General features: G+C 31.9%; 6 protein-coding genes across 18 annotated transcripts; 1 reads left to right on the forward strand and 5 right to left on the reverse strand.

The window, feature by feature from the left end:
• The first annotated feature begins 7,632 nt into the window (after positions 1 to 7,632).
• LOC112695327 (cyclin-dependent kinase G1) lies at positions 7,633 to 9,271 on the forward strand. Of its 7 annotated transcripts, none has more exons than XR_011862065.1 (5): positions 7,633 to 8,097; positions 8,245 to 8,333; positions 8,414 to 8,487; positions 8,577 to 8,671; positions 8,822 to 9,271. XR_011862065.1 is itself a non-coding variant. In XM_025747630.2 (5 exons), exons 1-4 carry the CDS (start codon positions 7,912 to 7,914, stop codon positions 8,603 to 8,605), a joined length of 381 nt encoding a protein of 126 aa, XP_025603415.1. In that variant the 5' UTR covers positions 7,633 to 7,911; the 3' UTR covers positions 8,606 to 8,634; positions 8,822 to 9,271. The 7 variants fall into 7 exon arrangements, 4 of the variants coding, with proteins under 4 accessions (XP_025603415.1, XP_025603417.1, XP_025603414.1 ...); XR_003150372.2 differs by having other exon boundaries at positions 8,574 to 8,671; positions 8,822 to 9,036; XM_025747630.2 differs by having other exon boundaries at positions 8,574 to 8,634.
• A 4,352-nt stretch (positions 9,272 to 13,623) lies between these two features.
• Positions 13,624 to 15,470, reverse strand: LOC112695329 (hydroquinone glucosyltransferase). Its single transcript, XM_025747633.3, has one exon. The coding sequence runs from the start codon at positions 15,390 to 15,392 to the stop codon at positions 13,791 to 13,793; it is 1,602 nt and encodes a 533-aa protein (XP_025603418.2). The 5' UTR covers positions 15,393 to 15,470; the 3' UTR covers positions 13,624 to 13,790.
• Positions 15,471 to 27,674: 12,204 nt separating this feature from the next.
• LOC112695330 (protein trichome birefringence-like 26) lies at positions 27,675 to 29,894 on the reverse strand. 2 transcript variants are annotated; one of them, XM_072196423.1, is made up of 4 exons: positions 29,857 to 29,894; positions 29,711 to 29,746; positions 28,861 to 29,368; positions 27,675 to 28,474 (listed from the first exon to the last, which is right to left on the reverse strand). In XM_072196423.1, exons 3-4 carry the CDS (start codon positions 29,347 to 29,349, stop codon positions 27,701 to 27,703), a joined length of 1,263 nt encoding a protein of 420 aa, XP_072052524.1. In that variant the 5' UTR covers positions 29,350 to 29,368; positions 29,711 to 29,746; positions 29,857 to 29,894; the 3' UTR covers positions 27,675 to 27,700. The 2 variants fall into 2 exon arrangements, with proteins under 2 accessions (XP_072052524.1, XP_025603420.1); XM_025747635.3 differs by lacking the exon at positions 29,857 to 29,894 and having other exon boundaries at positions 29,711 to 29,790.
• Positions 29,895 to 32,690: 2,796 nt separating this feature from the next.
• LOC112695331 (uncharacterized) lies at positions 32,691 to 36,874 on the reverse strand. 3 transcript variants are annotated; one of them, XM_025747636.3, is made up of 5 exons: positions 36,185 to 36,874; positions 33,998 to 36,005; positions 33,841 to 33,901; positions 33,525 to 33,748; positions 32,691 to 33,143 (listed from the first exon to the last, which is right to left on the reverse strand). In XM_025747636.3, exons 1-5 carry the CDS (start codon positions 36,297 to 36,299, stop codon positions 33,089 to 33,091), a joined length of 2,463 nt encoding a protein of 820 aa, XP_025603421.1. In that variant the 5' UTR covers positions 36,300 to 36,874; the 3' UTR covers positions 32,691 to 33,088. The 3 variants fall into 3 exon arrangements, with proteins under 3 accessions (XP_025603421.1, XP_072052633.1, XP_072052632.1); XM_072196532.1 differs by having other exon boundaries at positions 36,122 to 36,772; XM_072196531.1 differs by having other exon boundaries at positions 33,841 to 33,882; positions 34,021 to 36,005; positions 36,185 to 36,602.
• Positions 36,875 to 40,272: 3,398 nt separating this feature from the next.
• LOC140173550 (uncharacterized) lies at positions 40,273 to 44,903 on the reverse strand. The gene is made up of 4 exons (XM_072197848.1): positions 44,703 to 44,903; positions 43,468 to 44,655; positions 43,170 to 43,329; positions 40,273 to 42,305 (listed from the first exon to the last, which is right to left on the reverse strand). Exons 1-4 carry the CDS (start codon positions 44,901 to 44,903, stop codon positions 40,273 to 40,275), a joined length of 3,582 nt encoding a protein of 1,193 aa, XP_072053949.1.
• Positions 44,904 to 56,249: 11,346 nt separating this feature from the next.
• Positions 56,250 to 60,187, reverse strand: LOC112695332 (jasmonoyl--L-amino acid synthetase JAR4). Of its 4 annotated transcripts, none has more exons than XM_025747637.3 (5): positions 59,888 to 60,187; positions 58,699 to 59,006; positions 58,497 to 58,598; positions 57,589 to 58,400; positions 56,250 to 56,919 (listed from the first exon to the last, which is right to left on the reverse strand). In XM_025747637.3, exons 2-5 carry the CDS (start codon positions 58,989 to 58,991, stop codon positions 56,378 to 56,380), a joined length of 1,749 nt encoding a protein of 582 aa, XP_025603422.1. In that variant the 5' UTR covers positions 58,992 to 59,006; positions 59,888 to 60,187; the 3' UTR covers positions 56,250 to 56,377. The 4 variants fall into 4 exon arrangements, with proteins under 4 accessions (XP_025603422.1, XP_025603423.1, XP_025603424.1 ...); XM_025747638.3 differs by having other exon boundaries at positions 58,699 to 59,061; positions 59,888 to 60,119; XM_025747639.3 differs by having other exon boundaries at positions 58,699 to 59,069; positions 59,888 to 60,119.
• Between the last annotated feature and the right edge of the window lie 7,046 nt (positions 60,188 to 67,233).

Here is a 67,233-nt window from a genome sequence, read left to right on the forward strand (position 1 = left end):
AAAATTATACTAACTATCTTTTCATATTCTATTATACAACTATAATTCATTAGTGTCACACAATACCCAATAATAACTTCCCTAAAAGTATTAATACCCAATAATAGCTTCTCTAGGAGTACTAGTAGTATTCACATAGTAATAGCCTCCCTGAAAATGTACAAATTATACATTCCAATCTTACTACATTTCTTCAAAAGGACCAGGTGGAAGTGCCTTTGTAAGGACATCAGCAAGTTGTTCTTTTGATAGAATTGGCATGAGCTTTAAAAAACTGTCTTGAACATTTTCTCTAACTTTGTGACAATCAATCTCAATGTGTTTCATCCTTTCATGAAACACTGGGTTAGTCGCAATATATCTAGTAGATTGGTTATCACAAAATAATGTCATAGGACCTGATAACTTGATTTTGAAGTCATTCAAGATGTACATAAGCCAAATTTTTTCACAAGTTGCAAGACCCATTGCTCGATATTCTGCCTTCGAAGATGATCGAGCAACTATTTGCTGTTTTTTACTTTTCCAAGACACCAAAGATCTTTCAAGAAAGAAGCAATATCCGAACACTGATATTCGGGTATCCGGACAGGAACCTCAATCAGAATCTGAGAAACCACGGAGGGACAAGTCACAAATAGACTAAAAAAGTAATCCTTTTTCAGGAACTCCTTTTAAGTACTTCAACATATGTAAGGCTGCTTTGAATTACTCATCTGTGGAACAATCTAGAAATTGACTTAACTTGCTAACAGCAAAGCTTATGTCAAGGCCTAGTATTAGTGAGGTATGTCAACCTTCCAATGAGTCTTCTATATGACTTAGCATCATTCAATAATGTTTCTGATGACTTTGAGAGACGAATTGAATAATTCATAGGTGTGCTGGCTGGTTTTGAATCTAATAATTCATACTCTTTTAGAAGATCAAAAGTATACTTCTTTTGATACAAAGTTATTCCCCTTTTACTCCTTGCAACTTCTATGCCCAAGAACAATTTTAGTTCGCCTGAATCTTTGATTTTGAACAAAGTGTTGAATTTCACCTTCACACGTTAGATCTCTTCTATGTCATCTCCCGCTAGAACCAAATCATCGACATAAACAAGAATAGAAGTGAAACCTGTTGGAGAAGATTTGGTGAAAAGGGAATGATCTGCCTTTAATTGTGAGTAACCTGAAGCAATCAAGACCGAGTATAACTTAGAGTTCCACTGGCGACTTGCTTGCTTAAGGCCATATAAGGATCATTCCAACTTGCAAACCATTTCTAGCTGTGCATTTAAACCTGGGGCAACTCATTAGAGTTATACTTGGTTTTAAAAACTCATTTACATCCGATTGCATGATTCCCTTTCGGTAGAGTGGTAAGTTTTCAGGTCTTGCTTTTCTCTAATGCTTCAAACTCAGGTTTGATTGCTTTCTGCCAACAATCACTCAGAATAGCCTACTCATAGTTCTTTGGCTTCGGATTTGTGAAAATTGTAATGAAAAGTGCTTTGTGTGATTATAACAGAGAATTGTAACTCAAGTAATTAGAAAGAGGATACCTTTTTGTGATTGATGATTGGATCATGCTATCAGAGACAGTGGTTTGCATACATTCATAATCATCAAGGTATCTTGGCTTGGTTCTTTCTCTAAGAGATTTTCTTAGTGAAGGAGGTGGATTAATATCATTGGGTTGGATTAGATGAATTTTAATCATATGATGGTGTAGTACATGATGCTGGTGTTGCTGGTAATCCCAAAAAAATGGGTAAGATTGGCTATTGTTGAACATCAATTATGTTGGAAGGAGTATTTTGGCAATATATGTTGAATGAGATGTAAATATAAGGTATGAAAAAATAATGTGCTACTATTAAAGACATTTATAGGATCATAATTATGTAATATATGTTTAGTATCTTGATTAGAATTGGAAACATATTCAAATTGATGAGAAACTGATTATTTCTGTATGGAAAGAAATTTTCATAAAAAGTTACATTTTTAGATATGAAAAATTGTTTGTTATTTATGTCCATCAAAAGGATATCCTTTTGTAACATCTCAAACCACCCGCTAGTACGATATTATCCACTTTGGCACATAAGGCCTCACGGTTTTGTCTTTGACGATAGGGATGATAGCCGAATTCTCATACACTCACTCATCAAAACGCACCATACTAAGGAGAGGTATCTACACCTTTATAAGGCATACTTCATTCTCTTTCCCAACCGATGTAGAATCTTACATGATTGATTTTAAATCTTTAAAAGATAAATTTAATTAAAAATTTATTCAGAAACAAAATTGATGATCAATCCATCTTTTAGAAACTAATTTAATCATTAACCGGCCATCTATTTATACTAATTCTGTAATTTGTAAGTAATGAAATTACATTGCAAATATAATAACTTATAGTATTATCAATTTACATATCCATAAGTTATAAGTTAATCATCTCAAGTTAAAATATTTGACTAAATAATAATTATCTTTTGACTTTTGAATTAGTCAAATTTTACTATCAACTTGTATCATCATTAACTTGTAGACAAATTAAAATTAATTTTTAGTTTATCACAATAAAAATGATCCTTTTTTAAAATTTGATATTTCTTCTAATTCAAACGAAGTATTTTAATCATCAAAATTGATTTTATTTTTTCAAAGAAAGTTGTTACACTTTAGTAAAAAAAGTAATTAGAACTAAACAGGGTTAGTTTACAATTAAGTGTATATGTTAGTTGCATTGTAATTGCTCATCATTTTGAGATTCTTCATTCTTTTTTCTTCGCCTCTCTTCTCTCACTATTTCATAGGCCCCCGCGTACTTAGCCTGGTATCTATACGGTTTCATCGTTTAATTTGCTCTCTTTTTTTATACCCAATAATTTGGTACAAAGTAATGACGTGGTTTCAATTTAAAAAAAAAAAAAACAAAGTAGTAATGACATGAGAAAAAATTGAGATGACACCTTTTAGAACTGGAAATGAGATATGATCTGCATGCAACGCATGACATTCTTTTTTATTCTGTAATGAAATTTGAACCTAAATTTTATAGGGATTATTTTAATAAGAAACTAACTCAACTAAGTTAGGAGACTTTGTATTTGAAGATTAAAGAAGAAAAAAGAAAGTAAAAAATCAGAACTTTAAACTTTTTAGCCATATCCATTTCGTCATTTCGTCATTTTCATTGCGAGATGTATGTTTTTGTTTTTGGGGCGAGGGGGGTTGTGCATTTTCTTTAGCGCCTCATTCAATGTATTTCTTTTTATCAACTTCGTTTTTTTTATCAACTTCATTCAACATTGTTCAAGTCGTTAAAATTATTGGCCGCATATGGCCCATTATGTAAAGCCCATTTAGGTGTCTTCAAACAAAGTCGAGCTCAAGACCCAAAGAAAGGAAATAAAAAAAGAACAACCTCTTCAGCTAATCCATTACTAATGCAGTTTTTGGTTTTTACAGAATCACAGTCCAGTCCTTAAATATTTCTCCTTGTGACAAATGAAAAAAGTTTAATTAAAAAGTATTATAAGAATATTAAGGGTTATGTTGGATTTTAGTTTTTAAGCTACAGGTCAAAAAATTTTTTGTTTCCAACCTTTTGTTGTATATAAAATCATTCCTAAAGTTTAAAGCTAAGTTTTAAAATCGTCATTTTTGCTTAAATCTTAAAATTTTGAACCAAATTAGCCATAACAAAAAAAAATATAGAATTTAAGAAAAAAAGAGAAGAAGAGTGTTTCTGCTCCTACAAAAGGGGAATAGAAGAAGAAGAAGGGAAAAGAAAAGAAGAAGAAGAAGCTGTCCACGATCTATTTCTGTCTCCGCTTTCGTCACAGAAAATTTAAAACCAAGTTAAACATTAAAGACGATTTTAAAATCAAGTTAAACTTTAGGGAACATTTTATATGCAAAAAAAAGTTGAAGGCAAAAATTTTTTGACCTATACTTTAAAGGACTAAAATCGTACTTAATCCTTTAACTAAGATAAAAAAAAAAGTAATCTTTTTAATTTTTAAATTTTAATATATTAAATGCATAAAAAAACTTAAATATTGACCTTTATTTTATATTTTGGATAACAATTTTTTTCTTAAAAAAAATCAACAAATACTTGTTAACAATTGACTGATTTTTTTTATATGAAAAAAATATTGGTATTTTTCTTTAAATAGAATTATTTGGTGTAATTACAAATGAGTGAATTTTGTAAGTGAGAAATCAATACGTGGGGACGTATTGCAACATGTGAAGAGCGTGTTAGACACGTGACAGCATCTTAGTCAACACATGGGAATGCGTTGGACACGTGACAACATATTGGCCAAAGACGTGTTAAAACACATAAGAAACGTATTGAATAATTTTCACAATACTATAATACACTTCAAATATTAATATTTAACCAAAACACTATCTCTATAATTTTCATATTAAAAATAATTTATGTTAACAACTCTTCTTGAAAATTAAATATTTGTCCTCAAGCTTTGGGGATGGGACATGGCTTGAAGAATCAGGACCCCTCGCACACGTGTGTACCAACCGTGAATGCCATCAGAGGCACGCAATTTTGGATTTGACTTCAGATAAAGACGGCTCCAGTCCAGGTTTTGTTTTTGCACCATAAGTTGTTCTCTTCATTTATTTTATTTTATATTTTTTTTGTTTCTATTTATTTTATTTTGTCTGGTTAAAGATATTTGTTAAAATTCTTTACTTTAATTTTTTTTTAAACATATGAATTTTCTACAATACATACATTAGCGATTTTTTTCCGGGTTTTTAACTCTTTATTAAAAGAAGATGTTAACATTCATTTGATTGGATGAATATAGTAATTTTCACGCATTTCACTTTTTTCTGGATGAAATTGTTCATCCTCTTTTTGTATATTAATAACATTATAATATAGTTAATATCAAGCAGAAATTATTTTTAATACGAAAATAAGATAGTTAGTGTTTTGATTGAATATTGTTATTTGAAGTGTATTACAATATTGTAAAAGCGTAAAAAATTGTCCAACACGTACGCACTCTCTGTGTTACTAAGATAATGACACATGTTTAACACGTACTTTGTATGTCGTTAGAATGATGATATGTGTTCAATACGCATTTTGCGTGTTAACTCTCCAACTACAAAATTCACTTACTTATAATTACACTAAATAATCCCATTTAGATATGTGTTGGCTAAAATGTTGACACGTGTCCAACACACATCCTACATGTTGCTAGGATGACGATACGTGTCTAATCCGTACTCTGTGTTGTCAGAATAATGACACGTGTTCAACACACATCTTATATGTTAACTCTCTACCTACAAAATTCACTCTCTAAAATTACACTAAATAATTTTATTTTCAACAAAAATACAAATATTGTTCCATATAAAAAAAATAGCCAATATCATGATCACAAAGTAGTTGTTTCTTTAGCTTTTTCATTTTCTTTCTAAGTTTACCAAAAACTCATAACATTAATTTGTGCAATTATATATTAAAGAAGAGTGAAGTTTCAATTTTGTACTCAACTTTCATGTCTCTAGTTTGCCGTAAACTTATTTTTGTCATATCCGCAACTATGTGTTAATGCATTGAATTGTTTTAGTATATAAACAAATTAGAAAACAGCTTAAGATGCAGTCATGCATGCACGATGGTAGGTGATAGTAATAAATAAGAATTATTGTACACCACGGAAGGGTCACAACTCACACGTGACACACGTTATCGTTTTGAATGAACAAGTGCAATTTTTCCGATCTCCCTTTATTGAAGGAAGTTCTATTTACATATGGAGTTATGCATAAGGCAAAAATATGATTAATATTTGACATCAATATCAATATATGTGGCATAGATGATAATTGATGTGTGGATTTAAGAAAATCTGGCATGCATGGGGGGCCGGTCTTTCCGACATTCACAACGTGTGTTGTTTGTACTACATATCTACAGTCTACACATTTATAAGGTGGATTTTTTAGGCGGTGATTTTGTTGTTTTCTTCCTTTTCCTCTCCCACTTTTAACTAATAATTTGTGAATTTATGGATGGAAAGGCTTAGATGATGATATTGATGTTGCTTTCTTCTTTGCTCCTTTTATTTATTTATTTTTTTAGAAAAGTAGACTTCAAAGATGAAAAATCGGATAAAGCATTTCGCTTTTCGAAAATGATGATCGATGAAACTAAGAAAACAAATCAAAGTACTAATTAATTAAAATGAATTAAGATATTTCAAAGTGGAAAAGTTGATAAAAATTAATAGTTAATTACACATTATATCTTAAACACTTCTATATAAATCAATTCGATTAATGTTATTTACATATCATAAATGTATTGTACAAATAGTATTTTATGTACAATTGATTCGATTTATGCTCTTTTATGCACAAATTAACATTATTTATTAATTTAAATATAAATATCAATAAAAATATTTTTATTTAGATTTAAATAAAATATAAAATTAAAACGAATAAAAATATAAATTTAAATTATGTTATAGTTCAAATTTAAAAAATTTATATTTTTATAAATTTATAAATTTTTTTAAGTGACTAAACTTATATATTTAAAATTAAATAATAAATGATTTCTAAAAATTAATTAAAAATTATCTTTTAATTCTTTAACATGTAAAAAATTATTATCGAAATTTTGGATGTTGAAAAAATTATTATAAAGTATAGACCTTTAAAGTAGTATAGAAGTTAAAACTTAAAATTTTTTAGAGTCAGAAGTAATATATAGTTATACAATATAAAAAAGATCAACTATATTTATACAATATATAATTTAAAAAATAATTAAAATATTATATCAATTAAATTATCATTTAATTTGTGAAATTAAGTGTACAACAACGTTGTGATGACATTATGTGTTACTTTTGTTCTACACTTGGAAATTGTTCTACACTTAATTTTACAAATTAAATGATAATTTAATTGATATAATATTTTATTTATTTTTCAAATTATATATTATATAAATATAGTTGATCTTTTTATATTGTATAACTATTTGTTATTTTGACTCTGAAAAAATTAAAGTTATAACTCCTATACTACCCTAAAGGACTATATTTCATAATTTTTTTAATATCAAAAGTCTCAATAATAATTTTTTATATGCTAATGAGTCAAAGGATGATTTTTTAAAAATCGTTTATTGTTCCGTTTTAAATTTATAAGTTTGTAAGAATATAAATTTTTTGAAATTTGAATTAAATACAAAATTTAAATTTGTATTCTTATTCGTTTTAATTTTTTTGATATTTTACTTGAATTCAAATAGGAGATAACTTTTTATTGACATTTATTTTTCAGAGTTAATGAATAAATAATTAACTTTAAAGTAAAAATATCAATAATCTATATAAGTAGTAAATCAAATTAGGTTGATTTGATTTACTGTGTATATGTTGTATTAGTAATAAATCAAATCAACATGATTTGATCTACTACTTGTATATAATAGATTTAATTATTCTGGAAGTCTCTATAGTTTCACTAAATTTTTAATTAGGTCCCTATACTTTTTTTCTTTTCAATTGGGTCCTTAAACGTTAAATTTTTTTTTCAATTTAGTTTCTGCCGTAACAAAACCGTTTAAGATAACAGAATATTCTGTTCAAAAATCGAATATTCTCATAATTAAATTAGAATAACTAATTAAACCCACCCGTATTTTTACAAAATACCAAAACGGCCCTTGACATTTTGTCCCAAAATTAAAGAACCCCAGCCAGCGGTTGTCCTCTAAAATTAGTGGTGTTTCTCCTCCGTTCCTCCATCTGCATCATCGTCGTCGTCATCCTTGGAGGCGTGAGCGTACGTCATCGTCGTCGTCCGTCGTCATTGGTTTGCGCTACATTGCTCTGCGATGTTCGTACGTCTGCTTTGCTCTGCTCTGTGGCGCTCCCATGGCTTCCGTCACGCTCCTTCGTCGTACCTCGCGCTCTGTGGTGCTCTTGTGACTCCCGTCGCACCCCCTCAAAATCTCGCGCTCTGGCTTTTGTCCAAAGAACCACTATTCAATGGGAAGACAGAATTTGATCAGCTTGATAAGGTATATATTAGATGTCATTTTTCTAATGTAGCAGGTCATTCTCACTCTTGTATTTTTCTTTCCTTCTAACTTCTTATCCCTTATGTAACTTGGCCCTAAATGTGATTGTTAGTCCAATAATATTTTCTCTCCTTTTTTTTTTAGCAGATTTTTAAGATTCTTGGCACACCAAGCGAAATAATTTGGCTCGGATTCTCAAAATTACCTGGAGTCAAAGTCAATTTTGTTAAGCACCAGTAAATACTTTTTATTTCCTTTATTTAAGACATTGTTTGTTTGATTACACTGTTCTTATATTTTGTTACTATTTTTCCAGGCTTCCAACTTTGGGTGGTTTTGATCTGGCTATTTGGCCTCTCTTGATGATTTGTCCTATTTCTAAGCTTTTTGGTTTGTATTGACAGTTGGACTATTGGCTATTACATTGTTTCTAAAGTATTATAAAACATGAATAAAAGACCTGTTTTTATGTGCAGCAGATCACGGCTACAGCTGCTCTCAATCATGAATGATTTCATGAAGTTCCTCTTCCCAAGAGTAAGGAATTTATGTCAACTTTTCTTGCTCAAGATAGGTATTTTGCCCTCATAAGAAACTAGTTTTGCAATCTTATTGTGGCTTCCCCAAAGATGATTATAGTAGGCAATTCCAGTCATTGTAAAATCCTTGTCAAGTTTTGATTACCATTGATAATCATCATTCATTTGATGCCTATGCTTTATAGGCGGATGCAGAGAGTATTAAAGAGTCCAGATTCTTTAGAGGAGCAGCATCGTAAAGAGTTGCAGTAGGGTGAATCAGGCACTAGTAAAACTTTCGGCTAGTAATTGTGAACTCTATACTTGTCACAACCATCATTTTAACTCACACCACTGAAATATTTGCATGTATGAGGTGAGAGTATAAATTGAAAGGAAGTTGCAACCATTGTTTGTTAGACGATCACTTGTGCTATTTTTTAGTAGGGATTTGTTGGGTTGTAAAGAGATTTATTCTTTTTCCCAAATTAAAATCAGGTTAACCTTTATGCTTGATCATTATATACAAATGCATCCGGTGGGACGCTGCTTTCAGCTTAAGGTGTGGCATAATTGCCTTCTGAAAATATAGGAATAGTCAATGTATACTGAAACTTGTTATGTAACATATTTTCATTAACATATTGTTGTATCCATTCTTTTTTTTAATGTGCTTAAGATAAGGTATTTTAAAAGTAAAAAAAAAATGTATTTTTGGCATAATTTGTATATAAATAAGTAAAAGAATGATAGTGACGAAATAAAAAAATTATAGGAATATCTTTTATGGCGTAGAATTATTGAATAGGGATTATATAAGAATATATTTTATTGAATATTTATAGTTTCACCAAATTTTCAATTAGGTCACTATACTTTTTTTCTTTTTAATTAGGTCTCTAAGGGTATACAAGTAATTTTACAATTCACTAACATTTTTTTTATGTTTAACGTTAACAAGGACTAAATTAAAAAAAATAATGTATAGAAACCCAATAAAAAAAAAGTATAAGGACCTAATTAAAAATTCGATGAAATTATAGAAACTTGTAGAGTAATTAAACCTATATAATACATATAGTAAATCGAATCAAGTTAATTTAATTTACTACTGATACAACATATACATGGTAAATCAAATCAACTTGATTCGATTTACATGTAAATAGTGTTGACTCCATATATATATATATATATATATATATATATATATATATATATATATATATATATATATATGCGTGTTACATTTCATGAAGAAATGTCTATACAATGGGTGGTAATAAATCACTTTGTGGTGGTGGGTAAAAAACTCGCCCAAGAGTTTTCAATTGGTAGGTAAAGTTAGTATATACAAACAAAGAATATATATTTACTATCTAACTGTTTTTACCTACCTCTTTTATTCTCTCGCTCATTTTTATTTACTCTCTTTTATTCTATCTTTTTTTGTGTGATAAATTTGAAAAGAGGTATAGCTTATCCTGTCCAGATTTAAGCTTGTCTCTGCTAGATTGGAAGAAGGTATACGTCGACTTCTAAAGAACGGTGATGGTAGGCACTTACAAAGACACTTCAACGCCCAAACTAGAAAGAGAATAAGATGAATATAATGCAATTCAGAGTGAATAGCATACCTTCTTGCGTAGTTAGGATTCAGTATTTATAAAGTTATTCCTCTATAGCATCGTTGTCCGTGGTCCTAATATTTTGGAAATCCTTTGAGAACGATTTTCAATATATCTGTTATAGCTTAAAATCTTTGTAACTGAATAAAAACGTTTTTGTATATTTCATTGTAACCGATTTATAGATATATTTGGGCAAGTTATAACTAACGGGTCATATTTCTCTAGCTGAATTTGATAGACTTTGTTAAAATAAGTTGAGCTTTTTATAAGTAAGATCTATAGATCGAATGATTTGTCAATGAGAGTAACTCCCAAGCTCAGGTTATTTGTAATAAAAAGAAAATTTTGCAATGGGGGCTTTTGGATAAAAATAAAGTATAAAAAAATAATAAAACTATAATAATAAGGGGAATGAGTCAAACCCTTAACGCGGTATTACAGGTTCTAACAAATTAAAATAGAGGCAAAACGGGACTTTCTAATGTGCCAAATCCTTAGCCTCATAAAGCTCATCAATTGTTTGGGATCAAGAGCTACCAATTGAAAATTATTTGAAGTTAAATTCGTCCACTTTTAATGGAGATTCATTGGATGAATATCCACAACAATATCTAAAGGATGCAAAGAAAGCTATTCGGACTCTCAAGTGCACCAAAAAATGGGCCGTTGAGTTAGTATTCTACAAATTGTGCGATTCAGTAATATATTAGTATGAATCTCTTCTTGAGAGCAAAGAAGCAGCTAGACTTCCTCTTCCTTCTTGAAAAGAATTCACCGAAGAGTTTCTTGCTCGGTTTTATCTAGCTAACAAGCAAGCAGAAGATGCAATCGACTTTGAAAGATTAAGGCAAGAGAATATGATAGTGACCGAGTATGCTAAAGAGTTTACTAGACTTTCTAAAAGTGCTCCATACTTGGTGAATTCAGAAGAGATAAAAGTACATCAGTTCATTCATAGGTTGGCAGGATCTATGTTCACTACTCTTATGCCTGAAGTCGGACGCATGTCTTTTAAGGACGTCCTAAATTCTGCTTATGGTCAGACTAATCAGCAAAGTTATTTGGGTTATTGAGCTTGTCCTCAAACATATTTTGGTGGGGTTGCTTTTTCTTTACCCCTAATTTAAAAAAAAAAAAGAAAGGGAATGCGCGCGCAGGGGGGTTGAGAAAGAGAAGGGGGGAAGAAAGAGATTGCTGGGGGGTGGTGTGGGAAAGGTGGCCGTCGTGCCGCCGCCTGTGCTGAAGAGTAGGGAATCTCCATGCCACTGCTGCCACCGCTGCTTCCTCGCCGTTCTCAATGGAATTCGCAGCGTCGCTACCACTGCCACAACCCTTTCCACGCGATCTGCCACCACTACATCTCTCATCTCCTCGCAATTTGCAGTTCACCGCTGCAGCCCCTCCTCTCCCACTACCGCCGCAGCCTCTCCTCTCCTCTCGGCTTCTGGTTTTGCTTTTGTTGTTGTTTTGATTTCATTATCTATTGTTGTTGTTTCATTGTTGTTGTTGTTTCACTGCTTCTATTTTCTGCTTCTGCATTCTGCTTCTGTTTCTGTATTTTGAAAAAGATGAGGGAATGACATTTTCGTCTGAAGGACAAAACGAACTGAAATCTTAGGGACCAAAATCGTATTTAACCCTATTTTTTTTAACTGTTCGACACAAGTATAAAAGATGAGATCCACATTTTCACTTTTCAGACAAATTAGATCGTAGAATTTTTCATCATTTATACACCATTATTTAATTTCAAATTTTGTAGCAAGTAAATATGTTGACTTATGAAGCACTGACACTTTTCTGATTTGCCGTATCCGTGTGTCAGACATATTTTGGATACAACACTCGTTCGACACGCGTGTCTTCTGTGTCCAACCGTGTCTTAATAAAAAAAATTCTTTTTCGAACATGTTTGGATACACTTAAATACCATTATGTGTCAATGTGTCTAACCTTATTCTTAACATATGTTCTTAAAATAAGTTCAGAAATAATATATATTATTAATTATTAAAATAAAAAATATTAAAAATAATTAAAAAATTAATTTATATTTTAATATTAATAAAATATCATAATATCATTATAATTATCTAAAAATATTTTATGTTATATATATATTAAATCTCTATATCTTATAAAAAATTTTAATTTATGTATTTATATGTCTCATATCATATCATATTTTGTATCCGCATCACTATTTATTAATTTTTAGCTGTTGAGAGAAAAACTGGTAAAGTATAAAAGATCACACGTGATTCGCATCTTTTGATGGTGGTGTAAGCATATGTCACTTATCGTTGCAACAAACAATCGGCCATTTGAAACACGACACGGAATTATTATAATTTAAAAAAAAAAACAATATGTTATATTAAGACGGCTAATTACATAAAATTGTATATAAAAAAAATAATTAAAATGTTAATATATGCTATTTTACGAAATTTAAACAAACACAAAATTATTTAATAATTTTCAACTACCTTCTTTGTATAACGATATTTTTATATAAGTAATTAGCTTGTGTTAATTAATTAGTATAAGCTAGCTAGCTAGAATCAAACATTTAATTTTATTGGTCAATGTGGATTATGGATACTATTCTTCCTTAGGCTAACTGCTTCCAACGTCATTAGTTTGGATTGCGTATCGCATTGGATGACAACAGTATATGAAATGCAAATAAGTAAATCTCGTGAATAATAACCCAACATTCTGAATTCCGGGGTTTAATTTGCCTATGGATATGTATGTTTAATTATTGATTAATTTTATTTAGGTTCAATGTCACAATGCTTCCTTCACCGTTTGAGAGAAAGTGGTTGGAGTTAACCACCATTTCCTTATCAAAATCATTTTTCCCGTTGAAACTCGTGCATATAATAGAGGGTTCTATATATTTCTCACATTCGAAAATGGACTTGTTCTAAATAATAATAATAATAATAATAATAATGAGAGGCACTCACTTTATACGTATCAACCAACTTTATTATTGTGGTGTTATGAATTTTCTGCCCAAGTGGATCCCATCCACATTATATTTCCATTATCCATGGTCGTTGTCGTTCAGATAAAAGCCACACAAGGGTTTCAACTTTCAAGTTTCATACTGCTGGTATTATATAATAAATATGGAAAATGTGTAGTAGCAAAAAAATTAATAAAAAATAAGTAAAATTTGTCTTATTTAATATTTAGTAAATATTAAATAAGATAAATTTTATTTTAGTTTTTGGTTCTCTAACATTATCCAATAAATATATAAACAAAATTAACTACCCCATTTGTTACTTTAATTACTTTAATGTTCATTCATATGATTTTTTCAAACTATATAGTAAATAAAAAGATGGAAATAAACAAAGTGATTCCATACCCAAATTAAATACAGCGGCTTTATTAATTATAATTGGCCGGCGGGTGGACTAGAGAAGTATATTACAAAGAAGAAAAACAGTACGAAAATGAGTGTAAATGGAGATAATAATTTAGCTAATAAATAATAATTAAGGCAGCTTAGCTACATAATTGTTACTTAATTTGGCAGAGCAGTTGTTTTTGTTTTATAACAATTACTCCACTTAAGAGCAAGGTGAGAAATATGATTGGTTGAAGATCCATTTTCAGAAAGAGCTCTTTCAGCTCCTTCCTTCAAATCCTTCATCCGATATCGAAGCTTCTTCCCTTCCTCACCTTCCATCAAGCATTTAACCACGCTCGCAATCTCCGCCCTCTCCACCAAGCCATTCTCGGAGACCTTGGGCCTCAGAGCCACCTTAGCCTCCTCGGCAAGCAACACCGCATTCATCTTCTGCTCCGCAAAGAGCGGCCACGCAATAAACGGCACCCCATTCACCACACTCTCTAGAGTAGAGTTCCAGCCGCAGTGAGAGAGGAACCCACCGGTGGACTCATGGGCTAAGATTTGGGGCTGTGGTGCCCATGATAGCACCACGAATCCCCTGCCTTTGGTCCTCTCAAGGAACCCTTTCGGTAAGAAAGCGAAAGGATCCGCTTGAGAGGCAGCACTAAAATAAGATGCGTTGGCCACTTTATCGTTTGGGCTTCTAACGACCCACAAGAATCTCTGTTCGCTCATTTCCAAGCCATGTGCCAGCTCATCAATTTGTGCACTAGAGAGGGTCCCACCGCTGCCAAATGAGACAAATAAGACACTCCCGGCTGGCTGCTCATCTAACCACTTAAGACACTCTGAATTCTCCTCCCCCTCCACGCCGGTTCGACCGCACTCAAGGTTGACCAGTGGTCCGACAGGGTAAAACGGGGGCCTTCCCGGTTCGTCTTTTAAGAGCTCCTTGACGGGACCCGGTTCGAGCTCCATGAAGCTGTTTTGTATGATTCCGTCGGCTTCTCTGTAGCGCGTGACGATGTGTAGGACCCACTTGTATGCGTCGTTGCTGCGGTCCTGAACCGGGTCCAGCAGGTCCCTGCCGTGAATGGGGACGCAGCCGGGGATCTTGATGGGTTCGGCCAGTTCTCTGAACTCGCACTGGACGCTCTGGTCGAATTTTGGGAGGTTGAGGAAGAAGGAGAGACACGTGGCGGTTGAAGGGTAGAAGATGTAGCGGGGAATGTTGAATTCTGCGGCGACGTCGAAGGCGTCGGTGCCGAAGAGGTCGACGACAAAGGCGGAAACGACGAGGGAGGAGTTGGAGGTGATGAGGTCGTGGAGGGCGGAGCGAAGGGAAGGAAAGGAGCGGAGGATGGTGAGAGCCATGATGGTTTCAATTTTGGTGGTTTCGAAGGGGTAGTCGGAGAGTGAAACGGGTGGGAGGAAGGTGTGGGAAATGGCGGAGGGGAGCGATCGGAGGACGGCGTTTTGGGTCTTGGTGGGTGCGCTGTCGGTGGGGATTATGAACTTAACACGGAGGTTGTCGCGGTGGCGCACGAGGCGCTTGGCGAACTCTATCATTGGGATGAGGTGACCCATGCCTTGTGTTGGCATCATGACCACCAGTGGTTGCGGCGGAGTTGTTGCTGCTTTGGGTTGCTCCATGGCCATGAGAGTTTGTATTTTGTTGTGAGGATGAAGAAAGAAAGAAAGAAAGGCAGGGATTATGTAGAGACATATAGATATATAGTCAGTTATGTTATTGTTTGATATATTTATTTTCATAAAATAATGTTATTATTATATTCTTTGATTTTTTCCCGGATTTGATAAACCTCAAATCATGCTCTTTATTAATCACCTCACATTTTGTTTAAAGTATGTTGGATTTACCTAAACATACCATTTACCGCTTTCAACATGGAAACTTTTATCCTTTTCTTTTAGGAAAAGTACAGCTAACAAACAAAAATACTAAATAATATGAATAATTGATATATAGTATGTTTAATTTATTAGACGTGCGAATAGATAGTTATTTATGTGAATAATTTGATAATGTAGTATGCTTTTATTTTATTAGATAAATTTTAGAATTCATTATTTATATTGTTAAAAAATTTTTCTTTTAACACATTCCACCTTCTATCATTATTCTCTTGTGATAAATTATGATAAATTAAGAGTTTAATTTTAATATATTAATAAAATAAAAAAATTTAGACGATCGTCTAATTAAATATACTGTAATATTAAAAATATAATAATTTATAATTATTTTTATTTAATTTAATATTTATGATTTTATGTATATATTATTTATGATTATACAATTATTATATTTAATATTATCTAATTATTTTAATAATAAAAAATATAAAACAAAATCATTTAATTTTTTTATTAGTTTTTAAATATTTTTGTTAAGCTTATGTATTTAAATATTTTTTAAATAATAAATTTTAAAAATGTTATTTTTGTTCTTGTTACATCATATAATTAATTATATGTATAAAAAAATTCATACTAATTGGGTATAAAAATTAAATTAATCATTCTTTCTTAAAATTTATTCATTTGAGTAAATTAAACAAAGGGAAGAGAATAACTACAACAATATAATAATTAATAAAAAGTTATTTTACACTGCAAATTGAAAAATTAAACAGTGTATTGTATTATGTGTCACTAAAAATAATTAAATATTTAAAAATATTTAATAACAAAAAAATAGTTAAAAATAATTAAAATTTATCTTATTTAATATCTATTAATTATAAAAATAATAAATACTAAATAAAATAAATTTTGACTATTTTTTTATGTTTCTCTAACATTATTATTAAATATTAGTGTGCTATCAATAAATTAAAGATGCATTTAATCTTAACGTACTTTCTTATTTTGTTCTAATTTTTTACTTTTTATATTAAAAGATCTAGTTGTATTATAATTTTAAAAGTTTTGAAATCACAACATATTTGTTCATTTTTAATATTGTTGTAAATTTAATTGTCAATAAAATAATTTTGTCTATATACATTTATGATATTATCAAAATAGGTTTTATTATTTTTTGATATTTTATATTTTTGACAAATATTTTGAGGTAAATAATATTAATATATCAATTATATTAGATATATAAAAATTTAATTATTAAATTATTCATATAAATATTAAAAATAAATTAAATAATATATATAAATATACAATAATTAAGGTTGTGACAATGTTTTTTAATTTTTATTGTATCCATGCATGATAGGATGCTTTTGGTGCGAGATAGTGCTTGAAGTTCAGTGAAGGACTTTTCTATTCTGATTCATTATTGAAATGTGTATTTAATTATTTGACATACTTTTCTAATTTTTTTTCTTTCCTTTATTGATGTGACTCTTTTAATGGTTGATAGGATAGGATATATATTTGGAATTAAAAAAAAAAATCAGAAATGCGTGTGTGTGGTACTGTGGTACTTTGTCGAGAGGGGAATTCATTTATGGGTAAATGTTGGCTAAGAGGACTAGCTAGAAGGATTGAGCTAAAAAGCAATAGAAAGAAAAATAAAAAGTCATAACTAACCTTATTTATATATACGCAAATTATATTTATTTATTTATAGAATTAAATTAAATAATTAATAGAGTGGGGGTGGGGTGGGAGGCATTTGATGTTATCTTATCTAGAAGGATGCGAAGTGTACGGGCGGATTCTGCAAATGATGTCGTTGCTAAGCATGACATCAATTCATACGTAATGCTTATGCTATCACAACTCTCTACATTTCTTTCCACGCGTCCTGCTTATAGTACCACCATTTCTTTTCAGACGTAATTTTCAAATTTGTCATTTTAGTTTTTTAATTTTTTTAAATGTACTAATTAGACCTTTTAATTTGTTTTATGATAAAATAAAAAAAATACACCAACATAAATTTGACCATCCAATTTGTGTATTGCAAAATTTAAAACCGTGCATTAAAAACACTCATCTTATTCATGATGAGGTAGAAACTCATGTGCAATCGATTTTATGTGAAGTTGATAATTGAGAGTTGTTAGATGATTTAACTGATTTAACTAAATTTTCATATAATTACTCTCCGCTATCAGCTTCGCATGAAGTCGACTGCGCTCATGATAATATATAATACAAACATTACATTTATATCTAACAGAATCAGCCTTCGTCTACACCACCTTTTAGATTGTTTTTTTTATGTAATTTAATATAATTTTTATTCACATATCTTACAATTTAAATAATTTAAATTTTCAACATAAAAAGAAAGAAAAAATTAATTATAATGTATATTATTATTTATTTATAAAATTGAAAGGATGTTTAATTTTTAAATAATTATCTATTCTTTTTAATATTTTAAAATAGAAAGGATACGGATATTTCAATTTTGCAATATTATTATTTTTTATAAATTTATACAATATAAAATACAAAAAAAATTATATGTGACCTAGTATTATCATTTTCTTTTAAATATTTATTTATTTTTAATATTAAAATGATATCTATTATTTATTATTCATCCATATATAATTAAAAATTGGAAAATAATTGGTACACAAATTTTTTAAAAAATATATTCTTTATTACATACCATTTATAAAAAATATTTCGTTAAATTTAAGATTTAAGTTCAAGATTTTTTAGTTTGAGTTTATTATATTTACCATCTAAATTAATACCAAAATTTTTATTATTTTATACATTTAGTAAATGAAATGGTGAATTAATGTATACTACTTTTAGTTTAATTTTAATAGTAAAATAATCATTAATTATATATTATTTCATTTAAGAATAATTGTCTAGTTGTACAATTTTAAACATCTTCATTTTTATTTTCTTATTATGTTCCTTTTCTATTAAATTATTTTAAAATAGACGGAGTAATTTGTGAGAATAATCTTTGTAGTATATTGTAGATCTATTTTATTTCTAATTTTTAATAGTTATAAAAAATTTTAAATATTTATAAAAAGAAGGAGGAGAGTTGTGTTAGGTTTTCAACAGCCAACATAAAAATTTAGTCGAATCTTCATAACATAAATCAAAGACGTTATAAATCCTTGAAATTAAAATTATAAGTTATTCACAAATATTACAAATTCAATTTTTTTATTGACAATTAACAAAAAGAAAAAAGAAAAATATAATAGGATAAGAGAACACTAAACAGAACCTAACAAATTCTGTCTAATAATAATATCTAATTCAAGACATGACTAGACTCACACAACAAAGCTCTAACGATGGTAAATTGTCTTTTTGGTCATCAAATCAGCAGCAACATTACTTATCCGTTGGATCAAAATAATCTGAGTAATCCAATTCTATTAGAGGACCTCTATGATTTTGGTAATTAAATCCCCATATTTAGTAGCGTAATTCGCTTAGGAGTGGTTTTTGATGAGTAAAAAAGCTTTTAAACTATCAATTTTACAAAAACTTTTACTTTAACCACGCTTTTAAACAAGAATGACTTCCTTCTAAAGATAACATTAGTAAGAAATCTATCCGAACAACCAATCAGTCAATCCTTATTAAAATTGTTCATAACACATAGGATTAGGAGGAGTATTCGAACCTATAGATATTTGATCTGTCTTTACTCGATCAGAGGTGAGTAATAATACGACTTGAGACAACGGATTTTGTTCATAATGGTATTCGACTAGGACGGAATCGGGTTTAAAGTGTATCCGCATCGAAGTGTATATATATAAACATGTTTCAGTGATAAGATTTGTCTCTCTCACATCACAGACACAAATTCAGTGATTCACAACCTAACACTCGAGTCTTCTTCTCCTTAGTTTTTTTTTTTACAAAAAATCACAGCTTTTATTGCCATCACAATTTCTGTCGTCATCGCTGTTGAGCCTGTTGCTGTTTACTTTCACAGTTGAGTCCGTCGCGGTCTTCTTCCTGTTGAGTTTCTTTCTTCTAAGTAAGTTTCTTTCTCTCTCTCCATCGCATTGTGAATTTGTTAAGTTCTTCTCTTTTTCTTTCAAAAATTCATCACTTAGTTGTCGTCACTGTGAGGTCAGACGTAGCCATTGCAGCTTTGTGTGAGTCTGTCATCGAACTTTTTTTTCTGAGCGCGTTACTGTCTTTTTCTTCTATCTCTTTATTTGTAAATAAGTTCTTCTCTCTTATTATGAATAACTTAATATGCATTTTTTTTAAATTTGTACTTAATGGTTGTGAATTTGTACTATAATTTTATTTATATACGTAATGGGTCTAATATGCATTTCACTAATTTTTGTTCACATTAGATACTGATATTTTTTATTTTTAATTTTAAGATTATTTTATATGAAAATAAATATATCAATTGCTTGAAGTTGAAATGAAATGTGCGTGTCCTAATTTGGATTCTAATTACTTGATTGAGAATTTGTGATTTTGCTTGGTATATATATGCAAGTGCAATGTGTCTTTGGTGATGTTGCAATGAAGTGTGCAAGTCCTCATAGTGTTCTCCGAGATTGACGCTATGCACTAAAATCGTCTGAGATTCTAATTGTATCAATTATATTCTTGAGATTGAAAAAATTACATTATAGTAGTCCCTGACCTGTTTTTTGTTAACAACGCGCTGACGTGGCTTGATGACATGGACATTTGGTGACACGTGTCACCTCATGTGCACCAAATTGGTCCCTTACTTTGCATCAAATGACTCATTTTAGTTTCTGAAATTGAATGTCATATATCAAATTAGTCATTTCATCAGTTTTTTCTCATTGTTTATAAATTTACAATTCTCATTATATATTTGAATACACTAATTTTAATTTTATCTTTTCACAAGTTATTTAAATACAAGTGTTTTTATAAAATATTTTTAAAATATTAGTTTTAATTATACAATTTTGTTCTACAATATTTTATTAAAAAAATTATGTGACATATTGATATTGATTTAATAAAGAGTGTAAGTTAGGAGTATAATAATATTCCTTAATAATACAATTTTTTTAATATTTAACACTTTAATAAATATTTTAGGAATACTTGATAAGGCACTTATTAACTAATATAAATTCATTATTTCCATCCATTTTAAGAATGTCCGATTTTCTATATAATTAACTTCTCACTAAATTAATAAGATAGATTTATATTGTCAATTATAATAATTCATTTTATCTATAACTTAGTTAGGCGGTCTTTTCATATATTACACTATTAATCAATATAAGTATTTATTGTAACCATGACTTGAACACTATTAAAACAGATATAAATAAATACAAGAGACAATAATAAAATTTTGGTTTTAGTTAACATGTACTTTAATGATATAAGTTAATATTATTAATTAAAAAATTTATTATAAAATGTGTATAATAAAAAATAGAATTAAAATTAGTGTATAAAAAAATATTGAGAATTTTAAATTTATAAAAAAAAAGGGAAAAAATTGATGAAGGGACTAATTTGGTGCACGACATTCAATTTCAAGGACTAAAATGAGTCATTTGATGCCAAGTAAGGGACCAATTTGGTGCACATGTAACGATTACACAGTGGATGACACGTGGACAAATAGCATTGCGACACATGGCATAATCTGACATGTGGCAAAATAGTATTGTGACACGTGGCATACACATCCACGTCAGCATGCCACGTGTCGTTGACCGGCATGTCATCATGCCGTTACACGTGGCCAAACCATGAGGTGACACTTGTCACCAAAGGTCCACGTCATCAAGCTACGTCAGCACATTCTTAATAAAAAATAGGTTAGGGACTACTGTGGTACAATTTTTTTAATTTTAGAGACATAATTAGTACAATTAGAATCTCAAAAATAATTTTAGTGCACGACATTAATCTCGAGGCCAGTATAAAAATTTACTCTAAGAACTATAGCCATGATGAGCTATATAATGTTATGCAGCTGCTGCTTGCTATCTTTGCTTGATTGGTGTCACTAGCATATTCAACTTCTATCAAGGCTCAATTTGTGCAAACCTGGTCAATCAACTGATTCGAGTTTTTCTTTTAGCAACGATTATTCTGTTTACGATAACTAGTGATCATTGAATATTGTAATATACAGGCGATTGATCTAGTGATAGCATATAGTTGGGATGCAATTTCATATATTGTAATTTTTGCATTTCTATTCGGCTGTGGCTTTTATTTTGTTATTTAGTATTTATTTCCTCTATTGCTATTTTTCTCATTGGATTTGTGGTCTAAACAAAGATTCTATTAATCTATTGGACGGTTAGATGCTAACGCTTGCTGTGGATAAATTCTTGGTGGGACATTACAAGTTATAGGTCAGAAACACTTGACTATTAAACGACTAAATTTGAATCAATGGAAGATCAATGGAAACATCTAACTAAGATTAGCAATATTTCGAATATTTTTAAAATATTTCAGTAAAAAGTTAAAACATTAGAGTTTTAGTACATTTATATAATTTTATGTTATTTAACATAGTATGAATTTATGTTTGTATTTTAATTTATGTATAAATTTTAAATTTTCATATTGATTTATATATAAATATATAAATTTTAAAGTATTATTTAATTATTATAAAGACGAGTAGAGTAAAAGTGAGTACCCACAGAGGTGGGTTAGAGTAGAGTAGTCTACTACTCATATAGAGATGGGGCAGGTAGTAGGGAGGTTAAAGGAGGTCAGGGCAGGATAAGGTCGGATAAGACAAAAACTCACATCATTCTGTGATGAGCAAAAGTTAAAGTTCACGGATACCGACAAGTGCACTGGATCGTTCAAATAATATCACAATGAGTGGATATCGTTCCCACAAGGATGTAAGGATTGAGCACACAAATATCGAGTTAAATAACTAACTAGATCAACGAAACCTGCCTGAATTGATGAATATTGAAACTTGCTAAAAACTTGAAAGGCTTGAATGTTGGATTGCTTGACGGCAGTGAATGTGTAGTTGATTGAAAAAGAATATATAATGGAGAAGTCAAGGGTTTCAGAAATGTTAAAGTCCTTAGAAAAACCAAACTTTGTTTCTCTATTCTAAAGCATGCAGAGATCTTTTCACGATGAAGTTTAATTAACTGATTTTCAATGTCTTGCCTCCTCAGTTTCTCTTTAATTAACCAACTGCCATTGTCTTGGTCAATCAATTAATTGAAGAGGTTAAGTGTAAAATCCGATTCAATTCCTCATAAGATTCAAACATAGTCCTTAGGTTAGATTATATATCACGTATTCAAGTTAGTCCTGTCCGATTGAATTTTATGAGAAAACACAAATTTTAAAAGTTGTTATAATCCGAATTATATCTCACATATTCAAAACTAGGGTGATTGAAAATTATGTATTGTGTCACACACTTTAAAAACCACTATGTCTAGTCGATTCAAAAAGTCATGTGAAAGAATTTTCAAGCATAATTCGGATATTAGTTCTGTCAAAGCAATAAACAAATTCAAAACGGAATTAGCATGCTTGTCGACATTACTAATCCTTTAGGGATGAAGAACGAAACACTAAATCATAAGACAGATTAATGCAATACTTTAAAACAGAAGAAAACTTAGATTAATAATTCATAGAATCATAAATAGAGCTCCTAACCCTGTGACAGAGGAATTAGTTGCTCATGGTGAATGGAAAAACAACAATAAAACTGTGCCGAAGAAACTAGGTGTCTCTCTGTGAATGTAATTCACTTATTTATACCTAGGGTTTTCTTCTAATTCAAATTCAAAAACTAAATCTTATCTTAATCAGAATAATTAAGATAGCTCCTAATAATTTAAATCATAGAATTAAAACATAATTAAATCAAATTCAAATTTAATTATGATAGAATCTTCTTTAATCTTCAATTGAGAATCACACCTTTGAAGTTGGGTCTTGGAGAAAGCATTATTAAGGAGAACGAAGCATGCTTTATAAGGGTGTGGATACCTCTCCCTAGCACATGATGTGTTTTGACGAGTGAGTGTGTGGGGTTTCGGCTAGCATCCCTATCGTCAAAGGTAAAACCGTGAGGGCTTGTGTGCCAAAGCGGATAATATAGTACTAGCGGGTGGTCTGGACTGTTACAAGTATGAATTGGTTGAAAACAAGTTGAGGATTTTTCTTCTTTTGAACATTGAAGTTGCAGAATATGCACATGTAACTTGAAGTTGCAATGTTAGACTATTAGGGTTATGTGAGATATGATGAAAAATGGGAGAGAATCAGAGAATAGTGTTTCTGCACAGAGGTTGTCAGGGACTATTTTGTCCTGTGTTAGAGTTGTCAAGGACCATTTTGTCCTCTGTTAGAATAAACGGAACAAAGGACCTAAGGTAGCGTTTGTTTTGAGGTACTGGAACAGAGACTGGGAGACTGAGACACAGTATCATGTTTGTTGGCTTAAAGACTGGTACTAAAATTTCTGTCTCTGTCCTTAAAATTTCAGTATTTCAGTACCTCCAAAAAGTAGGGACACAGGGGACTGAAATTTTTAGAGACGGAAATTGAAATTTTAATAACATTTTATACCTAAAATATCCTCATTTTAATTAATTAATTCTAATTTTATCCTTTGTGCAAATTAAATTAGAGTTTTATTCTTGTTTCAATTTTTGTCTCTCACTTTGCACCAAACAGAATACTGAAATTTATTTCGGTCTCTGTCTCTTAATTTCTGTCTCTCAGTCTCAGTTTTTCAGTCTCTGTCTCTCTACCAAACGCTACCTAAGTGACTAACAGAATTAATTGTTAGGGATCAATCAAGTAATTAATTTTAGTTGAAAACTAAAGTGTTTGGTCTGAAATTCTTTGAGGACTAAAATGAGTATATACTCATAAAAATTAAATGTTACAAGTCCATGTCAGCATCTGAAGACCCTAGTTGAAATAATATTATCAAGGCAAAGCTACAAAAGATATTTGATTTTTTTTAGGCACCTTAAAGTGCCATAACCACAACCATTGCTCATTCATGTTCCACACGTGCTTTCTCTTAGTTAATTACTCATATTCATTTCTTGCCGTGTAAGCCTTAGAATTGTTATTGATCCAAAACTATTCAAATTGCTCTTCCTTTCGTGACTAAGATGGAAAGACAATAAATCATATTGAAGAATCTCAGAAAGCATAGTATACAAATTACTTAAGTAGTAGTGATAGTCTTTCTAAACATCTCCTATAATAAAAATCGTGTCAGAAATGTTAATGCATAAGATAACTTCAGCCAATCTTTCATTCCTCAATCTCTTATTAAATCAAAAGGATTGCGAGAGTTCCTCTTATCAAACTGCCATAACGCAACTTGTGGGGATTAAAAATCGTCGCAAATTAAATAAAAAAAATCCCGCAAATTAACATGTTAATTTTTGTGGTAATCATACTAAACGTTGTTAATTATGATTTTAATTTGTTAATATTCATAATTTATCGATTAACAATAAATTTTTAATTAAAATTTTACATTTATGATTAATTAATTAATTCTTATCTTTTTAAATTGGAGAATACTATAAAAAAAACGATAAAGATAATAATATATACATGCGTTATATATGGATGAGAAGCTGTGAAAATGGGAAGAATAAAATCATTAATCAAGAATGACAATTGGAACTTAAGGATAATGTAAAACACCTTTTAGGCAATTGACACCACCTTTTCAGCTTTTGGCTTCATCACTTTCTTATTTTTAATATAATGACATGTTCCTGTTTATATAGGTTGAGGACTACCTCGTTTGTCTTGTGGCTGTTTTAACTTTAAGATTTACTTTTCTCGAAAAAGTTAATAAAATTATTGAAGCCGAAACTACCTTTTCTTTCTAATGTGAGCTGTCTCCTCCTAATAGAAGAATTCATGTTATCATTTCACATAATATTTTAGCTGAGAAAAGTCAAAAGAGAAATGAGAACACAACAGAAAACGTTGACATCATTTGCTGGAGGATCATCCCAAAATGTTACCGTGAGTTTTTATATATGTTTCAAAAATAGAAATTTAGTCAATTATACAAATAAAATCTATGGGAATTCATCACATATTATCCATTTCTAAAAAGTAGTTATTTTTAAAATTTATTAATAAAAAAAAATTGAGGTTACATTAACTAAAAGTACCAACACTCTTATATATGAACAAGGCATGAAAACAAAGTCCTACAAGAATATAAATATAATTTAGAAATACATGAGTTTCGAAAATTTCCTCCTACTCTTTCCATGTATGCAGTATATACTATAGAAAAATTTTTAAGTATACTAATATATCAGTGTTTTAGTAACTTTTAACTGTTAATTTTAATTATAAAAAATATATATAATATATATAATTAAGATTAACAGTTAAAAATTATTGAAACACTAATATACTAGTATGTTTGAAAATTTTTTTATACTATATAAAATAGGAGTATTATTAAGTAAGTACGGCTTGATGATAATGTTTTCGGAGTTAATAACATTGCAAAAGAGCCACGTTATAATGATGAAAGAATGATGTAAAAAAGTTTATGCTGAACGAATTCCCAAGAAGATGATGCTAATTCTGTGTCATGAGTAGGTTCTCCATTAAAGGTGGCCGATTTATATAAGTAATAATTGGATTATGATGTTTCAAGAGACGACAAATCATAATTGCCAATAATTATGATTTATGAAGGCATCCAGTGGATTGGATTAGAATTATAGATATTGGGTCATTGTCAGCTTGTTAATTAGTCAAACTATCATTATAAACGTGTCGAGTCTAGAAAATACAAACAACTACATGCATGTTATAAAACGAACTCATAATAAGATCACCAGCTTTGTCACTTCTTCTCATATTTGATCATTGTAGTTTTTTCCTATAGTTAATTGATTTAGTTCGTACTAAATTAGTTAAAAATACGTAGATATATTTTTTGCAGTAATAGTAATAAGGAGATAAATAATCTGAAATTATTTTATTTCACTTAATCTATATAATTTCATGCATGTAATTAAATTATACACTTATGATATATAATATTATCTAATATTCAGTAGTAATAATTAAGAAATATAAAATAAAATAATTTTAAGTTAATTTAGGCTGATTTTTTAAAAATATTTTTGTATTTCTTGTGAAACGTTGCAGAATTTTCTTTTTTATCCTTGTAGCATTTGTTAGTCCAAGTATTTTCAAAATGTTTCATTTAACCGTTTAAGTCTCTCTGTCTTGTTGGATTTAAATTTTTTAAATTTTTTATTTTATTTTAAAGAGTAAAATGTGATCTCTTATTATTTATTTTAAAAGTGGGATTAAGAATAAATATAAAAAAAAATTATTTTATAATAAAAAATTATATTTTATTCTTTAAAATAAAAATTTAAAATTTAGAGAATTTTTGTTTTGTTTAACTTTTCAGTCAACGATTTATTTTTTTTTTGGTCTAGTCAACGGAACTTAGTAACGACTAAGGCACTAACCACTGTCAGATAAAAAAAGGAACCATAACCAATAAGGGGTTTTGGTCATACAAGAAGTGGGCCATTGGAGACCATCACTTCTTAAATGGACTAAAACCATATTGTTGGTCATCCATATTGCTGGGTTGGATTTTGAACCAAAAAAAGAAGTTCCCCCAACAATTACCTCTTTCAAGGTTTGAAGTTTGGTGACATTAAGAAGAACTGAAGTGAACTCTTTTTTTTTTTTTAGTGTAATTAAGAATTCTTTAAAAATTATCCATCATTCAATTTTGAGAAGAAAAAAAAACTAAAAAATAAGTAATTTTTTATAAAAGTAGATATTTAAATTAATTAAATATTATTATTTAAATAAAAAAACTGAAAATTTAAAGAATAAATAGCATTTTTCTTTGTTTAAAGCAACACAAAAATTCACTTGTTAAATTTGGTAATTTTTTGGTGAAAACTCAGGTGGTGTAGTCGACTTCACGTGAAGTTGATAGTTGAGAGTCGTTAGATAAAAATTTAGTCAAATCAATTAAATTATTTAACGGTTCTCACCTATCAACTTCACTGCACCTGAATTTACGCCTAATTTTTTATGTCAATAAGATGAAAACAATTTGGTTGGATGAGTTTGTCCGTTGTGTGAAACTATGATCTGCCATTGAGCAACATTTGTAGTACAATATCATTCCATGAATCAATTGGTCCCGGCAAACACCAATGCAAACAATCATTCTGAAATTTCGCATTCATATCATTTGCAAAGGGATGAAACTGTCTGTACGGTCCTGGATGTCCATCAGGCCTCAACAAAGCCAATCTTGTTGTGTCCAAAAGTTTCAGCCTGGCGCCATGTTCCCACGCTGCCACCTTCTCAAGCTCTTGGAGTTCAATCCCTCGCATCATGGAATCCACGTCACTTAGCCTCACTTGATCCTCTTCGAAAGGTACTGTTCTATTGCAATAACCACCACTGAACCATTCTCCATTCTCAAAGTGATCCGGTGTGGTAGTTCTGAAGAAAACGGTTGCTTTATGGCTAGAGTTTGTTAGAAAATGGAAGACTTGCCGCAACGCCTTGCGGTATGCGTAGTCGAATCCTAGCTCGGTCAGATTCTTTCCAGGGCAATAATGGCATCCCCTGACGGTTCCGTTTTCGTGGTAGATTGCGGTCTTGAGGAACCATTTGCCTCCGGCTATGACGACGTAGTCGAAATTGTGGTATTGGTTGGTCCATTTGTGATCCAGGGTGTCGAGATGAAGCTGGATTTCAGAGGACGAAAGTCCGTTTGAGTCTTCGAATATATCTGCTTTGATAAGGAACGGGGTCCATATTACTGAGAGTGTGAAGTTGTAAGAAGGGAACTTCCATATCTTTGATTTGAATTCCTCATCATGGTACACCTCTTGGGCTGCTTCTATCTGTCCCATGCAACCAACATTTTGTGAGTACCATGACTAGCTATCCAAATGAACTATTTTGCGACAACAAAACAAAAGAGTCCAAGATTCTTATCGTACTAAGCCACTAACCATGTTAGTCTCTAAAACCTAATGCAATGCACTTTTGCGAATCTTAGCAATGTAAAACTATTCGGTAATACTAGAGAAACAAAAAAAAAGTTAAAATTTGACTTATTTAGCATTCACTAATTGTTCGTAACAATTAATAAATGCTAAATAAGGCAAATTTTAACTGTTTTTGGCTTATTTTATTTGGTTAGTGAGCATTTTCGCTATTTTAACACTCATGGTTAACTCCAAAGCAAAAAGCAAAACCATATTGTATGCAACTATGCATGGGGTACCTGGGAGAGAATGCAGAGTAGAGACTGAACATGGTTACGGGAGATGGAGTCACCAATGAAGGCCCATGATTTATCCCTCATGATATGAAGGAACTTGGTTGGGCTGAACCTGGGTAGCCCACAGGCCCGTGGGGCCCACCTCCAGTAGAGGAACTCAGAATCAGGGCGTCCATTCCTCATGCAGTTCTGGTGATCTTCAATGAGAAGGCAGCTTTCATTAGTATAGAGTGGGGGAGATGGGTCAGCCACCCAATCTCCCACAAAAAGATCACACTTTTCTTCTTGTTCATCCACATTATTGTTAGCGGCGGTTTGTGTTTGGTTGGTTGAAGCACGAAGAAGTTCACTGTGGGATGAATCAGAGAAGAAGAAGAGGAGATGGATGGCTAGACCCAACAAGAGGCATGACAGTGCAAGCTTGATCAACACAATCACAATCAGATTCACATGCTTGTTGTTGCTCTGCTTTTTCAACTCTGATTTCACCATTTCCCAACACACTCTGCAGCTAAAAACAGCAGCACGCTTCACAATACAACAAACACAAGACACAAAATTACTCTGCTAAAGTAGACTCAACATTCAACTGGTACCCATTTTTTAATTATTATTTTTAAATGAAGAGTGTTAGATAAACAATAATTATCTTGAACAACATAAATAACTACTAATCAAATAAAAACACACTATACCTCTAAATTAATTATTTAAATTTTAATATTAAAACAATCATTCGTACCCCTAGTAAAATAAACATCCGATATATCTATTATTCAGTGTTCACATTGTTTAATATTTTCATTATTTATCTATACTTTTCCTTATATGTAATATATATTATGCATAGTACCTTTTTTTTCTGCATAATATTACTTCCTCCTCACTTCTGTGTTTACAAGAAAAGAAACTTGATCACTTCTTTGTTAAGACACATTAATAACTAATCATAGATACTACTGTTAAACAAAGTAAATCTATATATTGAGACCCACCTACCAGAGAGCCCTAGATGCTTAAGATTTAAATTTCGCTTTAACTATTCAAAGAGAATACATGGTTAATATTTTAAGTAGTTAAAAAAGCTAAATATATTAAAGGTAGATGTAATTTTTAAACGACTATAATACGTATAATAAAAAATTAGACACCAAATCAGTTGTAAATATAGAATATATATTAAAAAAATAAAATATCTATTAAAAATATGTAAAACAAGATAAGGATTCAAAAATAAGAATTTTGAATAGTGTATTCATTAATTAATTGAATAGTATTTCAGTATAAATACCTAAACAAGTCTATATACATATTTCTATATAATCTTTCGAGAATTTCATTTGTATAAAATGATTCCTTTTCTCACTCAAAAAGAAAGATTGTCAACTTCATTTGTTAGAACAACTTCAATTGAGTCTCTGCATCTATTACTTTTTTATTCTTTCTTTCTTAATGTTTATTTTCTTTTCGAAAACGGGATTTAGCTCAGAATTATCTATTGTTAATTCCAAAAAAATTCTGAATTTGAAAATTATCGCTTGGTAAAATCTATTAAAAATGTGTAAAACAAGGTATATATTTGTGTAGTAGAAATTTGTACAAATAATTCATTTCTAAAACTATATACCATAAATGAAATAGAAAAGGGAAAAAGCTAAGGCCAATGGTGAAACGTTCCAAGGACATTAATAACACCCTGCCAGTTTCAGATGCAGAGGAAGGGGAGAAAGAATGTGTGTCATTTTGTGTATATATATTATCCACAATAAAACACACACTATATGGGTTGGTGAATTTTATATATATATATATATATATATATATATATATATATATATATATATTTGGCGTTAGTACTTAGTACTAAGTCCTAACTCTTCATGAATCGATGTCATGTCACGTGCCATGTGCTCCCCTCTCCTCTCCTATGTTCTTATCTTAAAAATCTTGAAAAATGTATATTTCTATAGAGCTCATATCATAAGGTTAGTGGATTGATGTATCCACAGCACAGCTGACATTAGCCATTACATGATATTCAATCAACTTTTGCTTTTTCAGAATATATTCTTTCCACATATATGGCATATATGCCATTGAATAATCTTGCTGTTGATGTGGCTGGCTACTTGTACTCTCTTTATTCGTTTGGTTTATGCGTGTCTTTTAGTTTATTAACATCAATTCATCAAAGCTATATTAGTTACGGATTTTAGATTTTATGGATATTTGATTTCGTGTCTTTTCCTTTACATGCTTTTGCAGTAAAAAGATTTTATGGGGTTGTTATATGGATGTCAGTGCTAATCAGATCGAGAAGTTCTTTAATTAACGTTTACGTTAAACTAACGTTGATGCCTTTATTCTCCGAACTTTATTCCAATTCCTTCTCTTTTTTATGCACGTCACTTAACTTCTTAGGTGATTATTGTTCATTATTTGGTGATCTCGGTTACTCGACGGGTCGGATGGTGATGAGTTGGGAAACGGGTGAGACCCTGAACTGACGTGGAGCGAGAACAAAGATGTGCGCTGGAGACGCCGGAGGTGGTGCAGAGCGTGGGGGGTGGCCACCTGCAAGGACACTCCGACGATCAAATCAGTGTCCGTACGATGTAATATTCGAATTAGGTAAGAATGTTACGTACGGGAGAGCTGACCTCTCCCCTTATATACTGTGCTGAGCGGGCCCATAAATGACCTAACCTAATATCCAAGAACTTCTATGAACTGTCCTAATCCACTTGGGAGGTGCAGGTCATTCCGGACGTCAGGTCGAGGCTTCGGGTGCTCCTCCGAAGATGCCGACCCGACCGATGACTTGGCTCGAGTGGATGACAAGTTGGGCGTGCCTCGAGTCGGATGCCGGGGCCCAACCCGTCGGACTCTTGCTGTCGTGAATGGTTTGGACCTGGGTCAGGGGTGGTGCCCCGACCCGACGGCTAGTTAGACTGGACCCTTGATCGGTCCGTAACAATTATAATGCATGCAATTTCAGCATTAATCTCCCTTCTTGTTAGACATGATCCCATATGCCTTTAATAAGGTTCATAATTTTAATTAATCAAGGTTTACAACGATGCTAATGCTATGTCAAAATACTAAGTGGGGAACACCGTGAAAGTCACCACAAGACAAGATTAAGAAGGTAACAGATATAATAGATTAATAGTAATCACACTCATGAAGCTGTAATTACTAATTAGCATGGAAAAAGCTTATGTTTTAGCTATGGTGGGGGACCAAATGTTGCTATGAATTAAGAGAATTATAGAGCTATGATGAGTTAATTATGTAGACAACCTTCATGTCCCAAGAGATCCCATCTCCATTATAATATATAAATACTTTGCCATTTGACTCTGATGTGCCTTGCAGTGGAATCAATAAAATAAAGTGAACCACCAAAGCTCAATGCCATCTCATGCATCCTTCTTTTCATAATATTTAATTCTTCATATGATGCTGCATGCATGCATAGTCATATACATATATAATACTGTATTAGATAAAAGAAATTAATTAAAAAAAAAAGATGGGGGAGGCATCCTGATATACATACATCTGGTTGGATTACACTAACAAGAAACAAGCCCTTTTGATTTCTTTATTTTCTCCCTTTTTTTCCCCTACTTTCTAGTTGGAAATAAGGTTCCATAACAAAAGGAATCTATTTTCCAACTCTATAACCAGCTTATAATGTACTCTACAAGTTACAACAAAGGGGTAATGTGTTATACTGTTATGTCCCCTCTAACACTGCACTTCACATGACACTTCAAAATCATATGTCACCAATGCATGCACTTATGATAAAATAATTCACAATAATCTTTCAAAAATTCTAGATCATATTAAAATATAATTTCCATGGTTCACTACAAATTTACTATTATAAACTCAAAGGAATAAATTAAATTTTTACACATTAAATTCTACACTAGATGCAAGCCTTGCTGCTCAATCAGGAACTACTCCTAAAACTTCTTGACATTATCAATCTCAGAACTCCTCATGCAGTTTTTCTAATAAACATAAATATGTAATCTAAATCCACTTCATGAGCATGAACAAAATCACTACAAAAAGGAGGATTTCAATTTCAAGTAATCTTGTAAGCATTTCCAGACTAGTTGAATGTTCTGATACCAAATAACGTTGCGGAGTGTTCACAAGGAAGGCACAAAATTCATCTTCCCAAACCTACAACAGTATTTGTTTCTACATTTGATTATGCAGCTGGTCTAGGTACTTTCATGCCAAATCCATGCTTCACTTTCTCAACTCTGAAAAAAAATAAAATTGTGGTGTAAACAATCATATAAGGAGTCAAATACCAGGACAATTTGAGCAATAAGCAAACAAAACTGAAATTATGCACTTTTTTTAATTAAAAAGAAAAGGAAGTAAGACTTAGTTCTGGTGAAGAATGAAGACAGATAAATCTCTTCTACCACCTTCAAACAGCAATCAAACTTAAAATATGATAGATAAAGTAGTGAAAAGAGAAGACAAAAGAGGCATACTGTAAAGCAAGCATTGCACAACATCCCTTAATAAACCAGAGAGATCTTATAGTTAATAAAACAATCCTAAGTAACATTAGATACAAAGAGATAAGTTACTACATAATACAAGGACAGAATCAGCAGAAACAAAGCACTTACGTTGGCGCAAGCTTTCCAAGGCTCTCTAGCTCTTCTCCTGTGTCTTCATCCAGGACTCTCCCAGAAATTTCAATGATATAAGATCTATCTCTTTCAGTGGGAAGTCCCCTTCCAGCAAGCAAATCCAAATCTTTTAGGTGAAGCTCCCTACCGTTTACAAAAACACCAGTGTTTCCACCAGAACATTTGTCCGACAAAGGATAATTGAACTCATCTATAAATGGCTGCCAGCGAATTCAAGATACTGGTTACAATTATTGCACTAGGAGTATTATACACTCACCAGAGAAAACAAAGTGGTAGAAGTAGAACTTACAGGAATTATTCCAAGACAAGGTCCACCCATGACACCCCAAAATCCAGCCCGAAAATCATACCTAATAAGCAATTGTATAAAGGCAAATCCATTAGTACACAATATAAGTAATAAGCACAAGATTTATATCTATAGTTAACTGCAAAAACATACTTACCAATAATTTCCAGGCTGGATTGGTCCAGCTAGCTTCTCAGCCTTCTTAAGTACACGATCCGAAATGGGGTGCCCATTTACAGTAACATTGATTTTGCTTCGATCATCCGTTTGAGCAGATCGAGAGAAATCTCGGAAGCTTTTCTTGATAATATTTGCCAAGAATGAGTCAGTCCCTTTGTTGGATTTAGGATGATCATCTCTAGAATCCAGGGAGACAGCAGTGTTAGAATAGTCATGGACATCCATCTCAGTTGCAACTGCTGCCTCCTTTAGAGAATTCTGCCGTGATGTAACCTTGTCAACTTTGGCCTTCTCTTGTTCTGAGCGACTACTTCGGTTGCCTTTTCCAAACCGATTTACTGCATAATTATTGTTAGAGTAATCGAAATACTCTTGCAAAGGTGAGCCAGCAGGAGGAGAGGAAGAGCCTTTGTTAATGGCCTTAGTTGCATCACTTGGAGCAGTCATCATTTCTAGACTATTTTCGTCTTCAGAGGTGCTGGGAGATGAAGAATGAAAGCTTTGCATATCCTGGGACTTATTAGAATTTGAACTTGGGCCTGCAACTCTGTCTACTGAGTGGAACTCATAACCAGAATAATCATCAGAAGAGAAGTTAACACCACTTCTGTTCATGTGACCACGTGGATGAAACATCCGCCTACTTACAACCTCATTAGAGCCATCATCAGCCCTTTCCGGATGAGGAGAAACAACTAGCTTGCTGTTGATGACAGTGAAAGTTATGTCTGTGGAGCAAGCTCCACATCGCACTTTCTGCCGATGACCCTTTAACATAACCAGCACCTTTTTAGGCAGCTGCAATAGCTCAAAGCAATTATGACATGTAATGAAGGGAGAACCACCGGCTATGGGACGGCAATGCTGTCTGCCACTAGCTAACATTACTTTTCGGGGACGGCTTCGCACAAAACCACTCATCTCACTAGGCCATCTATTATGCAACTGCTTTGGAGGAATGGCAGTTCTAGCATGTGGACCAAATGCACCTGGTATGTCGTGATTGTATAACATAGGATCATTTGGGGTATCAGGAAATCTGCTATTAGGCACTGGACCTCTGCGTTTGTTGTCATAGCAATGAAAACAAGAACAAGAAGATGGGTGAAGCATTGCATTATGTGTGTATGGTTCATAATCTGTGCTACTATCAACATAGCGTCCGGGAAAGTAAGGATGCATTGATTGTTGTAGGAATTGATGTGGACCTCTCCTCAGCATTTGAGATGCATAAGGATCTCCATATCCAGGAATGTGATTCAGATTATGCATTGCAGGATGGAAGTTGGGCATAGCCATTTCATGACTGCTAGTATAAGCATATGGATCATGGCAATAATTGAAGTATGGGGGACCTGCAACATGTTTGTCAGGGTCAAAAAATTGTCTTGAAGTCCTGTTTTTTAGCCTTGATGATCCATCCGGAAACCAAGGATCTGGAGGAATCATCCTTTCAACCTTCTCTTTTGAGTCACTAACTGCTTCAGAAGATTTACCTAGCTGGCCCTTTAACTCATCCAACTTCCTTAGAAGCTCGGTTCGATCTTGCTCACCATTCTGGTTCCTCCATGAATAGCTATTTGAAGTGCCCTCATCAGGATGATTTGAAGTGGAAAATCTCACACTTTCCATATCAGCTCTAGGCTTGTCTCCATTTCGCCGGCTAGACATTCTCCCAGAGAATTTCGATGATCCTTCGTCGAAACCAGCCCGAGATTCGGGCTCCTCCCCTTCCCTTCCTATTGCTTTACCCACTTGATCTTTGCTGCCACTGACATCAACACCATTCTCAGAAACCCCTTTCTCGTTCGATTGAGTCGCCAAACTCTCATATCCATTATCTGGCTTAGTATCAACATTTGAAGTATAAGTGGGAGCAGCTATGCTTTTCTCCAAAGAATTTTCTAGTTTTCCAGAATCTCCTCCAACCTTTCCCTCATCGGACTTCTCTGACAAGCTGCCACTTACATAACCTTTAAGCTTCGCTGCAAATCAAAATCAAAGTTCAACCACAATCAGAATCAGAATCAAAACCATTTTTTTGTTCTTGAGCAGAAAACAAATGACTAATATATCAACATGATTATCGTAACAGAGCTACCTTAATTTTATTGAACATGAAATCTCCGAAGCTTAGCAAAAGTGAGAGGAAGAAGAAGAGTACCTCGAAGAACAGCACCGCAACCACCGCATTGATAAAGAGAGTAATCAGCAAGCTCAGGAAGGAGATTTTCACACTTGGGGCAGCGCACCAAGCGCACCTTGGTGGAGTCCGCCATTGCTGTGAAGGTGGAATCACATGAGGAATAAAAGGGAAAAAGAGTGGGTTTTGTGGAAAGAAAAAGCGAAAACTTGGCTTGTTGGAAAGAACAACGTTAGAGAAAGGGAAGGGACGAAGAGAGTGGTTGTGTTCTCAACACCAATAACAATAAGCAAGCCTTAATGAGAGAAAGCGAAAGCCAAACACAGTTCCTTTTTTCTCTTTTTCTTTTGCTTCAGCTGCTTCTTCTTTAGGCTATTTTTCTAACTAAGAACACAGTGGGGACAAGTTTTCTTGCGGGAATCTTTGAATTTTGTGAGATGATTAAACTCTGAAATTCCAACGCAGAATGAAAAATGGTAACTTTTATTTAATTAATTTATTTATAGTAATAGTAATAGGGTAGTGGTAGTACTGAGTAGTACTGGGGGCCAAGGAGAAGAGCCAAATAATTGAGGCCAAAAATTGAAGGGATGGGAGCAGTGAAACGACGACGTAGTGGAGATTGATGTGTTTGTTGTTTTATGTAATTGTAATGTGAGTGCATTGGGAATGGACAACGGTCCTCATTTCTGAAACTGAAAAGCACAAAGCAGAGAGAAGGGCTTCTAATAGGTGGCTTTTTTCATTGCTACTTGGAATCGTTTTTTCTTTTCCAATTGTAAATACTAATTCAAAAATATTATTTTTATATTAAAATTAGTTACGATGTATTTATACGTAAATATGTAAATATTTTAATTTATTTTTAATATATATTTTTTTAAGTAGGTAATTTGAGATGGATAGATTAGGTTAGAAAGATTAGCTCAAACGTTAATGGAAAGGGAGTCTTTGATTTGTTTAGGTTCGAGAGTCTCCGTTCGAGTTGTATGTTTTGAAGAATGGATGGTGATACATATTCCGATATCTAAATTAGCAAAGAGGGTAAGTAGATTTAAGAGAGTATTAGAACTTAGAGATATCTGAAGAGTATCAGTATATTTATAGTGGTGATTCAATAACCACTGTTGAAGTAATTCCACTTTCTAAAAGTGGATAACCGTCTCTTTATCTTAAGATTGTTGAGATATTGCTTCTGGAAGTTGATGAAAGATTTTAGATGACAATTATTTATTTGAATAAGTGTTATTTATCATCTCATTTCGAGCACGACCTCTTTAGAAAGGGACTTATGTCGAACCAACTTCTTTTATGAGAGGTCGGTTAGGTGTTAAGACTAACTTTTGAATTGAGTTTTTTTTTTTTTTTTTTACTTATTTAGATCTGAACCATAGTGTTAGACTAGTATGAACAATTTTATTCCAATAATTACTTTTAGAAGTTAATATTAATATACATCTAACATAATACTATAATTTGATTACATAGATTTTTATCATTTTTTAATGGATGCTATTAGATTAGTTCAAAGTTGGCCAATTCAATTATTTATTGTAAATAGTAATTACTAATTAGTAATGCACCAAGTAAGAAGTATTTGATAGCGCCATTCCAAAATTTTATTATCCCTTGATTCGGCCCCTACTTGCTTGGCTGCTCATCACTTATGTGGCTTGTTGTGTCTGTGGTCAACATGCCATGATGATATATATTTTCTTTTGCTAGTTTACTTGTTTTTATACACTTTCTTTGATCAAGTGCGCTTTGTTTTCTTGCTTTTTGAATTTTGATAGAGAAAAAAATTGCGCTTTATTTATTTAATAGTAAAGTTTTCGTGAAACTAAACTAGTGTGATTTTTTTTTTTTTTGTTCTCACATTATTGTTTAGGGTTTCAGTTTCATCTTAATTGTAGAGTCGTTTTAAAATCCAAAAAATAGATTTTGTTACTATTGTTCTGTAATATCAATTTCTTCATATACACTGCGTTTCCTTCATTACATTTTTTTCCATAAACTTTTAGTTATTTATTTACTTTTTAAATTCAATAATATTATATCTACACGTGTTTTTAATAATTAAGTCCAACTAATTTAAGTATAAATTTGACAAAAAAAAATACACATCTATTAAGTAATTTTTTGTCTTTACGCTTTAGCATAAAAATTTTTACATGCAAAATATAAAAGTTTTACACATAACATATAAATTTATGAATATAACATAAAAACTTTTGCATATAATACAAAAATGTATATGCTAATTCTTTTGTAAATTTAATTTTAATGCACTGATAATGTAAAATGTTTTATATAATTGTGAATCACATTTATTTTTTTGGATAACCATTTACGTCGTCAATAGTTATTTTTACTGATGTAATATATGTAACTAAATGCATGTAAAAAATTATTTTAAACTGTCAATGTATTAAAATTAAATTTATTTTTTATATTGTGTACTTGATTTTTATGTTATGTATTAAAATTTTTGTGTTCAATAATTTTTATTGAATATATAAAAAATTAATGATGACGATAATAAAAAAATAAAAAAATACTATAACTTAATTGAAGACTTAATTTAAAAAAACTGGTATCTCTAATTTTATTGTTGTACATTGAGTGTAACTAAAAAATTCACACACTAAAATATGATGTGGAAGAGGGAGACAAAGATGCGAGTGTGAACTGTGAACTCGATTCCGAAATGCAAGTTAATATGTCATGTAATGCCTGGCCCCACAACAATAGAAGAAGGATACGGTCTCCTCTATTAGTTTGAATATCCTTGACTTTTTGTTATTAGAATATTTTTCGTCAAAATACAAAAATTTATTGACGACAAAAATAATTACACAATGGATTACTACGGGTCATCAACCGGTCTTAGAAAAAAAAAATGTTGAAATTTTACCAATAAAAATATGAAAACATTATTAAAGAAATAATTTCTTGACCAAAGAAAAAGAAATAATTTAAATCAGTGAAAATTCAGGTGAAGTCGACTTTACATGAAGTCGATTGCACCTGAATTTTCACCATTTAAATTTGAGAGAAAATTAATTTACAAAATAAAATAACTCTAATATATACAATTGGATCATGCAGTTTAAATCAATAATTAATTGGTTGTATTACTGACTGAGTATTTTTATATGGTTAATTATCAGGTCAGATTAAAAGCTATGAATAAATCTATATTAGTAGAAAATAAAAATATGTATTATTAAATTTTAAATAGTAATCATCTCTGTATATTTTTATTAAGACACAATTTAGAGTTAATTTACTAACAAAATGATCTATATATATTAGTTTACGAACATGAGAAACTGTTGAGAACCAAGTCCAAATGAGTTCGATAAAATAGCCATTTAACTAAAAATGATGTTACATATCCAAAGAAAAATAAAAAAAGAAATTGAAAGGACAAGATAAGAGAATATAAAAACAAAGATACGAACAATAAAAGGTTTTTCACGAAACCTTGATAGCATGAAAATTACGTTTCCTGTTTTTTCTTTATGTTTTTTCCCTTGACAATAGAAGATTTTTCACGCCGTGTGTAGCAACACGACCTTTAACTTTGGACCTTTTCTTCCTTTATTCATGCGATGCGATATGAATATGATAGACAACTTCTCACTAAGATATCTCTCTGACTAGATCCATATGTTTCTATAGAATACTCAAATAGCAATGTATGTGATCGTGACGCAATAAATTAATACTTAATTTAAAATATCTATAGAATAATCTGTTGATTAAAATATGTTATAAATAGCACTCTACATTGTTACTCTATTAAGAAATCAGTTAATAGTATTTGTAAAATGGTACCAAGCTTAAAATTCAAGTGAATTACAAAAATAATTATAAGAAAAGAAGAAGGTTGGTGATGTACTCTCAGGTCATTGAAATTTAAAATAATGGAAGAAGAATTGAAAAGAAGTGAAAAGAGAGAATAATTGATTAAAAGAACTACCACAGAGTACTGAGTACCAATTACAATATATATAGCAAAAGGGAAAATAAATTACTAACTAATAGTGCTATAATTATGTCTAACAAACTAACCAACTTGACAGCTATACAAAAAACAAACTCTATTATGTTACATCCCCCCGCAAGCTGGTATTACGTGGTTTGTGCAAATCAAGTAATCCCAGCTTGGAAAGCAAATGAGAGAATGGTCCTGGAGGAAGGGATTTAGTGAATAGATCAGCCCGTTGTTCACTGGAGACAACGTGCCTAAGATTAGAAACCCCTTCTTTGAACTTGTTTCGAGCCACATGACAATCAACCTCAACATGCTTGGTTCTTTCATGAAAGACAGGATTTGAAGCAATATAGATAGCAGATTTATTATCACAGAAGATATCAACCGGAAGAGGAGGAAGAATGTTGAATTCCTTTAGTAGTTTGAGTAACCAAACGAGTTCACAAGTGCCATTAGCAAGGGCGCGATATTCTGCTTCTGAGGACGACCTTGAAACTGTAGCCTGCTTCTTACTCTTCCAAGAAATAAGAGTTTGGTCAAGGAAGAAACAATAACCACTGATGGATTTTCGGGTGTCTTTACAAGCCCCCCAATCAGAATCTGTGTAACCAGATAGTGTGAAAGAATTGTTGACACAGAAAAATAAGCCAGTTGCTGGTGATTGTTTTAGATACCGGATGATCCTGTAGGCAGCCTTCAAGTGGGCATCAGTTGGTGAATCCATGAACTGAGATAGGCATCCAACAGAGTAGCTGAGATCTGGTCTTGTGTTAGTAAGGTACAGAAGTCTGCCCACCAATCTACGATAGATGGTTGCATCAGGAAGAGGGGAGCCTGAAGCCTTAGACAGAGAAGTAGTGTACTCCATAGGAGTAGATGCTGGTTTTGCACCAAGCAAACCGCAGTCTGTGATCAAATCCAATGCATACTTTCTTTGATACAGTGCAATACCAGCATTGTTTCGTGCTACCTCCATCCCAATAAAGAACTTAAGAAGGCCAAGGTCTTTAATTTTGAACTTATCATCCAAAAACATTTTGACAGCTTGAATTTCACTCAAATCATCTCCAGCTAACACAAGATCATCAACATAAACAAGAATAGCTGTGAAAGTTGTACTTGTGGATTTGGTAAAAAGCGAGTGATCATTTTCAGATGGAGTAAACCCCAGATCAGCAAGTGCAGCAGACAACTTGATGTTCCATTGGCGACTAGCTTGTTTCAAACCGTACAAAGACTTTGTCAACTTGCAGACTAAGTTTGGATCGGAACACTGCAACCCCTTTGGAAGTTTCATATAAATGTCCTCATGTAGGTCTCCATGGAGAAAAGCTGTATTCACATCAAGTTGATGAAGATGCCAATTCTTTGCTGCTGCAACGGTAAGAAGAACACGCACAGTGCTCATTTTCACAACTGGACTAAAGGTGTCAATGTAATCGACTCCAGGAATTTGAGTGAAACCTTGGGCAACAAGACGTGCCTTATGCCTCTCGATAGTGCCATCTGGGTTGAATTTTGTGCGAAAAATCCACTTACAACCAACTGCATTCTTTCCAGGAGGGAGAGAAGTGATGATCCAGGTTTTGTTTTGCTCAAGAGCAGTGAGTTCTGCCTCAATAGCCTTCCTCCAACAATCATGCATAACAGCCTCAGAATAGTATTTGGGGTCCGAGTTATTTATGAGAGCAAAAGTGAAGGCTTGATGCTTGGGAGTAAACAATGAATATGACAAATGGTGAGAAAGGGGATACTTACATGTTGAAGGTAATTGGGCCGCATTGATTGAATCTCTATGTGATGAAATATGGAAACAATGAAAATCTTTAAGATAAGAGGGTGTTTTTCTTTCTCGTTCAGACCTTCTCAAAACTGGTGCAGCAGATTGTGACTCAATATGAATGGATGAATGTTCCAATGGTGCCAATGCAGATGCTGATTCTAAGGTGGCGGGTGATGCAGAATCTGTTATATCATGAAGAGATGCCATAGGTGATGTAGAAGTGGCAGATAAATCAGGTGTAGTGTGTATGGTGTGAGGTGCAATTATGCCATGAGTATGCTCATATGAAGAAGTATATGCAGAGTTATTATAAAAGAATGCAAAAGGGTCAAAATTGGATGATTCAATTGAAGGTTGATCTATAGAAAAATCAGTGCTTGGTATTTGTTTGAATGGAAAATAGTGTTCATAAAATTCAGTGTTTCTTGATATAAAAATTTCTTTGGATTTTAAATCAAACAAAATGGACCCTTTTGTTCCTGATTGATAACCAAGAAAAACACATTTTCTAGCTCTAGGATCTAATTTTCTTCTATTAGTACTCAAAGTGGTAGCAAAAACAAGACAACCAAACACCTTGAGATGAGTCAAATCTGGTTTATTCTTGAAAAGTGCCTCATAAGGCGTTTGATGATTCAAGAAGGTGCTTGGTAGTCTATTTATTAAATGTACTGAATGTTGCATAGCATAGTGCCAAAAACATTTTGGCACATTAGAATGAAACAAAAGTGCTCTTGCAATATTCAGTATATGTTGATGCTTCCTCTCAACAATTCCATTTTGTTGAGGAGTTTCAACACAAGATGTTTGATGTAATATTCCTTTTGAGTTATAGAAGGAGTTCATTTTAAATTCCATCCCATTATCTGTTCTAATTTGTTTCACAACTTTATGAAATTGCGTTTGCACCATTTGAACAAAATTTTCTACTAACACTCTAGTTTCGGATTTTAGTTTCATGCAATAAATCCAAGTAAACCTCGTTTTATCTTCTACAATTGTAAGAAAATATTTATGACCAGCAGTGGATAAAAGTGAGAGTGGTCCCCAAATATCTATATGTAACAAATCAAAAATATATTCTGACTGTGTATTACTAATGGGAAAAGACAATTTCTTTTGTCTAGCCAAGTGGCAAGAATCACAAACATGAGATGATGAAATGCATTCAATAAATGGAAATGTATTTTTCATGATTGACATTCTTTTGGATGGTAAATGACCTAGTCTAGCATGCCATAGAGTTCCTAAATCTTGCTGCACTGTGACATTTACAGAATGTGTGTTAATTTCTGGTGTAGTTAGTTTCCAAGGTTGAGCATCCATCACATAAAGATCACCAATGACTTTAGCTTGCCCAATCATCTTCAATGATGGGAGTACCTGTATCTCACAAAAAAAATCAATAAATTTTAATTCACAATGTAATGACTTTGTGAGTTTAGACACTGAAATCAAATTATATTTAAAGTGAGGTATGAATAAAACATTGGTAAGAATCAAATATTTAGAGAGTTGCACAGTGCCACAAATATTTGTTGTAGTGGTAGAACCATCAGGTAGATTTACCAAAACTGGTCTCATATAATGAAAAGTTTTGAAAGACTCTTGAATATAGGATGCATGATCAGTAGCTCCACTGTCAAGTATCCAAGAAGTTTTAGTAAAATTTGATGATACACTCAAGCAATGCCTACCTGTTGGTTGAGTAAGGGTGGCGGAAGAAGTAATGTGGTTTACACTATTTGAGGTTGGCATGCGTGGTTGTTGAAGGAGTGCTAGTAAGGTTTCCTTCTGATCTGGAGTCAACACAAGTACTGTATCATCGCTCTTTTTATCCTGGTTAGAATCAGCAATCTCAGCACTAGAATTCTCAACTATCTCGTCAGTGCTAAGTTGATTGGCTACTCGCTGCTTTTGGTGAGTAGGAAAGCCATTTTTCTTATAGCATGTCTCTGCTAAATGACCAATTCGATTACAATAGCTACAAAACTTTGAAGTGTAGCCTCGACTATAAGATTTTTGATTTCCTCCTCTGCCTGAATTTCGTCCACGGCCTCTGCCTCTTCCAGAAAATGAACCGCCTCCAGTTGAGGTTTGCACCTCTAAAGAGTTAGTCACTATGTTGCTATTTGACGGGTAACAATTCAATTCTTGCTCTTGTTGGGTTAACATAGATAGTACTGTGTTGATTTCAGGTAACGGCTTCATTAGCATGATTTGTGATTTAACATTTGAATATTGCTCATTCAATCCTTTTAAGAATTTGACAACATATTTCTCAGAAGCATAGTCTCGAACAATTCGTAATCCACATGAACATCCATTAACACAAGCAACACAACTAGGAATAGCACGTAAATTTTCTAATTCTTCCCAAATAGCTTTCAACATAGCAAAGTAAGAGGTAACAGTAAGATCACCTTGTTTGAGTGCATAAAATTCTTCTTTTAACGCACCAACTCGAAAGACATCTCCCTGTGAGTAACGACGTTTTAAATCATTCCACAAGTCTGGAGCTGAGCTAATCCACATTACGCTCTTAGCGATTTCAGGGCTGAGAGAGAGGTTGATCCAGGAGAGGAGAAAATTGTTACACCTATCCCATGCTTCAAAATTAGGATCACCTTCACCTGGTTTTAGAATGGATCCATCGAGGAATTTCACCTTGTTCTTCGATCTGAGTGCTCTCCACATATCATGCGACCACTGATAATAATTTTGAGGTGTCAATTTAAGCGGAATTAGAGCCAAACCAGGAGATGAAGAAAATAAGGGCTAATCGGATCAGAAATTGCAGAAGATAAACTAGATCTGCCAAGATGTGCCTGGAACTGAGAGAATTGACGCATGAAAGCGGTGAAATTCTCAAAATCTGCAGCGGAATTTGATGAAGGGCTTGCATTCGGATTAGCTAAATTATCTGCCATAGTTGGATCTTCTCGCTCTGATACCATGTAAAATGGTACCAAGCTTAAAATTCAAGTGAATTACAAAAATAATTATAAGAAAAGAAGAAGGTTGGTGATGTACTCTCAGGTCATTGAAATTTAAAGTAATGGAAGAAGAATTGAAAAGAAGTGAAAAGAGAGAATAATTGATTAAAAGAACCACCACAGAGTACTGAGTACCAATTACAATATATATAGCAAAAGGGAAAATAAATTACTAACTAATAGTGCTATAATTATGTCTAACAAACTAACCAACTTGACAGCTATACAAAAAACAAACTCTATTATGTTACAGTATTAAACAAAAACTGTCCACTAATATTTTTGGGTTTTTAACACATACAATATACGAAAATTAGTTTATTACTGTTATATTATTAGTAGTATGATACCGACATGAGTCATATTGCTTAATTTCTATTGTAACTCGATCCACGTGTTCATGGCAAATTGGCATTTGGCAAAGCAGGTCGCTTGAAAATCTGGTTGAATTGTTCTAAGTGTCTAAACACCCAGCAAAGTTATTGGCTGTTCAATAAATTATAGTAGGTTAACAAGGAACGAGATGATATGTTTGCTTTATATAATATGTTTAATTATTTGGTTGATTTTATAATTTTATTAAATTTTTAATTAGATTTTTATATTATATTAAATTTTATAATGAAGTCTATATTATAATAAAAAAATGTTAAAATTAATAGAATATTATGTTAAATAAAATAGAATATTCAGTCAAATATTAGATATATTTGTTTTGTTTAATTTTAACAGAATATTTTATTAATTCTAATATTTTTATTATGATAGAAACTTAATTATAAAATTTGATATGGTATAAGGACTTAATTAAAAAGAAAATAAATATAGAAACTTAATTAAAAATTCAATAAAACTATAGAGAATGGTAAAATAATTAAATATATATATAATATATAATATATATTGTGTGTGTAAATGAGAGATGTATATATAATATAAAAAATATAAAAAAACTTTTAATTAATTAATATTAATTAATTTTAAAATTTAATTTTATAATTCAAAATTTAAAATAAAAAATTTATAATAATTTATAATTTAAGATAAATAAAATAATTTTAAATAAATTAGTTGATGTTAACTGAAAAAAGTTCTAATATTATTCATAAAAATATAACACAATTCATATGAGTTACTGGTCAAATTGGTCTCCGAAAAAATGTTTGATCGTCATTTTTGTTTTCGTATGATTTTTTTAATTAAATTAGTCCTCGGAAGATTTAACAACAATCTCGTTTGTCCTTCTGTTTTTAGGCTAACAGTTTTCATCAACGGCGATACACGTGGGGCATTAACTGACACGTGTGTTGAAAGTTGTGTGTCCAAATAAAAGCTGATAAGATATGTTCACTATATTATGTCAAAATAGTCTCTAACCCCATTTTATAAACTCTAATCTACAAAATATACGAAGACATTAATCCATCTTACTAAGTGGTATTGCTGTGGTATAGAGCCATTACCCAAGTTTAGAAGCCACGATGCGAAGCGCTGATGGAAGACGAAGTGGTGGGTTGTCAGTGTAATCGCTGAGTAGCTTCGATTATAGCTTCTCCATGCGGAGAAGAAAAATGAACATGGACAGAACCTATGTTTATGGGCTGAAAACTATGATTAAGAAATTTAGAACACCAGAAAATTCAAAAAATTCAGAAAAATTATTTCACACTTGTCCAAGATATCGGGTAAATTTAAATTGGTATGAACTATAGTATTTTTAACTCCTTTCACCATTAATGTGATATTCACTTTTTTCGCTTGACATGTGCAGAAAAGCAACCACTGTAACAACTTTAGTTGGATAGATAATAAAAAAATATAAAATTTTTGAAGTTGCAAATAGTAGGACAGAAGCAGAATTTGAAGTTGAGAGTAACTATAAAAATTAAAAAGTGAAACTACGTTGAAAAATAGGTAGTTTTGAAATTAAAGTAAGAGTAGTTAAAATATTGATTATTTTTATGTTTGTCCTAGTAATAGTTTTTTTTGTTAGTGATTGGAGCACTTTGTATTTCATCTATGAGAAAATAAAAAATTTGTAAAAATATTGGTGATTTTATTATTTTATTGAATTTTATTAAGAGTATTGGTAAAATTTAGCAAATGAGATTAGACATTTTTTTCTTTCCATTAACAAAGCAGCAACCTTCATTTTTTTTATATTATTTTAACCAAATTTTATATAACTCTAGAAACAAGTAAATAAAAATAAACAGTTAATTACTCATAAGATAAATTAAGTCTAATCATATATATTAAAATCGAAATATTTGTATGTCTACATAAGCATGCAAACAAAGTCTTCATAATAATACTAATTTTATTAACCAAGTTTTCATAATATCAAGCATAAGTTACTTAATTTTGGACTATACCAAAAAATAAATAAAGTTGTACAAAATACTTATTAGCAATATGTTTATAATGCATAAAACTTCTAAACAGTAGCTGTGATTTGGGCTTTAAACGGTATCCCTTATTCAATTGGGGGTATTTGAGACTTTGGGTTTACAAGTGTTGTTGGTCTCTAATGACTAATATAACTAACTCATCATCATCCTTACTCATACACTTTAACATGTGTGGCTCTAAGACTCTGTACACAAAGTAAATGTTGATCGAATTGTTATTCCTTCTATAATCTTTCACTATTTTCAATAAATCGATGCATCTACTTCTAATTTTCTTAATCCAACTTCAAGCGACATTCCGAGTATTTTTCAGCAACAACCATTCATCTCTGAATATCCTAATTTCTTATAGTAGAGTATCCCCTTCAACTCCTGTTAATACCTTTATATTGTCTGATTCATAAATTTTTTTATCCACTTTTTATCATTTTTAAATTTTTCACCATGATAAAAAACAAATATCAGTAGATGATTTTTTATCTACAAATTAAAAATAGTAACAGTAAATCACACAATGCACTCTGTTTTTTCTTACTTTATTTTTGTATATAATTTATTTATATTTCAACAACAAAACTACAATCATTACTTTAGTCTAAAAAAAACACCATCTCACCAAATATTATCTATTACAAGAACTAAACAAAACAAAAAATTCATCTATCCACACACATTGCATTCGGCCATATGAAAACAAAGTATTTAGATTTGTCAACATAAAAAATGTGTAAATCATTATAAAACCCAAGCAGCAACTACCCGAAATCAATCAACATTCAAAATCAATGAATATCATACCACACATTCATACAAAAAAAGGGGAAGGAACTTGTGGCGCAAGGATTCTTACCTTTCATCCGAGATGATGCCTACCACCGCAGAAGAATGGTGGCCTTTAGACCGCGACGAGAAGGAGTAGTTGCACTACGAACAGCGTCGCTGGTTATTGCTTCCACAGCCAATCGGAGCAGCTTCGTCTTCTCACTTTGTTTTAAATGATTTCCGTTGGTTTTGGATGAAAAGGAAAAACGTGATAGTGAAAAAGTGAAGAGTTGTAGATTAATGGGAGAGTTATTTCATTAATAGGGTATTTGTATAAAATTGCATCGTTTTGGTCACTGCTGAGTTGTCAGTTAACGCCCCATGTGGACACCTAGTGATGAAAACTGTTACTCCGAAAATAGAAGGATAAAGAAAATTGATGTTAAATCTTTCGGAGATTAATTTAATTAAAAAATAATTGGGAGACAAAAATGACGATCAAGTAATTTTTTGAAGACCAATTTGACTATTAATCCTAATTCATATTTATTATATCTATTATCTATTATTTTATTATATATTACTAATTTTACAACCAAAATGTGCCACATGTTACTTCCTCATTGTAATTGAAATAAAATATTTTCCTCAAAAAATAAAGAGTTATCTCATCCTATCTTTCTCTTTCTCTATTTCTCTCAATTTTTCACTCACTTTATCTCTTTTATATCATTATCAATGACTAATTACAAATTTGACAATCAAAATATACATGGTATTCTTTAATTGCATTCAAATTAAATTAAAATTAAAATTAAAATATTAAAATTAAAATATAGCTATATTATATATTATATTTATATATTATTAACTAATTTAATAACTAAAATGTATCATGTAACACTCTCTTATTAAAATTTAGAGAAAATATTTCACTCCAAAATTAGTAAACCTCCTTCTTATATTTTCTTATCTACCTCTCCTCTTTTTTCTATTTCTCTCTATCCTTCCTACTTTATATATAATTTATAATTTATTTTATATTAGTAATTTAACAAATTAAAATGTGTTACCAGATAATTTTTTTCTAATTAAAATAATTTTTTTTAACTTCTAAAATTAGCAAACTCCCTTTCTCATTTTTTTCTTTATCTTTCTCTCTCTTTTCTCTCATTCTTTATTTTTCTCTACCTTTCTATTCTACAAAAAATAAAATTAATAACATAATATAATTTAAATAAAATTATTATTATATGCATATTTTTTTATTTAATTTTAAATTTTCACTGCTTATCTTTCTAATTTATATTTTTACTTCTTTTTCTTCAAATTTTTATTGCATATAATTTAGAGAAAATATTAATATTGTGATTAAAAGTTAAAATAAAAATTCAATTATTTTAAAAAAATAATAAATTTGAGTTAATTTTATAACTATCAATATAAAATTTTATATGCTAATATTTAATTATATTTTTATATATATAGAAAAAAATATTATTTTTAAATAATAAGTAGAAAAATTAATTATTTTTATTTATGTAACAAACTTAATACCTAATCAAATATAAAAATATATACATTAAATTCTTTCATAACGAATATTAAAATTAATTATTGATAAAAAATTAAACTTTTTCATATAAAAATAATAATTAAAAATTTGTTATTTAATTTTTTTATCTACAAAAACTATTTTTTTAATAGACAAAAACTTTTGTTCTTTTTGAATCTTTTATAAAAATTATAGTGCTATAAATTTTTTGTACTATAATATATAATATCAAAATTAATATAATTTTAAAAAATTTATATTTCTGTAATATTATTACGAATAAAATACTAATATAATTTTAATTTGAATCTCTTGAGTGATGGATGATGGAAAAGTGAATTAACAATTACATAGTTTAGTAATTAATTTTTAGTATCCGCAAACACTTTTTTATATATAATATACATAATGTCTAATGTAACCAATTAAAAAACTTCAATATATCAAACATGTTTGGTCCAATCATACGAAGTGTCGTAGACAGTTGGATTTCTTTGTGGAACCTTGGTCAATTCTGAATTCCAACGATACACAAGAAGTTTAGAAAGCAACTAATTCTATTTTAATTGCTGTAGTTCTTCAAATGAGAAAGTCAAAAGCAATCGATGAGGCTAAGATGGTGACCAATTTCTTACATATATTGAAAAAAAAAAAAAAAAACAACCTTTCAGAGTTGCCAAATGCTTGAGATCAAAGGCAACAGCACTTCAACATATCTGATTAGGTCAGAAAGTGAAAACACACCAGCCATTTTGCACAAGATATACTGCGTATTTTTTTTATTTGACATAAAAAAAGTTTCATTCATAAAATTAGTCAAAAGACAAACAATTTATAGAAATATATTAAATCTAAATCTAAAAAAGAGATATTTTTTATGTTTAAGTGTTGAACTATGATTTAAGAGTGAGTACTAATTTCAATTTAAATGAATCTTAACAAATAACAATAGAAAATTCAAGCTTTTTTTAATTTCCAAATTTAGATAGAAAATTTTGCAACATTGTGAGATATATTGTCCGCCTCTTTGGAAAAAAAAAATTGAACTCATTTTCATTTGAAAGTTCTTCAATGGATGATAACTTTTTTTTAATGTATACTTTAATCTCTCCAATATTTAATTTAAAAGATGTACAACAAAAGAATACCAACCACAAAAAAGGAGAAATAACGCCATAAAAAGATGATTGAAAATTAACGAAACTAGAAGGTAAAACAGCAAAGCAACAAATACTGGAAATAGAAAGAGAATAGAGAAAGAAATGTTGAGGAGAGGATCACCTCATCTTGAATTTATAATTTTAGAAAAAATAAATCACTATGTATTTATTTATATATATATATAAATTATTTTTAATGTATATTTTATATTTTAATATATAAAATATTCGTCTTTAATAATTGATTTTAATATACATTTAATATGATTATTTTAGAAAATATATAAGGAATCAAATTTAGATTAGTTAATGTTAATAATTTTTTTCATTTACTATTAAAATTATTTTTTTTTAATCTAATGGATTGGATAACTCCCAATTCTAAGTACACAATACACTCACACACTTCTTACATATTTATTATATTTTTTCTCAAATGTATCTTCTAAAATTTGAACTCTAGACCTTAATAGTAGGGAGAGAGTGAAATGCCACCTGAACTAAGGCTCTTCTGCAAGTTGTTATGTTAAAAGTAGTGTTGAAGGGAAGAAAAAAAATGTGAAGATGAAGATTGTAAATATAAATGTAAAAAAAAAAAAAAGAAGAAGAAAAATGACCAAGACATTGTTTTTTAGTGGAATTGATTAATATATCTTTTGGGTCGCGAAAACTAATTAATATTTGTGTGTCAAAAAAGCCATAAGGGTTTTCGGCCCTAGACATTTTTAAAACGTGAGTACTTGGCAAAAAAGGAGCAGATGTCATAATAGCTTGACATGATGGGCCATCTCCATATTTAATGTTAGTGGGCCACATAGTCCCAATGCCATGGCGGTATCCAAAATTTGTTTTGAGATTCCCATGACAAGCCTAATCCTTCCCAAAGTCAGAGTGCTCCACCAAGAAGTGGGAGAGGTACATATATCTATCTCAATCTAATTGGATTCCCACTATTCATATGGTGGCTTCCAAATGGAAAATTCAGATTCCAAACGAGACATCATTGCGGCTAGTTTGTCCAATCTAACTTCACTTCTAACAAACAAACATCTTATATCACATATCACATGCCAAATTCAAATTGACACGACTATAAGTTATAGTTGAGCTCTTCTTCATCTTAAAGACATGGCATAAAGTTATGGTTCAGAACTAATAGAAAATCATGAGTGCAAAAGAAATTAAATGGTGTCTCTTAAATATAGTCCTCAAGAGAGTATAAGCATATTATTATTGCATAAAGGAACAAAGTCCATTGGTACAATACATAAATCTGAATCATGATAGAACTTCCTATTCTCTCATCATTTAAACTTGTACTATTAAATTACCTTGTTTATAATATATAATATCAAGCTCAACTCGGTGCAGCTAACACGATTCATAAGAAGAAAAAGATATGCACTTTTTCATCAGCTTGTTCTGTTTTCTGGTGCTTGTCATTTTCTTCCTCTGTTGATTGGATTTGTTCTTCCTATTCTTCTTATTCTTCAAGGTGCCCTTGACCAAGACTTTATTCAAGGTGGCTAAAAGGGAAGCGCCGCCTCTGGTAGTGGTCAACCGAGGCTCCGGTGAAGGATAGAATGTCAAGTTTGGTTCAGTAAGATATGGATGCAGCATCATATGCCTATCAATTGTGTAAGCAAGAGACACCAACTCATATGAGTCATACAATGAGCTTCCACAATCCCATATTGGAAGACCTCCTCCTTCTTCTTCCTTGGAACACGTTCCAATCATCATAGGAAGATCCATGGTGTCTTCCTTCCAGAGAAAATCTCTGCAAGTGCACAGATTCATCCAAGTTTTCTTCCTTTATATATTGTGTTGTGTTCAAACCTACTTTTGGAAACGGTATTAATTGCTGTGCAAGTTTAAATGCACGAGATTCTCATACCCTACCTAGCATATCATAGCATGCAATAATGTGTGTAGTGCATGAATGAATTTGTATGGATATGGATATATAAGGAAATGCATTTATGATGGCATTAACTCAAAATGCACTTAGCATTTCAGGAAGGATTCTTGATCTGTAATTTCAGATTTTTATTAATTTGATTTGGTATAGCATAATTGTTGTTGTCTGTATGGAAAGTTGTTGAACGTTTTTCTTCATATCTTTATTTCCTAATCAAAACACCAATGAAATGAACACCAGAACACCATACGAAACACGAACACATAAATTTAAAATTTTATAAAATAAGAAACATGAGTACACGACATATATATAAAATATAAATTATTTTTTAAATAAATTATAATGATATTTTTAATATTAAAATATAAATTAATTTTTTAAGTATTTTTAATATTTTTTTAATTATATAAAATATTTTTTTGTAATAATTAATAATATATACTATTTTTAAACTTATTTCAAGAATACATGTTAAGAGTAAGATTAAATATATTAACACGTGATGGTATTTAAGTATGTCTAAATATATTCAAAAAAATTTATTTTTTATTAAAACAATTAAATACAAAAGACATGCGTACCAAACAAATGTCAAAAAATATCATATCTAAAATATGTGACACGAGAACACAATAACAAAGTCTTATATATACTATTAAATAGGATTGGAAATATGAATCAAAAGCTTATTATACCTTACAAATATCATGTTCATGTTTACACTAAGGTTGTTCATGGATCATATTCGATTTGCATATTCGTGGTATTTATTCGAATCTGATCAGAAAATTACGGATATCGATCCGATTCATAAGGTTATTGGATCGGATCCGCAAAATTATCAGATCGGATTGCAGATTTCATGTTGGTATCTACATATCCGCGGATCCGCAAAAATAAATAAATAAATAAGTAAATATTCTTTTTATGTTTTACTTCAACTAATATTTATTATATATGTTGTATTTTTTTATTATTTATGAAAAGTATGTTTAATAATATTTTAAGAGTAAAATGTTTAAAAGAGTAGAAAAATAATATTTTATTGATTTTTTAAAAATAAAAATAAACTTTTTAAATGATTTAAATATTTTCTTGATATATCTGAGATCCGATCCGCAAATGTGCGGATCGGATCCAAACTTAAAAATCGTAGATATGGGATACAATACGATAATTTTAGTACGAATTAGATCGAAATTTCGGCCATATCCAATTCGATCCAATTCGCATTCACCTTTAGTTTACACTTAGATATTTTAGAGTATATTTCTTTTAACCAAAGTTCTAAAAATTGAATCGTTCATCGAATTGGTAGAACTAAAGATTTAATAATTTTAAAATTGAACTAAGGTTTCACTAAAGTTGAATCGAATATAATAAAATAATGTATTAATATATATAAAATAGATATTTTAAAAAAATTGACTTATTTTGTGATTTATTATTTTAAATTAGATAATTAATAAAAAGTTTATATTCACTCAACTGATTAACCAAATTTTTTTAACAGTTTTTTTACCTTGAGCCAAACAAATATAGTGACCAATTTTTATTTAACCGATTTTGAGAACTGTGTTTTTTTTCTTTGTTAGTGAAACGGGACTAAATTCTAAATAAGAGAAAACTAATTATAAATAAAGCGGAATAAGGTAGTCTCTCTAACATCCTCCAAAAGAATAGCAACTAAAACAGGAGGATTATCCCAAAATAAAAGATCCTCCTCCAACTATATACTCATTTTTGCTAAGAAATCAGCACTCCTATTACCTTCTCTATATGTATGTACAAAAAGGACTCTCCAATTTTTTCTTTTCATCTCAGAAATTTTTCTTATTAGAGAATTGGGATGTTTCTCATGACATTTCTCTCTATTTACCAGGTTAATGACAACACTAGAATCACTCTCCAAAATCACTTGTTTCAACCTAACTCCCAGGCTAAGTTTAGGCCTTGAACGATCCCCCATAATTCTACCTTAAAAGCTGTTCCGCATCCAATGTTGTGAGTGAACCCCACCACCTACTTCTTCTCATCATTCCGAATGAGACCGCCACATCTCGTCCTATCGTTGAGTCCTTGCTGAGTTTCATCGGTGTTAATTTTTGCCCAATCCATCAAAAATGGTTCTCACCGAATGTGTGTCTTTCTCCACTTATTCGACTGTTCCTTCAGATAAGCTTTTTTCATTACTTGTTTGATGGTCTATATGTGGCTTGTTTGGTCTTCTATAATTATCATCATGAATTTTTCTATTTCTTTAATACTATAATTACCAACAAATAATGATGAATATGTCTTTTCATTTCATGCTTTATTTTGACCATTTTGTATAGGAGTGTACATAAAATGAGCCAAGCCGGGTTTAATTAGGCTTTGACCCAACTCTAAATTGCTCTGAAGTAAATTGGAACAACTTTAATATAAAATTAATATATACAAATTTGTAAATTTTATATAAAAAATTAATAAAAATATTTTTAAAGCTAAATTTAAGGAAGGAGATTCACTCCTAGTGCCAAAACGACGAATAAATATATATATATATATATATATATATATATATATATATATATATATATATATATATATATATATATATACGGGAATGTTCGTGAATGGTTCTACCTTTTTTTTTCCTCGACAAGCATTTCAGTGTTATCCAAATGCTAACATAAGAAAAAAATTAAATTTTTGTAACTTCCCAAATTAAAAAACTAGAACCATTCACGAACTTACTCGTGTATGTGTCGTCGTTTTGGCGATGAATCTAAGAGACAGCCCTTCACATGTTCTGTTAGATTGAGCACCACCAGAATGCTGATATTATCCACATTATTCTCTTCTCATTACAATTTTAATGGTGATCAAGTTACAGAAGATTTTGTTAGGATAAAGATTTCATGAGATAATAAATAGCTCGAAATGAAGAGTCACATTCAAAGTCTTTGCTTAAATCACCATTTTCATTAGTTTTGATTTAGTTTTAAATTTGAATATCCACGTTAGAGATGATGACACATGTATTCAATAACGTGACACAAGCTAAATCACTATTGTCATCTATCTCCTATTGACGTTTGGTTAGTTTCGACAAATAGAATGAATCATTCAAAATTATAAATTAGTTTTCTTTATTTCATGGTCAAATTCATCAACGCTTAAATTTTGAAAGTCAATTTTAGTATTTTATTTCTATTTTATAAGATCCACTAAACCGCTTTTTAGTTTTGGCCACTAATATAATCCTCTAGCTTTTCTGATTTCGCCCTTCCAACACGGGAAAGCGACGCTTCCTTATGACGTTAACGTAGCTACTATATCCTTGCTTTAATACATCGCCAGCCATTGATTACTGCATTATTAATCTTATGAATTAGCCGCAATTAAATATTTGCACGCGCAAAAGAGGAGCCAAATTTAGACTAAATAACCAAGTTTTGTCTCCAACCTTTTAGATAGAGTCACGAGAAAGAGAGAGAGAACTGCACAAGATTGTAAAAACTAAGGTAATTTTTATAGATTGAGATGGTAAAATTATATATATTTCTGTCTAAACTAAGAGGCAATTTAAATACTAGCTAGTTAGCTTGCAAAATTGCCAATTATTATTATTATTAATTTCAATTGAAAGCAGTACTGAGATAGGTTTTGACAACATTATCAGTCAAGATTTGCAAGACAGTGGAGTTTGTAGGGCCTACACATCTTGGAGTCTTATACTGACTAACAGTAGCTCCAAGTCCAAGGTAATGTTCTAGAATCTTCTGGAATGTTCCCCTCCTAACAAGCCGGAGTTCGAGGGGCCCAATGCAGTTGACCTTGCGGGAGCTAGTGTACCCTGCATCAACAAAGGACTTGTCCAAACAGTTGCAGCATTCACCAAGAACTTGTTCACTAGCTTCTCCATTGATTTCCCAGAATATAACATAATGCCCTGGCTCCTTTGACAAGTCAACATGGCTGGTGAAGTCAACTACTTCTAGTTTCTCCTCTGCCAACACTTTCCCCGCTGCTTCCACCGCCAACTGCAAATCCGCCTCCGTGTTCTTGTCAATGTTGATGGTAAGAAGAAGACTGCTCCGACGAACGAATTTCAGTTCTGGAGTTGAGTTATGGAATCCCATAACCTTCACAACGTCCCCTAGCCTATACCTGTATAAACCTGCCATGGAAATTTCCCCCACATGTGAAAAACATTATTAATATGCAATTTTCTTGAATTTACAAATCCAAGATTAGTTGCCAATAATAACCTAAGAATAGGGTCTTTACTTGCAAGAACATTAGAATATATATATATTTTCTTGATCTGATTAGGTGTGATGTACCTTTAGAATTCAGTAGCAAGAAATTTCTTTCAAGTTAGGTCCCATAAAGGTCAAATAACAGTGTGTAAAAAGCACCCTTTTTCATTTCTTCTCCTTAGACTAACCCTATGATATTTGAACACAAAAAATTGTTGAAATATTATTTATTCATTTCCTTTCGTATTTTTAAATTTAAAAAGTGTCTAAATAAAGTAAATAAATAACATTTTCAAGGAAGAGAAAAAAGAATAAAGAACCTGTACGTCCTTGTCTATAATATTATAAGCACTTAATGATGAATGCATATATAGTATTTTCCACTTTGGCCCTTGGCCCCAGTGGACTTGTGGTGGACACCTTTGCCATTAATATTACTATATTAATTATAGTAATTATTCACCAAACTAATTATTTACATACCTGATCTACGTATGAAACAGAACTCAAATAGTATCAATGCGTTTTCATTAATGGGATGGGAAGGAAATTGAGAAGAAATAGTGTACTGGCGGTAGTTAAAGTACCTGCTGGATTGGTGATGACAATTTCGTACTCCTCACCAACCTTGACCTCAGAGAGGCCCACTGGGTTGAGATCAATAGAGAGGAAAGAAGAAGAAGCATCATTATTTTCAAGCTGTGTGAGTGGAATGAATTCAAAGTAACCAATTTGAGGAAGCACAGCATAAGTAGCAAATTCAGGTGCAAGTCTTGGGTTCACATTTGCAGCAATCCACCCTTCAGAGGATCCATAGTCAGCGGTCAACAATGGCAGCTCCCCAGCATAATGCCTCATCTTTTTCAAATATGGCTCCATTGACCCTGTCATTATTCCGTACACATACTTTGCATTAGGAAAAAGCTCTGGTATTAGGCCATACCAGTTGCTCAATCCCACACATTTTGCATGGATCAGGTTGGCAAGCTCTGGGTTCGGTTTTAGGAGCTTGGACATGACTGCTCGGATCGACGGAACCGTGATCCGGCTGCTGAGGACACCTTGTTTGATATCAGTGCAAAGCTCTTCCCATACCTGTTCGAATGTTCTAAATGCATGGACAATGCTGTGTGCAAATACGGACGAAACAAGCTGAACTTCTTCATGAAAGATTAGTCCACACAAGAGGTGGCAGTAGAGTGATTGAAAGAAGTCAGGGCCGAATATCACTTCATCTGGGCTGCAACATTGGGATTGGAGTGCCTTCATCTCCCGCTTGTACCGCGAATTGCGGAACACATTGGTCGTGGCAGTTCCGGCTGCCACACCCCCTTTTGTTTTGAACTGTTTGCTGCTGTATATGAAGCTCAAAGCCTTCCCATTCTTGATAGGGAACTCTCTGCAGAATAATTAAGCAATTGTATATAATAAGATGTTGCGAATTTTGCGTGGATTAGCATAAATAGTTGCAAGCTTTAAACACAAACATACATACCTATTCCTATAGGCAAAAGAGGTCTGATATATCTGCATAGTGGTTTCAAACAATTCATCATTCCATGGCAGATATTTTGGCTTCCCCTGAGTAGTGCCAGAGCTGCAAGAAGGTATTTAACTTGATTAGAACCTTAAGAATTCAACTACTCCTAAGATGAAAAAGGAATTAAAAAAAGAAATGAAGAGATTATTAGAAGAACCTTAATGACATAGTAGTGATAGGTTTTCCAGTGAGAATAGAAGAAGTGTCTCCATCAATGATTCTATGTATATAAGGCTCCAATTCTTTGTGGGTAACAAGTGGTACACAAGCCTTGAAACTTTCAGGGTCAGTTCTTCCGTTGAGACCCAAATTCTGCAAATACTCAGCTGAAGCATTATCCTCCAGAATCCTCTTGAGGGTTTCCCTCTGAACCCTTCCGGCATCTTTTGTAAGTGTCTCAAACTCTTGGATCACCTTCTCCATGTTGAACTCTTCCACTTTCTCCAACATGTTCTTCACAACACGCTATGATGTCATATATATGCAGAAAATGGGAGAGACCAAGGGTGAGAACGTGTTTCTGTTTATCTCAATTCAGAAAAAGGACAAACACGGTATTACTATTTCATTTAATTAATTTGTGTACCAGACCAGACCTCCTTTTGTTTTTCTTGGTAAAGGACCCAGCTGAATTTTATTTAACAGAAATACATGTTTCCATTATCAACGTGTTCAAAGAACAGAGAACAAATGCACATTTTATATTTACGCATATACTTTGAACCTTTACAAACATACAAACATAAAAACATAAAAACATTTAGTATTAGTAGTTTAATTTTTCTTCCACTTGCTACGGCGAAAGTCAAGTAAGTCAACCTAACTTTTCAGTACAACAGAATCTCTATCTCTATCTCTATCGGTCTCCTATTTAGAAATGAAATCAAGTTCACACGCAAAGGCATGGAAATTGAAGAGTAAAATTCGAGTTACCGAAACTGTAAAAAACACACCGAAGGGGAAAAGTCAAAGGAATGAAAAAGTCATCCACTGCGGAAAAAAATGGACGAGAACAGAAAGTTTGTCCTCGCTCGTAAAAGACGAGATATCATATCCTTTTGCGGAGTAAACCAATCGAATTGGTTGAGAAAGAGAAAAAAGAATGAGGCTGGGAACCCCGAACTCAAGCTGATAAAAGAAAAACACCAATTGTTCGGACAACCAAGCCTAGCTACTCTAATTCCCGAAAAGGAACAGTAGAAAATGAAAGAACATAAAATTTACCAGAGCTCAAGCATAATTCACGAACAAATCCAGAAGCTAAGAAAATATATAGTGTTTATGTTTAGTTATTATAGTAGTTTGTTATATAATTGTGAAGGAAGCAAGTGAAAGAAATTGAATACCTGGAAGAATGAAATAGAGAGGGAGGAGGTTGGATCTGAAGAAACAAGGAAGGTTCGGTTTTCTCTAACTTCAATGCAGTGGAGAAGAGAGGGAGAGAGAGAGAGAGAGAGAGAGAGATCAAAGCAGAAGATTAAAAGATTAGGAAGAAGTTATTATATATTGTGTTTCTGACTTGGCACAATCAAGTTCAAGACTCAACTGATCGCTCACTGCCTTGAAGATTCTTGTTTCGGAAAAACAACAAATCAACAATATATATAGGGCCTCGTGTGTGTATTCGTGTATTGACTCTTTTGCCCCTCGTAGTTTGAGCTCGCATTGCTGATGACGATGGAAATGTGGTCGGAGTGCCCAAAAGGCCCCTCGTGTTTTGGGAAATTACGATGGAAGAAAATCTGAGCTGCTTTTCATCGTCGGCAGACAAAATATGTCATGTCATCGCTGGTCCCCGACCACCGCACAGATGCGATCCGGTGACTGATGATGACTGCGTTAACCATGCAGTATGGTAGATTTTGTTTAAAAAAAAAAAATACCGAATGCATACTAAAAATCAACTATTGAATTAATTATTATGTATTTGAAAATTGATACAACCGTTATACATTCGTTATATGTTATAATTTGGTCATAAATATTATAGATCAATTGTTAATAATTGTCATTTAAATAAATATCAAAACGTCAGATATAAAGAAAAAAGTAAGAAAATTGTTAAGATCATTACAATTTATAAAGTCTATTATTTATTTATTGATTTAAGCATCGGAGTGTTTTTTGTAAGTACTAATTTCCTTATTCTCTCATTATTGAGGTTAACTCATCTTGATAGAAAGTTTGTAGATATTCATTGGCAAACGAGTTATACACCAGCCAACCTTTATAAGAACAATTGGCACCCATCGTGGGCTTAGAAATAAAAACCCTTCTTTCTACAGGTCACAAAATTTCCATACCTGTTCATAGTTGACCTGCCTCCTCCCACACTATTTAAGTTTCTTCAGATGGTAACGAAGTTACAACAAGCTAATCAGCGTATGGCAGAGGAAAACTAATGAATGACAAATCAAATAGTCGAATTAATCAATGCTCAGATTGAAAATAATGATGACTACAATAAACAACCATAAGACGATGAAGAACATTCTGATCCAATACATATCTCGAAAACTCAACACCTAAAAAGAGACCAACAACAAAAAGATGACAATGACGGATTGGACAACGTTGTTGGACCATTCATGGCCGACATCACGAATTCCAAATTATCTAAAAACTTCGCATTACCAATAATTCTGATTCTCTACGATGGCATGAGAAATCTGAAAAAGTACATCAAAAAGTGTGTGATTTATATACAAATTATTTGTAAATAATTTTTGTTAGATCAATCAATTATGGAACAATTTAGTATGATTTTATTCTAAAAAAAATTATTTGTCTAATACTACTTTATATGTTTTATACGTCTTTTTAAAAAAATACTAGATAAACAAGTTATAATTAAGTTTAAATAAGTTTTTTTCTTCTTTTTATCTCTTTTTTTTTTCATCTTTCTTTTGATTAAAATTTTTTGTTATCAATTTTTAAACTATTACATTAACTTAGTTGAATTTAGTTACTAAAATAATTTGGTTATATAGCATCATTCTTCTTTTAATTATATAAAAGACAATGTTTTTATTTTTATTTATTATTTTTAATATTAAAAACGAAAAGATATAAAAAAAATATATACACAAAGATAATGCAATGTGCCGTTATTGGTGGATTTTTCATCTGACATATATAGCTTCTTCCTTCTTCAAAGTATATATGGTCTATGATATTTGCTCTATGGAATTGTTGGTTCTTTGCATTAGACATGGCTATACACGAAGCTACAAGAGAAGAGGTTGTGGCAGTGTCTTAATTAATAAATAATAATTAATAGTTAACCAAGATAATAATATATAAAAAGTCCTGCCAAATGAAATTCTGAAGGCGCACTAGGAATTAGGACAATAGCACTGACCTCAATGTTAGAAAATATAATATTTTTGTTGTCCATTTTCACGTCAGAATTAAGATAGCATAGTTATGTTATTAAATTAAAGCGGTTGAAGTTTGAATTGAAATTAGGCTAAATAATACTTTAACATTTGAAACGTGTTTTTCTAGTAGTTTTGTTTTTATCAAGCTAAATTTCAATTTAATTATTTTCAAATGCTATCATCACGTCGTTTTCTTATGATTCTTGTTATTCTTCATTTAATTGGTAAAATTTTAACACGACGCTTGTTCTGGAAGTTATCAGAAACGGCAATTTGGATTTGAATGTAAATTTCATATTTCTTGTAAAGTAGCGTCCGACTTATGCTGATGTCAAGGTATCGTCGTTTGAATTTTTTGTGAATAGATGGAAAGTGATACATGTAAGAAACTTCGATATTTAAGTTAGCAAAATTTTTAGGCAGGTTTTAGTAGATTGGGTTCTGAATATACCTGAGAATGTTAATGTATTCATAATAGAAAGATAACCATCATTTGAGTGGTTCCACTTTTATTGGTAGATAACTATTCCCTTTACTTTGAAAAATTGTTGAGATCTCCCTTCTAGATAAATGATAGATATCTTAGGAGTTAGTTACTCATTCAGATAAGTAAAGCTGAGATAATGTTGTCACAGATAAGTAAAGCTGAGATAATGTTGTCATGCCTGACCTCTACGAGGTCGAGTAGGAGAAGAATAGGCCCTTTTTGTGGGTTGGGACTTTAACCTTTTTTAGTCTGACTTCATTTTGGGTCAAAGTATAATCAGTACCCCTCCTTGAGTCCAAACTTTTATGAGGTCGAGTTCAAACATTTGTGATTGTATGTCTGTTAGGCCGTCCTTTTGAAATAGGTCGGATTCTCAACGTGTTTTGAAAACGTTACGCTTTTTCGTAATTGTCACGCACGCCCTTTTTTCAGTTACTTTGGTATTTGCGCATGTCATTAATGAGGGATAAGAAAGGACATTTTTGCTTCTAGTGTCTTATAAATACCTTATTTTTCCTTCTTTCTTCTTTTTTCGTTTCTGAAACGTTTGCTCCCTTTCCTTCCTTTCCTTCACTTCCTTGTTCTTCATTCCAGCATTCAAGATTTCTCCATCTTGAAACTTTTAGAGGATTTTGTTCGTGCTTTGGGAGAGGATCATTTTTGTTTTTACAGTTTTGACGTGCCCTTCTGTTTTCGTGCTTCTTCAAGGTTGGTGCTTTTATCTATCTTTTCTTGTTTTTCTGTACGCTAGGTTGTATGCATGTGTGAATGAATGGTAGTTATAAAATGTTGCTTGTGATTATCCCTTTGACCTTGGGATTTGCGTTGTTGACCTGACCCCTTTTAAATTTTGTGAATGTCTGTGTTACTTTTGTTTTATGTTTGGGATGTTAGTGTCGATTTGTGAAATTGAACTGATGAATTGCTTGCCTTATTTTTTTCGATTTGTAGTGATGGTTTTTTGTTTTATTGTATTGTAGGTGTAGTATGTATGTCTCATTCAGCAGTTCATAGTATGTCGTCTAAGGTCTCATCCGACTTGAAATGGGTAGATTTAATTGTTCTTATTCCTGTCCCTGTGATAGATAACAAATATGCCAAAGTCTTTCATAGACATCATAAGCTATGTTTAAGTCTAGAGGATGAGAGCAGCTATGAGATTGTCGTTGCTGACCCTGAGGAGAGAGTGTGCTTCCCCCGACTTGATAAGTCAGAACGGCATTTCATATATGCATATGATTATTTTTTCACAAAGTTAGGGATTACTTTTTCTTTTTCTGAGTTTGAATCCGAGGTCCTTAAGTTCTGCAACGTTGCCCCTGCCTAATTGCATCCCAATTCTTGGGGCTTCTTAAAAATATACCAACTTGTTTGTCGGGAACTAAATGTCCAACCTTCTATTAAAGTCTTCTTTTACCTCTTCATTCTCACCAAACCTTTTAGTTCTGAAAAACAAGGTTGAATCTCTTTCTGCACTATTCAGGGTAGGAAAGTGTTCGCTATTTTTTATGAGCCCTTCCACGATTTTAAAAATTATTTCTTTAAGGTCTGAGTTGTAGAGCGTGTCCGACCTTTTTTCCTGAATGATGAGGATAGGCCTATTTTTTCTTTGTATTGGGAAAATAATCCTGTGATAGTTAAATATAACTTGGATGACTTAGACAAGGTAGAAGAGAGTGTAGTCGGAGTGTTTCAAAAGTTCTGGGACCAAGCTCCTTATTTGGACACAAAGAGGTATTTAGAAAATCCGAGCTAACTTCAGTCCGAGCTAGGTAATTTTCTTTTCCTTTTATGGATTTTGTTTGTAAAATTGTATCGATGACTAATGTTCCCTCATTTAAGTGTTGCAAAAAGGATGACTCATAAGTTAGCTACCACAAAACGCTCCGTTCCACCAGGAAAAATGTTATTGCACGGACCATACAGTTAAAAGAAGCTGGTGAAACTGCCAACCTATCCTCGCCCTTGAAGTCAGACTTGGGCGCGCCAGCTTCTCTGAAGATTATTCCCGACCCGACCTCTCAATCTACTCTTCCTCCTGGCTCGGCCAAACAAGCAACTTGTCCTCCACCCTCTATTGTTGAACTGAATCCTAAGAGGCGCAAGACCTCAGAGTCGGGGAGTATATATGAGTAGGACTTTGACGGCCTTGCTTGGAGTGAAAAGCACATTCTTTCTCATAGTTATATCAGCATGGAAGATGTTGCTATCAGAAGTCACCTTCAGCTCCTGGCCTGAGGTGGAGTTCGGACGGCTAGCATTTGCACAGCCTTGACCAGGGAGTTGGAGAAGACTCTTCTTAATGCCACTATTAGCTTTTTGGCTCCCTCTCAGGCTGAAGTGGCCTTTTTGAAGGAGTCTAAGAATGAGTTAGAAGAAGAGAGCGATGCACTACTCTCCGAACTTTGCAAAGCTCGGGCCAAAGTCAAACAAGCGGAGGCTGCTCTGGCCATATCAAAGGGTTTGAAGAAGAAGGCCGAGGAAAATTATATCTGGGTATTCAGGAAAAGCTTGATTTGGTTGATGAGGTTACTAAAGCTCAGGACAGGTATGCGGAGCTTGAGAAGTCAATGGCTGAGGGTATGGATGAGATGGTTGAAAACCTAAAAGGCTAAAATTTTCAATTATTACTCCCGAGACAGACCTCTGCCTCATCATCCCAGACAATATAGTGGTGGACGACAAAATCGTCCCTGCTCCAGATGATGAGGATGACATCCCTACACCTGATCCAAAGATCTCGGGAGCACATCTGGGACAGACTTCTCAGATTCTCAATCCTTAATATGGTGGCAAGCTCCTTCTTTCTCCAAGTCATCCAATTCTCATGGTGACAGTATTTGAATACCCCCGACCTCTTTCCCTCAAGCCGAGGATGCTGTCACAGGAGAATAACTCAATTCTTTGCAACTTTTGTAGTTTGAATGGCCCGACCTGTGGGTCTTTAATCTTTGTAATAGTTTTGGCTTGAACAATTTTTATTTTGTCTTAGTTGTAGTTATGATCTTATTAAAAAACCTTTCTTTAATACTTTAATAGTGATTTTTGGTATAAGTGATTGCCTCATTTGAAATATATCTTAGTTTGTACCGCTGTTTAGTTGAAAATTTTTATTTTCACAACTTTTGATGTTAATTTTTGCTAAGTTTGAAATGATATCGGTGAAGTAGATTGGTCCTTTCTGAACTTTTCATATACAAATATTATGTTTTTCTTTGTAAGTTTTGACTTTGTGTAATCGAACTTTTGTCAAATTACTTTTACATTTCGTTTTTTGTCTGACTTATTTTTTAGGTCGGTTTACGAACTGCTAATTTTTTACATTAATTTGTACCTCGTTGCTTCATCTTGCGGACCACATAGGTCGGTCAACAATTTTTGTGATTTTTCGAGTTTAAAATATTGCGTTTGAGAATGGAAGATCTCGTAGAAGAAATATCTTATTATGGATAATGAAAAAGGGTAAGTTTGCTACTAAAGATTTTCTTATATTCCCTAACCCTTGCTATGATGCCTCATTAAAACCCTTTTCAAGAAAAATTCTTTTTGGGAGAAAATCATGAAGTCGAAAAAAAGAGCACACCAGGGAGCAAGGTGTGCTTCTCTAACTGTAATACCTTTTTAACTTACATGTGTGCCATGACCTCGGGAGCTCGTTCCCTTTTAAGTTGGATACCTTATAGTAATTATTTCCTAAGACCTTGGTGACCTTGTAAGGCCCTTTCAAATTTACTGTCAGCTTTTCCTCACCCGACTTCTGAATTTCGGTATTATTTTTGATTAGTATAAGGTCGTTTATGGTAAAGCTTCTCTTGATTACCTTCTGGTTGTACTTTAAGGCTATCCTTTGCTTCAATACTTCTTTTTTTATTCGAGCTTGTTCTCGGACTTCTGGAAGGAGGTTGAGTACTTCCTTTTGTGTTTGGATATTGATTACTTCATCATAGAATCTAACTCTTAGAGATTCTTTAGCGATCACTACAAGTATCATGGCTTCTATGCCATAAGCAAGTCGAAAAGGTGACTCCCTTGTTGTTGAATGAGGAGTTGTCCGATATACCCACAAAACTTGAGGAAGCTCGCCTTCTGAAACTTCCTTTGTGTCTTGTAGTCAGCACTTCAACCCAGCCAATATTACTCTATTTGCTGCTTCATCTTGTACGTTGGCTTGAGGGTATTCTATCGATGTGAATTGGTGCTTGATCTTAAGGCTAATAGCCACTAAGTTCCTAAAGGTTTAGTCAGTGAATTGAGTTTCATTATCTACGGTAATGGAGTGGGGGACACCAAACCTTGTGACAATATTCTTATAAAAAAATTTTCAACTTCGTTGGGCCATGAGGTGACGCTGATGAGCTCCTCGGGAGGTGCAATATGGAAGTGGCATGCTTCTGACAAGGCAGGCATTTTTGACGAACTCGGTGGCTTCCCTTTGTAAGATCGGCAAAAAAAAGTTGGCTCAAATCACTTTCTTGGCTAGTGATCATGCTCCTAAGTGGTTCCCACATATGCCATTATGTACGTCCTCTAAGACCTCTTTAGTGTTAGATGTTGGAACACACTTTAATAGAGGTATAGATATCCCTCTCTTTTGTAGAGAATATTGTGGATTAGGATGTAATTTTGTGCTTCCCTTACGAGTCTTCGTGCCTCCTTTTCATCTTCAGGAACAATATCAAATTTAAGATAGTTGACTATGGGAATAATCCATCATAAACTTTGGTTGAATATGGCCATTATTTTCGAGCTGTCGTCTCCGTTTAACACTGATGGTGCGTGGAGAGTTTTTAAACAAATACAAATTAAGCATATACAAATTTAATAA

Source organism: Arachis hypogaea, chromosome 6 (genome assembly GCF_003086295.3).
Source record: "Arachis hypogaea cultivar Tifrunner chromosome 6, arahy.Tifrunner.gnm2.J5K5, whole genome shotgun sequence".
NCBI classification, from domain to species: Eukaryota; Viridiplantae; Streptophyta; class Magnoliopsida; order Fabales; family Fabaceae; genus Arachis; species Arachis hypogaea.

What these genes read in the sequence shown, in the direction of transcription:
- LOC112695332 (XM_025747637.3), bottom strand. Translation starts at nt 58,991, where the DNA reads ATGTTGGAGAAAGTGGAAGAGTTCAACATGGAGAAGGTGATCCAAGAG. An exon ending in ATCACTACTATGTCATTAAG is followed by an intron (nt 58,599 to 58,698) that starts GTTCTTCTAATA and finishes ACCTTCTTGCAG; the next exon opens with CTCTGGCACTACTCAGGGGA. An exon ending in TCTTTTGCCTATAGGAATAG is followed by an intron (nt 58,401 to 58,496) that starts GTATGTATGTTT and finishes ATTATTCTGCAG; the next exon opens with AGAGTTCCCTATCAAGAATG.
- LOC112695331 (XM_025747636.3), bottom strand. Translation starts at nt 36,299, where the DNA reads ATGGCGGACTCCACCAAGGTGCGCTTGGTGCGCTGCCCCAAGTGTGAA. An exon ending in TTGCGGTGCTGTTCTTCGAG is followed by an intron (nt 36,006 to 36,184) that starts GTACTCTTCTTC and finishes TTTGATTTGCAG; the next exon opens with CGAAGCTTAAAGGTTATGTA. An exon ending in CTTGGAAAGCTTGCGCCAAC is followed by an intron (nt 33,144 to 33,524) that starts GTAAGTGCTTTG and finishes ATTTTTTTTCAG; the next exon opens with AGTTGAGAAAGTGAAGCATG.
- LOC112695330 (XM_072196423.1), bottom strand. Translation starts at nt 29,349, where the DNA reads ATGGTGAAATCAGAGTTGAAAAAGCAGAGCAACAACAAGCATGTGAAT. An exon ending in TACTCTGCATTCTCTCCCAG is followed by an intron (nt 28,475 to 28,860) that starts GTACCCCATGCA and finishes TGCATGGGACAG; the next exon opens with ATAGAAGCAGCCCAAGAGGT.
- LOC112695329 (XM_025747633.3), bottom strand. Translation starts at nt 15,392, where the DNA reads ATGAAAATAAATATATCAAACAATAACATAACTGACTATATATCTATA.
- LOC112695327 (XM_025747629.2), top strand. Translation starts at nt 7,912, where the DNA reads ATGTTCGTACGTCTGCTTTGCTCTGCTCTGTGGCGCTCCCATGGCTTC. An exon ending in GTCAATTTTGTTAAGCACCA is followed by an intron (nt 8,334 to 8,413) that starts GTAAATACTTTT and finishes CTATTTTTCCAG; the next exon opens with GCTTCCAACTTTGGGTGGTT. An exon ending in TCCTATTTCTAAGCTTTTTG is followed by an intron (nt 8,488 to 8,573) that starts GTTTGTATTGAC and finishes TTTTATGTGCAG; the next exon opens with CAGATCACGGCTACAGCTGC.
- LOC140173550 (XM_072197848.1), bottom strand. Translation starts at nt 44,903, where the DNA reads ATGGTATCAGAGCGAGAAGATCCAACTATGGCAGATAATTTAGCTAAT. An exon ending in CTTATTTTCTTCATCTCCTG is followed by an intron (nt 44,656 to 44,702) that starts GTTTGGCTCTAA and finishes AATTATTATCAG; the next exon opens with TGGTCGCATGATATGTGGAG. An exon ending in CAACAAATATTTGTGGCACT is followed by an intron (nt 43,330 to 43,467) that starts GTGCAACTCTCT and finishes TGTGAGATACAG; the next exon opens with GTACTCCCATCATTGAAGAT.